This window comes from Osmerus eperlanus, chromosome 3 (genome assembly GCF_963692335.1).
Source record: "Osmerus eperlanus chromosome 3, fOsmEpe2.1, whole genome shotgun sequence".
Classification (NCBI taxonomy): Eukaryota; Metazoa; Chordata; class Actinopteri; order Osmeriformes; family Osmeridae; genus Osmerus; species Osmerus eperlanus.
In genome coordinates this window covers 14,405,228-14,477,316 of record NC_085020.1, presented here as the reverse complement: position 1 = coordinate 14,477,316, position 72,089 = coordinate 14,405,228, and the positions used below count along the sequence as shown (strand labels likewise).

Below are 72,089 nucleotides of genomic sequence, written 5' to 3'. Positions count from 1 at the left end.
ACCTAATGCTCACGAGAAAAGAGATGTCTTCTGCTAAATTCTGTTCCAGGTGAAGCAGTAAACCAAAGAGTGGAGGAGTCAAACGAGGAGATTGGGTATTGATTAAAGTCATCAATGAAAGGAGGGATCTTATGAAAACTTTAAAATATCCTGTCTTATTTCTGGTTTTTCTATTTGTTTCGAATTTAGTTTATTTTATTACAATTACAATTAACAATTACAATTAAAAGCTTGGCTAAAGTTGTATGTGGTAAAGGGGGCCTGTGAGCATGTCCAGGTCTGCCGTGGATACATGGATGTCGAATGTCCACTCTGTGGAGTGACGGTGGGTTTTCCCTTATAACATCATTAGGGTTTTCCCACTGTGTCCAGTGTGTCCACACCACTTGGCCATAACGCTGCATAGTCTCATCATTATTGTTGATTTGTATGTCAACATTGTGTAATCGGTAATGGGATATTTTTTAAATTTGGGTTTGTTGTCACACCTTACTGTTCGCATCTCATTTGACTCAGTTACTGCTTGATCATGGGAGATAAGGTGATGCTGGGACTGTAACTCTTTTCTGCTTCAGGACGAGTCAGACCGGCGGGTCTGACTACCTAACCCCTGTTCTAAGGCCCCATTCCCCTGGAGACCATGTCCCCCCCCCTTTCTCACTGGATGATCTACCCCTTCCCCTTGAAGACCCTGTCCCACCTGCCCCAATACATCATCAGATGTTCGGGAAAGCCTGTGGTACATTTATGGACAGGACCATTCAAGGTCATCGAGAGAACCTTGCACGCCCTAAGGGTGCTGGGGAAAGGAAGTACGTGGTACCACTGGAGCATGTGTTGTGCTGCTCCAGAATCCAGTCGTACGTTGCAGGAGTTGGTGGAGAAGGGCCAGTGAACCTTTTGCTATTGCTACGAATGTGAGAGTCCGGAAAAGTGGGTTACGACTAGGTCAAGAGTGATACTGCTTGACCACACTAGAATTGTACTGGACTAAGAAGGTTTCCGCTATTTTACTTAAGAGTGTGCTATATCAATATCAACATGATTGTTGCTGTATCCCATGTATCAGGTCCCTGTGTAACAGGATCATTGTCTCGGCTGAGGAGAACCCGACGAAGGGGTTCCAAATGCCATTGCTGGGGCTGGCTGACCAGGACGAGGAGGCGGTGGTTGGTCCGGGCTATGTTGATTGATCTCTGGTGTTTTCAGAGATCAAAAGAGGGATTAAAGAATATATTGTGCTTATTAAAGTTATGCATTGTGCTTATTAAAGTTATGAACTTAGAAGTGCGCTCAGGCTTAAACATTGGGTCTCACACTGGGTGTGGGAAGCAGGCTGTTCTTTGTGTCTCTATCTCTTCATTTTCAGAAACAACCTTGAAACCGGGTGGAGACGGCCCCCGAGCAGGTGGGACGCGTAGGCAAGAACAACTCCCTGATGCACGAGAGAACAAGCTCAACCCTTTTTTGATACTTGTGTTTCAATTGCACTGTATAAATATATGCTGGGGAGGGACAGATAGCCAGTTGGACTTCGTGAACCAGCCCAAAACTCTGTTGCGGGTATGGAAACTTAGACAACCCCAGAGCTCTGTACTTGTTGATTTCCAACTGCTGCATTAAAGCTGATATTATCGGACCTCTGCAACTCCAGACCACTCTTTCTAGAACACAGATTTGTGTCATTGAATACCATCATTACATATTGGAATAGACACATAGATATTGAATCCTTCACTCACAGTCAACTTTTTCTCAGATTTGTGTACTAAACATTCTCAAGAATCTTCATATGAACTTGTGATTGAATCAGAGTATCAGTTTTTGGCCGGCGGATGTGTAAAGCATTATTTTAGCGTTAGCGATAAATTCGATTTGCTTTATATCAATCATTTTTGGAGATATGAAGTTGCCTTTGCACTTGGTAACATGTTGTAGTGTCTTCCACGTGACATACCAAGTTTGGTGTTGATATCTCAAAGATTTGCTGAGATTTGACCAAACTTCCTGTTTGGTTGCTTTGTTGCAGATTTTGATTGGCTCTACCGGACAAACGGTTTTGAAAATCAGAAATCCCTACACCTACTCTTCTGGCGGTGAATTGTTTTCAGCACCCACAGCCTACGGAGAACCATAAACGCAGTCTATCCGCGCGTATCCGTGCGCCCGCCCATCCGTAAACGGAGACGCAGAAGCATATTGCGGCCTTTAGAGTGGAGGCCTGAGCTTCGAATGTCGTTAAAAAACTATTTCTAGTTTGCCAGCATTGCCACAATTTTCGCTCTTCATGCTTCGTTTTTGGATCGATAGATAGATAATTTTGTGCTGGTCTTAGACAGTTGTCTGTCGAATCCAACAGACGTACACATTTGTTCAGAGCCCCACGAAAGCGAGACAAAGTCCAACTCTCGCCCCATAGAGACCAATGCAAATCTGGTGACAAAATCGTCAGAGAAAGCAAAAAGAACACGATTTTGAAACTGCCGGTAGAGTCGTATTTCTGACCGCACAGACATATAAAGGACATCTCTGGTTTCGGCAGAGTCTTGGGCTTCGGAAAATATCCGTATTTTTTGGATTGTACGTATAGTTTTGCGTCTAGGTTAACTTGTTTGAGGTGTGGATTCTAGCTACATTTATGTTATTCTCTGCCCTCAGCGCGTTAGCAATCATAGCTGCACCATCACCGTGGCAACGACAGACACGCACCACTCAGTCTCACGCAGGTGATTGGTATTAACTGATTAGTGGAGTCACAAGACAGAGTTTGATAGTATTTCAACCTAATACTATTTACAAGAGGTGACTCTGCAGGTGCTGCTAATATCTCTTTTACTACTATTGCTAATGGAACTGTTTTATTCTACTACGCCACTGAGTGCGTTTACTTGACCATGAGAAACCCGATTAGCAATTGTCGGTTTATGCCATACGATTACTCCGTTTACATGTGTAATTAGTTATGCGATTACTCAATAAGCGCGTCTACATGATTCTTTTTATTAATCGTTGTATGCTCCACGGACAAAACTTGCACCATCATCCTTCAGCAACAAAGTGTCGCCGTGTCTTCCTGTATCGGCCCTACTGCTGTATGTTTCATTCAATCAACACATTGAATCCTACTAAGAAAGCCGAGTAAACGCACTCAATGCACACATCTGCTACTGCTATTACTATCCCAACTATAATTTCAGCTGTTAAGACTATAATATTCTTTTTATGACTAGCTAGCCTAGGCCTACTTCTTCTGTTTAACAGTTCAGCTTTCAGCTTCTCCCACATTGTATTTCAGCTCTTAGCGTTGTTAGATGATGCAGTTCAGTTTCCACACTGCCTCTTTTGTGTGACTCACACATTTTTGACATTCATTTCAGCTTTCAGCTTGCGGGTATTTTCTAATTTCTGTAGCCTATTTTCAGTAATTTAAAAACAAATAATTCATCTTTCAGCATTCCAACGCATTTTCTGGAGGAAATACACTTTCTAGTTATTTATTATTGTTGGAATGCTCAGCATTCCAACAATAATAAAACTAACATTATAATACGGATGGATGAAATCAAGCATTCTGATTGGTTGAGAGGGAGTTCCGGGGTGTGCATTATTGAGCGATAAAGTACTGTGCTTCTTTTTACATTTACCTTAAAAGGGAAGCGTTCCATATTAGTGCGTTATCAAAATAACGCGACCGTTATTAGTTGTAATTTCAAGCTTGACAGTAATCACATCAACAACATGTTTCATGTGAACTTCGGTCTTTTGGGGGGGATGACTTTTGATCAATGGTTAGCCGAAGAGGATGATTCAGGTGGGCGTCATGCTCGTCATGCTTCTTCTATCGAGTAACTCGTAACTATAGTATAGCCTATACCCAGTGCCTACATTTGAATGATTTAGAATGTTTAGGCCTAATGTTTAAATTAAATATTATTTTATTGAAAGTGTCCCATTGTCATTGTTGTTATTTTAAAGGCAACTTTTATAAAATGAGCATTGAGAATGAATGAGATGGTGCGAGATCTAGCTAGGCTAACAAACGTGAAGTTCACAATGCTGTTTGTCCGTTGCATAGCAACAGCCACACGTACGGGACTATTTTCTCTCGGCTACTGAAATGGATACACAACGTTTGTTGGTTATAACTATTTTGTGCTGAAAGACAGCTTACTATTTATTTACTATTTATAATTTCGCTGGTAACCGTATTATAAAAGCAATAAGGTACTCGAGGGTTTGCCGGCCCTCCGCTGCGCGTCGGGCCTAACAACACCCTAGAACACGTACTTTATTGACGATAATGTACTGCCTCGAGTACCTTATTGCCTAATAACAATAGGTTCCCTCCTTACGGAGGAATCCTAAATATAGCTGCAAGCAGCAATGGCGGATTCCTCCAAAACATTGCGAACCATTGAAAAATGTATCCATCCATCCATCCATCATCTTCCGCTTGTCCGGGGGTCGGGTCGCGGGGGCAGCAACCTAAGCAGGGAGGCCCAGACTTTCCTCTCCCCGGCCACTTCCACCAGCTCTTCCTGGGGGACCCCGAGGCGTTCCCAGGCCAGCCGAGAGACATAGTCCCTCCAGCGTGTCCTGGGTCTTCCCCGGGGCCTCTTTCCAGTGGGACGTGCCCAGAACACCTCACCAGGGAGGCGTCCAGGAGGCATCCTTATCAGATGCCCGAGCCACCTCAACTGGCCCCTTTCGACGCGGAGGAGCAGCGGTTCTACTCTGAGCCCCTCCTGGATGACCGAGCTTCTCACCCTATCTCTAAAGGAGAGCCCGGACACCCTGCGGAGAAAAATAATTTCGGCCGCTTGTATTCACGATCTCGTTCTTTCGGTCACTACCCACAGTTCGTGACCATAGGTGAGGGTAGGAACGTAGATCGACTGGTAAATAGAGAGCTTCGCCTTTCGACTCAGCTCCTTCTTCACCACGACGGACCGATGCAGAGCCCGCATCACTGCGGACGCCGCACCGATCCGCCTGTCGATCTCGCGCTCCATCCTTCCCTCACTCGTGAACAAGACCCCGAGATACTTGAACTCCTCCGCTTGGGACAAGATCTCCTCCCCGACCCAGAGATTGCATTCCACCTTTTTCCGGTCGATAACCATGGCCTCAGATTTGGAGGTGCTGATTCCCATCCCAGCCGCTTTGCATTCGGTTGCGAACCGCTCCAGTGAGAGCTGGAGGTCACGGCCCGATGAAGCCAACAGGACCACATCATCCGCAAAAAGCAGCGACCCGATCCTGAGGTCACCAAACCGGACCCCCTCAACGCCCTGGCTGCGCCTAGAAATTCTGTCCATATAAGTTATGAACAGAATCGGTGACAAAGGGCAGCCCTGGCGGAGTCCAACCCTCACCGGGAACAAGTTCAACTTACTACTGGCAATGCGGACCAAACTCTGGCACCGGTCGTACAGGGACCGAACAGCCCCGATCAGGGAGTCCGGTACCCCGTACTCCCGGAGCACCCCCCACATGAGCCCCCGAGGGACACGGTCGAATGCCTTTTCCAAATCCACAAAACATGTGTAGACTGGTTGGGCGAACTCCCGTGCACCCTCCAGAACCCTGCCGAGGGTATAGAGCTGGTCCACAGTTCCACGGCCAGGACGAAAACCACATTGCTCCTCCTGAATCCGAGGTTCGACAATCCGACGGACCCTGCTCTCCAGCACCCCTGAATAGACTTTCCCAGGGAGGCTGAGGAGTGTGATCCCCCTAAAGTTGGAGCACACCCTCCGGTCCCCCTTTTTAAAGAGGGGAACCACCACCCCGGTCTGCCAGTCCAGAGGCACTGTCCCCGATGTCCACGCGATGTTGCAGAGTCGTGTCAACCAAGACAGCCCTACAACATCCAGAGCCTTAAGGAACTCCGGGCGGACCTCATCCACCCCAGGGGCCTTGCCACCGCGGAGCTTTTCAACCACCTCTGCGACCTCAGCCCCAGAGATAGAAGGGCCCCCCCCAATGTCCCCAGACTCTGCCTCCACGTCGGAACGCGTGTTGGTGGGATTAAGGAGGTCTTCAAAGTATTCCTTCCACCGATCCAGGACGTCCCCCATCGAGGTCAGCAGCGCACCATCCCCACCATATACAGCGTTGACAGTGCACTGCTTCCCCCTCCTGAGTCGCCGGATGGTGGTCCAGAACCTTTTCGAAAGCCGTTCGGAAGTCATTCTCCATGGCCTCGCCGAACTCCTCCCACGCCCGGGTTTTTGCCTCCGCGACCGCCAAAGCCGCATTCCGCTTGGCCTGCCGGTACACATCAGCTGCCTCTGGAGTCCTACAAGCCAACAAAGTCCGATGGGCCTCCTTCTTCAGCTTGACGGCTTCCCTCACCTCCGGCGTCCACCACCGGGTCCGAGGGTTGCCGCCGCGACATGCACCGACCGCCTTGCGTCCGCAGCTCCGGTCAGCCGCCTCAACAATGGAGGCCCGGAACATGGCCCATTCGGACTCAATGTCCCCGGCCTCCCCCGAGACATGATCGAAGCTCTCCCGGAGGTGGGTGAGTTGAATCTCCTTCTGACAGGGGATTCTGCCAGCCGTTCCCAGCAGACCCTCACATTACGTTTGGGCCTGCCAGGCCTGACCGGCGTCTTCCCCCACCATCGTAGCCAACTCACCACCAGGTGGTGATCAGTTGACAGCTCCGCCCCTCTCCTCACCCGAGTGTCCAAGACATTCGGCCTCAGATCCGACGACACGACTACAAAGTCTATCATCGAACTGAGACCTCGGGTGTCCTGGTGCCAAGTGCACATATGGACACCCTTATGCTTGAACATGGTGTTCGTTATGGACAAGCCGTGTCTAGCACAGAAGTCCAACAACAAAACACCGCTCGGGTTCAGATTGGGGGGCCGTTCCTCCCAATCACGCCCCTCCAGGTCTCACTGTCATTGCCCACATGAGCATTGAAGTCCCCCAGGAGGACGAGGGAATCTCCGGGAGGAGCGCTTTCCAGCACCCCTCCCAGAGAATCCAAAAAGGGTGGGTACTCTGCACTGCCATTTGGTGCATAAGCACAAACAACAGTGAGGACCCGTCCCCCCACCCGAAGGCGGAGGGAGGCTACCCTCTCTTCCACCGGGGTGAACTCCAACGTACAGGCGCCGAACCGAGGGGAAACAAGTATTCCCACCCCAGCTCGACGCCTCTCACCGAGGGCAACTCCAGAGTGGAAGAGAGTCCAGCCCCTCTCAAGGAGACTGGTTCCGGAGCCGATGCTGTGCGTCGAGGCGAGGCCGACTATATCTAGCCGGAACTTCTCTACCTCGCGCACCAGCTCCGGCTCCTTTCCCGCCAGCGAGGTGACGTTCCACGTCCCTAGAGCTAGCTTCTGCAGCCGAGGATCTGATCGCCAAGGCCCCCGCCTTCGGCCGCTGCCCGTCTCGCACTGCACCCGACCCCCATGACCCCTCCTGCGGATGGTGAGCCCACTGGAAGGGGGTCCCACGTTGTCTCTTCGGGCTGTGCCCGACCGGGCCCCATGGGAAAAGGCCCGGCCACCAGGCGCTCGCCATCGAGCCCCACCCCCGGGCCTGGCTCCAGGGGGGGGCCCCGGTGACCCGCTTCCGGGCAGGGGCAACTGAGAACCATTGTTAATTTTCTTCATGGTAGTTTTTTGGAGCCACGCTTTGTCTGATCCTTCGCCATGCAAAACCCTCTGGGTCAATATCACCATAAGGTGCCTTTGAGACTTACCCATTTCCAAAATAAAAAGTTGAGATTTTCCATTGAACTTCATATTCATTTTATTAAGTAGATGTTATGCTGTTAGAAATGCATGTTGGTCAAGCTCCAACAATTTTATAAATTAACTGCAAGCAGACAATGTACATGCAAATGGAAAAATATGTCCACCCTGTCATGGACAAATTCAAAGTAGAGTAAATGCATTGTAATTACATAGTGATTATAAAATGTACATTTGCAGAAAGCTATTTAGTCCCTTTCTCAACAGTATATTTTAGTTAATGAGAAAATTATTTGGATAATAATGAAATTATGGCAAACTATTTGTTTCTCTATAAAATCTGCAAGAGTTGCACTTTCTTTTCTAAATAAAATCTAACAACAAAGATATCTGGTCAAACTTTCAAACAATACTATTTGGCCCTCATTTGTTTATAAAGGAATCACACAAAAGGCTTTGCTAACTTGTGAAAATAATGTTTATTTTCATAAAACATGAAAATGACAGGGTGGACAATGACATGACAGGGTGGACCTTGGGCATGACAGGGTGGACATGTTGTGAAATGTCATTGAATGGCCTCATAAATGCAATAAATGATGTAAAAAAATGTCAGAGGTCCTTTTCCCATGTAGGGGGAAATTACCAGTTGGACAGACTGGTTTTGATCTACTCTACCTGCATGCGGCCACTGAATTAAGATTCCCCAAATTGAGCCATTAATGTGGCCTTCTAGTGTTAAAATCTGTCAAACATTCAACTGTAGAAGAATACAAATGTTTTTAAGTGGACGGTTGAACATTGAAAACAGCATGTTACAGAGAGATCACTTGGACGCGCCTTTCTGCAGAGACATGGCTCAATTCTGCAGTTGCTGTTCCACATACTTCCAAGCAGACGCTTCAATCTGTACAGAGCGCTTGTTCAGAGCCTGTGGTTCTGGTATTAGGCAAAGTATCTGCCAGTCATGGTACCAACCGATGTCCTCCCGGTGACTTGGCCAATGGAACTTGTTAATGCCATTGCGGTGCATACACTTAACTTTCACACTGTGCCCTTCTGCATCCATGATGACACCTGGGTATGCTTCACTGTTGTAATTAACGACGCACCACTCTCCAATGTGCTTTAACTCAATCCTTTCTGGTCTCCTAGAGTTATCTGTCTTTCCACATGCTGGGGACTCATCAGATGAAACAGGAACATCCGCTAGAGTGACCTCTTGAAGGTTAAAGCAGGAGCAGTCCAAAACACCTTCCTCCCTTTTACACAGACATGAAATGTCTCGGTATTTCATCTGGCCGGGTGTCAGACTGATAGCTTGGTGGATTCTCACAGTGCCTTTTACAGCAGCTATTGCAGGTACCTATAGTGGGGGGGGTTAGGGTTACATTAATACACTTTACTTAACCACAACACATGACAGGATCAGATTTGACAAAGCTTGTCTGTAATCTGGATGGGAGAGGGGGGACAGGGACCTATAGCTTTTACCTCAGTCTTTGATTCAATATCGCTCTCTTGGACGAAGAACAGCTCGACAGATGTGTCCAGGCTTTTCAGCTTGTCATACAAGTTCTGGGCATCAGAGATGTCTCCTCCATGGGCCACAATCCGGTCTGCTGACCTCTTGAGGGCCCCACCCATACCGTCTGGTGCCCCCTTCCCATGACTAGCCTCAAAGAAATTCCTCGTTATTTCTTTGAAGCCGTACTTGTAGGGTTCCGTTGAGAGGTAGAAGAAGTTTACCTTGGATCAAGGTGGGCCCATATGGTCACAGGATCGTGTGTTCTGGAGGGTGATATGGAGCAGAAGGTGTGCGGCGCTTGTTCACCAGCGGTGTAGAGCACTCCAGTGTGCAGACTGGCCTGCTGGTGTGAGCCTCCAAAATGCACAGATTGTATTTCTTTGCTGTACTTGCATGTGTAATTTTCGCTAAAATCTATATGCAAGAGGGACTCGTTGTGCTTCAGGCTCCTCCTGAGCTCCCTGTAGGCATTAAACTGCCATTTAATGTTGAAGACATGGCGCCTAATATGGAGAAGCCTCTCCTGGAAATCTTTGTTAAGGTCATGCTCCGTCGTTGTCGTCTCCCTTTTCACTGTAATTGTTGACACCTTCTCATCCTTCGTGATCTTCTCTGTCATCCACTGATATAAACAAATATTCTCTTCCCCAGGAGTTTTCAGAATTGGGTGACAAGTTAGGAGGCATTCACTGCACTCACCGTAAGCACAGACCTTGGATTTTGGGTCGCACATGGTTGCATCAGACATTTCCTCAATGTTTCTTGAGGACAGCAACCCTTGGCTCTGCAAGGCATTGGCCATGAATTCCAAGTTCTCATGTTTTTTGCAGAGACATGTGTCACGGTCAGAGGAAGAGGGGGTTACCACCCAAAAGGGTCTGAGACGGCAAAAGGAGGTATATGACACATGGCCAATGTGCTCAGAGAGAAACCTCCTATGCAAGTTTTTCATTGTATCGGTAAGCAACCTCTTCTGCATCTTTTTCTTCAGCCGTGTGAGTGTTTGTTTGCGGCCAGTTGTCATTCGACTAACATCATCTCGAAGAAAAAACGATGTGACGTTCTTCTTAATCTAATTTTGGCTGACGCACCTCCTCCCACGGTAGGTCAGATCCACAGAATACTTTGCTCTCTTCTTAGAGTAGCCAAAAGCTGTCTGGGCATGCTTTTGGAGCTTGTACTTCTTTAGAATGTTTCCACTGAGCACTTTTGCTATCAACTGCTTCTCTCTGTTTGTTTTAGCATTTTTATATTTATTTCTAATGTCTTCAATCAGGGATGTATGGAACATAAGAGCTCTTTTGATGGGTGAATTCACTTTTTGACGTCCCAACAAAGAATTGACTTTTGCACGTGGTGATTTGGACGCACTTTCTTTCTTGGTCCTATGGAACCTCTTCTTATATTTCTCAGTTTTGGTTTTCTCTTTCGCGAGCTGTGCCTCCAATATTTCGATCTGTTTTTTCAGTTTCCTCTTCGAACTCCTTCGAATGCTTTCCCCTTGACGCCGTTGCCTGAAACACGAAATATTTGTAAGGATTTTTAGTATGATTTTAACGAATTTGTCATTTTATGGGGACAAACAGTTGATAATTGTCCTTCAAATAAATCTAAACTTTCTAATAAGTCATCAGCTAAACTTCCAATGATCTAACCTGGAGGGCCCTGGCTGAGGCTGATTTTCAGGAGTTTCAGGAGCTGCAGGGGAGTTGGGTGGTGTCTCTGACTGTAGCAAAGCACTGGCCCTGTTTCTGGCTCTCGCTTGACTTTTTGCCTCTCTCCATTTCTTTCTTTTTGCCCTCTTCTCTCTCTCACTGAGCTCACTGACACCCTTCTTCTTTCTAGTCTCTCTGTCTTTATTCCATTTGTCCCTCTCTTTCTCAAGGTAATTTCTTCTTCTGTCCGGGTCAGCATCACGACGTTCCCGATATCTCCTTGCTATCTCAGCTCCTTTCTAAAAGACAATTCAAAATGTTCCCTACACACTTTAATTGGCTGTTAAAGTGTTTAAAACAGCTATTACCCACATTTATCAGCATGTGGCATAAACTATGTGCATGTCCTTCCTGTCACGAACCATGTCCACCCTGTCATGGAAGGCTTGCTGACAGGGTGGACAATGACAGGGTGGACATTTTTGGCTAATGTTAGCATTTAGTGAGCACATGGTGGACCTTCAGTTAGCAACATGATTCAGATAGCAAGGTGACAGTGTACTGTTTTACAAATATATTTCGAATTTCTGAAAAGTTTTTATATTAATTGATATTTCACTATGACAGAGTGAACATGTTAAGCTTGACAACATCCGACTACACACATAATACGATGAAAATTAAGAAATATAAGTGTAAATACTTACTGTGCAACTGTTTCAGCCTTGATTGAAGAAAGACAAAATGATGGTAGTGATGTCACTGAAGACATCAGGGGGTGTCTTAAAGGGTCAGTTACCCCATAATGACAGGGTGGACAGTAATTTCAGGGACACACGCAAAATGTTCAATATGATTATGAAAATAGAATATATATGATCAAAATGACTCATTTGATCAAATAACTTGTTGTGGACAATACAACCATATATATTTTTTTTTATTTTAGTCTCATTTAAACACTTATTACACATATTGTAGTTAGCAGAGCAGTGTGTGGGACATGCCAAAATCACGTACATCCAATGAAAAAAGAATTGTATAAAATGAAGGAAACACATTTCAAGAGACTAATCATTGTACTGATGTGTGTAAATGTTTGGTCATTTATAATACATTTACATTTAGTCATTTAGCAGACGCTCTTATCCAGAGCGACTTACAGTAAGTACAGGGACATTCCCCCCGAGGCAAGTAGGGTGAAGTGCCTTGCCCAAGGACACGTCATTTTGCACGGCCGGGAATCGAACTGGCAACCTTCAGATTATTAGCCCGATTCCCTAACCTCTCAGCCACCTGACTCCCATAATAAGACCTCAGAGTTTCATTAGTCTGCTACATTTTCATGCTTATTGAGTGATTCTGATGAGGACACCAAAGGCACCTTATGGTGATATTGACCCCTCTGGTATACACCTAGTTGGTCAGGAATGTGTCTTTCTGCAAGATAATGACCAAAAACATACCTCCAGGCTATGTCAGAACTACTTTAGAAGAAAAGAACAAATCATAGAATGGCCAGCAGTCTCCAAACTTAAACCCAGTCAAGCTGGTTTGGGATGAATTGGACAGAATGTTGAAAGCTACAAGTCCAACAGATTTGTGAGAACTTCTGCAACAGTTTTGGGAAGATTTGTAAAAGGTAGCTGCTTTGATGAGTCAAACATTAAGAAATGTTTTTGTTAAACAAAAATTTCATGATTTCTTAAAAATAAAATTCTAATAGTTTGTGTTCTATGCTTTCATTTAAGAGTACATTGAGACATTAAACTGTGTAAATGTAAATAAAAAATTGAAAAATGGGGGCGTTCTAAAACCTTTGACCGGTAGTATACATCAATCGCTAGGGAGGAGATCGCCCACCATCTCTCCATTGCTTACGGGCAGAGATTAGGCTTTCAAGCTCCCTGAGAGCTCTGCATATTCCAGGTCTGCTCAACAGGGGAGCGGACCGGATGTTGCAGGGCTGTCCACGAGAGGATGAGTGGCTACACCACTCCATCATCGCTCCGATTTGGGCATGTTTCGGCAAGGCAGAGGTGGACCTGTTTGCATCCTGGGACAACATGCATGCCGCCTATGGTTTTCCCTGCACACACAGGATGAACCGCCTTTGGGGGTCGATGCCTTTGCACACCACCCTTGGCCGAGAGTCCTACTCTATGCTTTCCCTCCACTATCTGCCATCCTCCCATTACTGGCTCGGGTGAGTTTGGCCGTTAATTCTAATAGCCCCTGACCGTCCTGGAGCCCCATGGTTCCCAGAGCTAATGAGTCTGGTGTAGGAGGGGCCTTGGCCTCAATGCCAGGGACGCATTCTCCAAAGCTGGAGAGCTCTCCCAATTCAGGGGTCGTCATGGCTTGGCTACTTAAAGTGACCTTTCAGGATGCATTGGTCTGTCTGACATTGTCATCCAGACTGAACAGAGCGCACACACAATCCACTGTGAGACAATACTCGACGCGCTGCCCAATTTTCTCTCAGTGGTGTGAAAGTCAAAGCGTCGACCCAGTCTCATGCCGGGTTGAAACATTTAGATGTTTCTTACAATCTATGTTTGACGAAACTGGCCTTGGGTACTATTAAGGTATATGTAACAGCCGTCTCAACATGTTATGAAGGTTTTGTCAGATTTACTCTGTCCATCCACCCAGGTTAAACATCTCCTTAGAGAGCATCTATATATTTTAGATGATCATAGATGTCATCTATGTTCTGTGTACTAATATGTTATGTTATGCCAGGTTGCTTTGCGTTGTCTTGTCCTAAGAATTTCAGTGCCCAGTCTGACCCTGTGCATCTGACAATAAAAGACTTGAACTTAAACTACCGTATTTTACAGTAAATAAGCCGCATTGTGTACAAGATATGTTATAAGTTTAGCTAGCTTGCAAATCCTGAGGATAGCCTACTGTAGCAGACCTTTCTATGTGACAACGGACAAGGGTGTTTTGTCCCTCGGGAGTTGCCGTAGGCTTGATGCTGAAAGCATTACATGAAATCTGAGGGATGTTCGAATGGCGATGTCAAGAAGAGCGGTGGTAAAATACAAGTTATGAAAAGAGACCGCGTCCGTGTCTTATTGTCCACACTATCATATACAATTATATCTAAAACGAACTTACAAAGAGCTCGGTTATACTACAAAAGTTGAATAAGTAATGTTGTTAGCGATGCTAGCGTTATTTGGCTAGCTAGCCTATTTCACTGGGTTTGCAGCTGTTTGATTAACTGAAATTATTATGAAATGTTATGTTCTACTAGCCATTTGCCTACTTTAGCAAGTCACTGTATTTCAAAGCCCTGATGACGAAATTACTCCTTGCTCTGACAACGTCTAAGCGAGTGAGTAACAGTGCGTTCACACTGCAGCGGAGCGGGCGGCGCGTGGCGTCGGCTTCCAATTCATTTTCAATGAAACCAGGCGTTGACGCTCGCGTAGGGCATTGTGGGAAGGCGAGCGGAGCGGAGCGTTGCAAGTTGGATTTTCTCAACTTTATGTAAATGAGGAGCGTGAAAACGCTAGCGTTGGCCAATCGGACTGGTTTCTTGTTTCTTGTAACTTAGCAACTGTTCGTCATGGTAAACATTTCTAGGTTTGACAATTTCAAGATGGAGGAGCAACTCATCGTATGTGTGTCTGCATACCCAGTATTGTATGATACGTCTCTGTTTGATTACAGAGACGTTAACAAAAAAAATGATGCCTGGCGCAGGGTTGCCGAGGTTGTCGGCGTCCCTGGTGTGTATTTTGTAATTTTGTAATTCAGTTTCGTCACATTACGTAACTTTCGTCTGTGCTAGCTGCATAGTCTAGCTAGCTCACGGCACACGATTGACATCCAACGTTGAAATGCTGGCTGGCAGCCACTCGCTAGCCATAAATGTGTAGTGGCAAGTCATGATCTAGCAATTGATTTGCAGAGATTTCGAGTAATATAATAAAAGGTTAGTAAACATGTCAACGTGTATGTCTGATACATCTTTCTTTCTAGTCGATGTATGCAAAAAGAAATGGAAGACTTTGAGGGACGGATACAAAAAAGAAAAAAATAGGGAGAAAGAGCGGTGCAGGAGTGGAGCAGGTCTAGGGAGTGGTAGACCGTGGAGGTACGCTGCGGTCATGAGCTTCCTAGCTCCATTCCTGGAGTTCAGGGAGACAAGTGGCAACTTCCCCAGCGAGCCAGAGCCCCCAGCCAGCCAGCCAGAGCCCCCAGCCAGCCAGCCAGAGCCCCCAGCCAGCCAGCCAGAGCCCCCAGCCACCCAAGATGGGCAAGACACCCAGGCCAGCGATCAGCCTGCCAGCGAGGCTGGAATTTCCCCTGTAATTTGGGGCCAGCCTCCAGCATCCTCTCACAGTCAGGCTAGGAAGAGGGTGCGGAAGGAGAGGTTCACAAGTTTTGAGGAGAGGGTGCTTGATGCTCTTCAAGCACCCTCTCCTCAACCTCAACCTCAACCACCACCACTACAGGAAGACGAAGATTAGCTTTTTTTTAAAAGCCTCCTCCCTTCATTAAAAAGAATGCCACCAGCCAAGCGTTCAGAGCTTAAATTTAATGTACATCGATTGTTTTTTGAGGCAGAGGCTGAGATGAGGGCCACAGAGTGACAGGCCTACTAAATAAAAGAAATTGTCACTGACAGAACCTTGTGTCCATATTATGTAATTGGTACTATGAATGGTTGGTATAATTGTAGTTTAAACATACACAAAGGATCTGTAATGATTGGACTTGAGGGTGTTCAGTATTGTTGTTCAGTATTTCACTATTTAGGAGCACATGTTTGCTACTGCTTTTGTAACTGACTTTAGAAGTGTTTTAGAAGTGCAAATTAGATAAGAAACTACACAACCATACACTGATTTTATGAAAATAACATGTAGGAACTGATTGCTTTTTTGGTGATTAGTATGTGTGGCTCTTAAAAGAACCTTTGGTTTTCAATGCCACAGGCTATATGACATGTTGCTGCCAGGACACTGCACCCTCTGCATTGAAGTATGCAGTGAATGCGTCCCTCACACGAATGGCTGCACGTGCAGCATTGTTGCTGCCGATTCGTGGAGCCTCCTGGAGACCTGCCGACTCCTCCTGGTCAGGACTGGCTGCTGGAGATCCCCTGGCACTTCTCCTGGACCTCCGGATGTAGTTGTGGAGGATGCAGGTGGCCTTCACACAAACCTCCGCCTTTGCTGGGTTGATACCAATGACACGCCGATACATTCTCCACTGGCTGGAGAGAATGCCAAACGCACACTCGACTATCAACCTGGCACGGCTGAGGCGGTAGTTGAACATCCTCTTCTCCCTGGAGAGGTTCGTCCCAGGGAAGGGGCGCATGAGGTCGCTCCGCAGAGGAAAGGCCTCATCACCCACAAAGACGTGCGGCAGTGGTCCACGTGGCTCTGCTCCAGGGAGGATGCAGTTCTCTGGGAGGTCCAGGGTTCCATCCTTCAGGGCCAAACCAAACGCAGAGTTGCCCAGGGTCCCACCGTCACTGTTGCGACCGTAACCCCCCACATCAATGACCCGGAACATGTAGTCGGCGTCCACAACCGCAAGGAGAACGATGGAGAATGTTCCCTTATAGTTGTGGTACAGTGACCCTGAGTTGTGAGGGGCCTGGATGACAACATGCTTGCCATCGATGGAACCCAGGCAGTTTGGGAAGTTCCACTTCTGAAGGAAGCCTTCAGCAATGGTCCTCCAGTCCTGCTTGGTTGGCACAGGAGCTCGGTTATACTACAAAAGTTGAATAAGTAATGTTGTTAGCGATGCTAGCGTTATTTGGCTAGCTAGCCTATTTCACTGGGTTTGCAGCTGTTTGATTAACTGAAATTATTATGAAATGTTATGTTCTACTAGCCATTTGCCTACTTTAGCAAGTCACTGTATTTCAAAGCCCTGATGACAAAATTACTCCTTGCTCTGACAACGTCTAAGCGAGTGAGTAACAGTGCGTTCACACTGCAGCGGAGCGGGCGGCGCGTGGCGTCGGCTTCCAATTCATTTTCAATGAAACCAGGCGTTGACGCTCGCGTAGGGCATTGTGGGAAGGCGAGCGGAGCGGAGCGTTGCAAGTTGGATTTTCTCAACTTTATGTAAATGAGGAGCGTGAAAACGCTAGCGTTGGCCAATCGGACTGGTTTCTTGTTTCTTGTAACTTAGCAACTGTTCGTCATGGTAAACATTTCTAGGTTTGACAATTTCAAGATGGAGGAGCAACTCATCGTATGTGTGTCTGCATACCCAGTATTGTATGATAATACTGGGTACACATCAATGACCCGGAACATGTAGTCGGCGTCCACAACCGCAAGGAGAACGATGGAGAATGTTCCCTTATAGTTGTGGTACAGTGACCCTGAGTTGTGAGGGGCCTGGATGACAACATGCTTGCCATCGATGGAACCCAGGCAGTTTGGGAAGTTCCACTTCTGAAGGAAGCCTTCAGCAATGGTCCTCCAGTCCTGCTTGGTTGGCACAGGCATGAACTCCTCCACCAGGCAGTCCCAAATGGCCTGAGACACAGCCCCAACAATACCTGCCACAGTGCTTGAGCCCACACGATAGCTGAAACTGATCGTCATGAACGAATCCCCCGTGGCAAGGTATCTACAAAGAAATACCATACATTTAAAATAATGCATAGAAAATAACTGCACTATATTTTAGTCTGAGAATACTGAAATATAACAGTTTACTGTAAAGGCTATTAAAGCTTACCGTAGACAAATAGCGAGGCGTTCAGCTGGGCTGATCGCCTCGCGGAAAGAGGTGTTTAGCCTCGCTATCCGGGGTCCCACTCTGGTCAGCAGGTCATCGAACTCGGCCCGGTTCAGCCTGAAGTACCGCTGGAACAAGTCGTCGTCCAGTCGCAGCTCCTGAACCAGCCGGTGATGAGCTCCGGTGTCTACCCGCAAACGGCAAATGGGATGAACCCAAAAGCGGCGGCGGCGTCTTCTCCGGCAGAGCAGGGCGATGACAGCAATCCTCTGACGGTTATTCATGATGAATGATAGGATATTGATGGAGAGCATCTATATTTATACCAATGTATTCCCTCCAAAAATATATAAATAGCGGGAGGGAATTTAATTTGTTGGTTCTGAATACAGGGTGTGGTTATCTATCAAAATCCAGCTATGCATACAACTATGTTCAATGTTACTGGAAAAAGTGCTAGCTAGCTTGCAGAAATTGTAACTATTACAATACATTAATAATAAAAATGAGCGTAAACACTATAAATACAAATACAACATGGACCATAGACAACTCTGTATTACAGCCAGCACAAGACCGGTTACATAGAGTGCGGGTGGCATTTAATCTTTCACTCAGTGTGGAAAGAGATGACCTATTGCGTGCAGTAGATAAGATCATGTCAAATCTTGAAAGCGTATCGGATTTTTGCTTAATGTGTGCAAAAGTTGTATTTTGTCTGCACACTTTGCCATGACATTATACGAACTACAACAGCGACTTAAGAGAACTACAGCTCTGCATTCATCTGTCTGACACGCCCCCGAGCGTGGTGTACTGTGGGAAGGCAAGCGGTGCTGAGCTTTAAAAAACGCTGCAGTGTGAACGCACTGTAACTTGTGCGCCTTGTCCACACATGCGGACTGCCTAATTATCTTGGGTTGATAGTCAAGAGCGGTGTTACGCCCTAATCCACAGTTGTGCCCAAAGTCATCAGTCGTACTGTACAGACATCCCAAGTCTCCCGGAAGGTCCGGGAGTCTCCCGCATTTCAATAGCGGCTCCCTGACGCCCGCAAATGCTGTACAATCTCCCGGAAATCGGGGATTTTGTATTTCGAGCGAGCGAGAGACTGTCTAATGGTCATTTCTGATAGAGATAGGTGCATATCGCGCGTCCTGAGTGCGTCGGGGGGGACGGACGGTACGTGCAGGTTGAGGTGGTACATCATGCGTCCGGATTGCGTCCCGGGGGGGGGGGGGATGTCTGTATGTTCAGGGCACAGAGCTGCGAGCATTCTTTCCCCTTCTCCATAGCGGAGAAGAGGAAGAACAGTTGCATAGGTTATAGGTTAAGTACACTGCTGCAGCCGGCTGCGCTCTGCATGAAGTCGAACACACCTAATCATATTGTAGCATCAGCACCCTCAGGTACCTAGCATGCAGTGCGGCATGCCAAAAAATTGAAGAGTTGTGGAAAATAGTTCGAATACAAAAGCCGTGCGAGGGATTTTAGTTGTTGTGTTCGTTCAGTTAAATGTGTGTAATGTTATTGTTTGTTAGTTAAGATAATCCTGTTGGTCACCCTGATTGTGCATGTTGTGTACTTTAATGGGACCGGAGAGTCTAAGGCTGAAATTGTATTTTGAGTTTGCTGTACTCAGGGCCGGATTCACAAGTTCTGGGCCCCTGGGCACGAAGGCATCATGGACCCCCCCACCCTTTCTCCTATCAATTCAACCACAGTTAGTTATATATGTAAAACCAGTGTGCGAATTACGGGGAGGTTTGGGGGGGTCTGACCCCCCGATTAAGGCTCGGACCCCCCCAGAAGAGGTAAAAACCACAGGTCGGGGGGGGGTCAATACATTTATATATCGTTCTTACCTGTAATCGTAAATATCACAATATAGTTACCATATTCATTCAATAACAGGTTGGCAATACACAGAAATGTTGACTTTATGGCAGGGAATATCACACCCTATTACCAGGGGCGGATCTAGAGATTTTCATTCGGGGTGGCAATGGTGTGGCAGAAGGAAGTTGTTGGGTGGCCTCCTGGAGGCGAATCAAAATCCAAAGTAGGGGGGTATAGTACTCCCTATGGTAAATGATTAGGCTATAACATTGTAGTGTAAATTAAACAGTAACATTAATATTATTTATTGAAATGTTCTGTAATGTACAAATAATATTTTCCATGGGAAGATTGAGGTTCATGTTGTTTAATTGTAACTTGTTTCACTACATGTTCTTATGGTTCTTCCCTTTGGGCTTTTTTTCACAATGTATGCTTCATGTTTTGGCTACCCGCAATGTTTGGGGCTATCTCGTTGTTATGATCAGTGACCTATGCACTTTTGTAAAGCTCTCTCTTGGAAGTCGCTTTGGATAAAAGCATCTGCTAAATGCATATATATTTTTTTTTAAAGATTGGGGTGGCATTATTTTTTTATTGGGGTGGCAGCTGCCACCCCTTGCCACCCCTTAGATCCGCCACTGCCTATTACACTGACTGCCATAGTCAAAATTCACTCAATAAACACAGCGCGAGTGACCAGTGCCCAATAAAACTCAAGAAACACCGCACGTGAGTGACCAGGCAGTGTGCAATACAGAAGCTTGTTGAATCACCTCAGCGTAGCAGTGCGTTCTACGTCGTGAGAAAGTGCAAGAAAGGCAAGTTTGCTATCTAATACCCCAAAAATCTTGTCACAAATGTATTTGTAATGGCAATTAGCTGTAGAATATTTAGGGCTGTCCCCGACTAAGATTTTCTTTGGTCGAATAAGACTCGACTAAAACGTCTGAAAATCGACTAATCGAAATTTGAAATGCTTTTTTTTTTTACAAAAAAAAAAACGTACAAACATTTTCCCGATCTGACTCAATGGCTGCTGGACATTGCAGATTCAACTGCTAATAGCCTACTAATAATAAGACTCGTATCACCAGTCCTGTTGTAACCGAATGCCGATGGTATTTAGTATATCTTACAATGTACTACAAATTACAAATATTGTTTGTTTAACATGCAAATCATCAGAGCGCGCTTATCACTGCCTGAACTTGCAGCATGCGAACTTACGTAGAAGCTGTGTGGGGAACGGTGCAACAGAGAACGATTTTGTTGTCTTGGCCGGAGAAGATAATGTCATTCCATTTGGATGTGATTCTTATAATAGGCATATTCATTTTTCAACCCAGCGCGTTAACATGAGCGAAGTAGGGCTAGCTAGGCCAACTTACGTTTTTCAGATGGTAGGCTACATCATATTCGACGTCGAACTATGAAAAATAAACCTTTGTTGACAGAGTTTGATGTACTTTAATGAAATGCTGCCATACCACAGATTTCTTTGCCATTTTGAGTAATAACACCGACAAAGTAGGCTATGGCAGAGTTTGTAGTTTGGCAGCCAATTGTGCTCGTGCCGTGTGCAAAATACCAAACCAAAACAAAGCGCAGATTAACGAAAGGGAAAACAGTAACACCTTTTCTTTTAAATTATATATTTTTAGAGTTGCTTTATTTGTCTTAAATAATATAATCTACAATTGCTGTAGAACATTTCGTTAATTCAGCAATGATGACACAAGCGGGAATCAGATAGGGCCTATCACACTGCCATACGGCAGCTCAACTAAAAAAAACTGAGTTGGCCCGCCCCGATTGTCATTGTATAATTCGCACACTGTGTAAAACTATGTCAGTTACAAAATTTAATTAGTTGTTCAGTAGGCTACAGCTGCCAATGAAAAATGAACAGCACACAATCTATAAATGTAATTAAATCATACATACCAGCAGCGAGCATAATAGCATGTAATAATAAATAAATATGCCTCTTATGGGCTCAAAATTAAGGCATGTCCGCTTGCCCGGGACAAGTGTATTTTTTTTAGGGAAAATGGAAGAGTAATTTACTTGCTTTATTTACTCTTTATATGGCTCTTCAGGAAGTGTCCATGTGGTGCCGACATGCTGAAAAAGGTTACAAAGGAAAACCCAACTTTTTTTCTCAATAGAACGTTCAGATTCCAATGCATTCCTATGGGATTTTCATCTAAATTGACTAAACATACCGTATTTCTTAAAATAAAAGCTGCAGCGTTTATTACGAGGGCGGTGTTTAATTAGTGAGACAGATTTAGAGAATTGCAGCTGCAGTGCGGCCATAGACAAACAAAGAATAGACAAGGAGGTCAAACACAAAGCCTGGTATCAAATTGAAGCTGCGCGTGTATCTACATTGTGTAGAAATCTGAAGCAGCATGCCAAAACATTCTCACTCTTCCAGCTTTAAAACAGAAAGCTGTGCAGAAAGCACTCACCAGCAGCAACAGATCTGTAGCACGCAAACTTGGGGTTGATGAAAGGCGAATTCGCCAGTGGTGAAGTCAGCTACCTCGCAATATTGTAGGCTACATGTAATTGTCTCAATTACATTATTATAATGTTTGATTTGTTTTTAACCAATGTCAATTTAGAATTATATACTTGCATTCAGTATTATTAAGTGATTAGTACAGTGCCTAATCGAAGAAATATGGTACCTTATTTTGAAAAAAAAACACCTAAACTTTCGTTTAAGATATTGTAATGAAATGATGTTGTGTTGGTACTGGTTTGATGTGATTATTGTAGGGGGGGGGAGGGATCTAAGGGAAGAGCTGGGGGTGTTAATTAATGAGCGACACCTGGTCAGTGATAATCAGCGAGTGAACAGGGATAAAGGACCAGAACAGCGACAGGTGAGCGGTCTGGGAAGCGGATTGCTTCCCAGACCGGATTGCTTCCCAATCTAGCGATCCCAGATCGCTAGATTGCTCACGTCGAGCTGCACTCAAGGAGACAGGGTGGGTGCCGTTCGCACGCTGTTTAGAGCTGCCGGCGGTGAAGATAGGCTAGTGGGGTGACTGGTAGCTAAGGCGGGGAAAATAGGAGTGCATTGGCTGCTTCTCAGCTAGAGGTTTCCCGCTGACGTCACTCGCGGGGACCTACGAGCGCTGGATCGGTGGCTGCGGTCTCTCCCCTTACCGGCCAGTGCCCAAACTCAGACCCCGGGGGAGGGTCTTGTCATTCGGGCGAGTTAAGTTTTTAACCCTTACTTCTGTGTGTGTGTGTGTTTTTAACTGAACGGCAGTACCAGTTTATGATCCGGGGTGGGAGGGTGAACGAGGGACGGTGGCTTCAGGTGTAGCCCGGCTGGCGTCTTGTGTGCCTATTGCAGTGCCATGAGAGTGTGTGCGGTGCCCTACGGGGGTGGTGTGTGGAACCTTATTGGTTGCGGTGGTTTGCAGTGTTGTGTGACCTGCCTGAGTTCAACGGGGCCTTGGGTGTAGTCGGTTAGTTGGGTGGCATATCGAAGCTTTCTGGGGCCTTTAGTAGTCTGTCCTTATCCGGCATAACTGGTAGTAGCCGCATGAATTTAAATACTTGTGTAAACCCTAAATAAAGACTGAACCTTTTCCAAAGTCCGTGGTGCAGCTTCGTTTTGTATGCATTCTCCTTGCCGAAATGATCTGGCTACATTCTAGGTTTATTACAATATGTCTCCCAGAGGCCTTTTCCATGTCTCATAAGACGTATATTAGATATCTGAATTTTGTATTTGGGGCTCCTTAATGTCTGGATTGATTCTCCTAACCCCCCCCTTAGGAGCAATCAGTAGACACCAAAGAGAAAAGCTTCCGTGACTGATAAGACAGAGGAGCTTGAAATTAGATATTAGGTGAGCAGTACTTAAGAAGAATAAGTAAAAACGAATACTTCTTTCAACTTAACCAGAGCTAATTTATTTCTGCTATTTCTCCTTTAACACTACTAGAAGCATTAAAAAGATACAATGGAGAAATAATAGTTTTTAGACTAATCTAAGAACAATCTGAGATGCACAATATTGCAGTAAGATCTCAATATGATCTACATTGAACATCAGTCATGTCTAATAATTGTCTTACAGCATTGCTTTGGAGCCCGATTTTAAGAAATACATAAGAATCTAAATAGAGAAATAAATAAGACATAAATCAGATATAGTTGTAAAAAATATATTTTTTATATTTTGGCAATTAACCTTTTAATATTACAAATGAAAATAAGAAAAATTTAGATTCTTCTGAATAACATAGGTTGTTGATGCCAACATATACACAAACAGTAAAGCAGCATGTCTCCAATGAATTCCTTAAACAAAATAAACGTTTCACCCATTGATCAACATACATTTCCCAATTCTCAAAAAGTCCTATACTCCAATTTAACTGCTTAACAAAAATCCATAAATGTCACTGCCAAATGCAAAATTTGCAAGGCAGTACATAAAATAAGTGTTAATGCCAGAACATTTTAAACTTAAGCTCAAGCAATTAAACCAAAAAGAACAATCAGTATACATGTAAGGGTTGTACTGACTAAAATATATGGTGACCGACATGTGCAAACACCATGCAACTGAAGAAAACACATGCAAATAGACAAAACACAAGCAAATAAAGAAAACATCTTCATTAATTTGACAACACATGCACAGCATTCAGCAAACGCACTGCAAATATAGAAACATGCTTTTCGATCCAGAGAGAGAGCAGATAAGAGGTTTATTTTGGAAATGGGACCAAAAGTGAAGTAAAGAGGCAACATAAAAAGGTTAGTATTCAGTTAGTATTCAGTTTTACACTCCTCTTTTATAGTATTTTAAGCGTTTCCAAAAAAAATGTATCTGCTCTCTCTCTGGATATGCCCCCCAAAACGTAAATAAGCTTGACATTTATTTAGTGGAAAATCGCTCATTCATAAAAAGCTCACTGGTAGCGATCATTGTCAGTAACAACGCAAAATGCGATATAGCCCTGTGTGGAGAAGCTGCCCCGGTAAATTCTACTACTACAGTACAGTACTAGACTACTGCTGTGTTCGTCTTGGTAGCGATTGCGTTGGTTGAATTCGATTAAACGTTCCGTTGTACGGTTTAGGCTGAAATTAATTATTTTCATGAACAGATTGACAAAGTTTAGGCTGTGGCAATGAAGTTCAGGTTAGTAGTCAGATAGTTTCACCTATTGAAAGACTTTTGATTTAAGTAAGGGAGTGCCGAACATGTTCTGTCGCCGTTTGACTTCCTAAACAGCTGTGTACAGTAAGTTAGATGTTTTTGTCGTGTGTCTCGCGTAGGCTACAGCGTTGCAATGAGCAACACTGGTTTGAAACCACAGGTAATGATAATTTCACCAACAAATCGTTTACTTGTAATGTAATGTCATAGTAAATCCTACAAAGAAAATGTATTTGTGAGGAATGTTTATTTTAACGATTGAAAACAGATGCATCATAGACCACTGTGGTATGTGTTGCCCGGGCAACAGAGGCTAATGTCATGCTAATGCTTCAGTGAAATAGTAGACTACCGTTTCCGAAAGTAGATGTGGGCCTACTTCCTTAATAATATCAGCTAATATTGAACATTACATTTCATAATTGTGTTTCACATCACAAAGTAAAATGAGTAAATAGTTATCACCCTGGCCTCTTTGCTTGTGGCGTTTCTGCAGCTGCCTTGCAGTAAAGCTATAGTTAGCCTAGCTATCCCCCAAGTTAACAGATGCAAAACGAATGTTCTGCTACAGGTAGTCACGCGTGTTTTCGTGACGTAGTGACGTTAGTAACGTCAGTGACTGTGGCTAGCAAATTAGCCACCGTTAGCTTCACTTTTCACCACAAAAACGCAATTTCTACTTAAACCATGAAACGGAACGTAAATAAAAATACAACCAACGCAATCGCTAACAAGACGAACCTTTTGACACCGCCGTTGTGTATGTAGTCCAAATATTGACTGATCCTTAGGGGGGCAAAAATAAATAATAATAATAAATAAATATATATGTGAGAGAACAAAGGTTGTGCCCTTGCCGAAGGCAAAGCACACCCAATAATATATATGTGAGAGAACAAAGGTTGTGCCCTTGCCGAAGGCAAAGCACACCCAATAATAATAATATATATGTGAGAGAACAATGGTTGTGCCTCGCCGAAGGCATGAGCACACCCAATGATTACGTTAGTTGTTTCCACTTCTGTGGGTAACGTTAGCACTACAGCTTAGCAAACAAACTATCGTGATTCAACTCAGCTTCAGTTAGCTCTAGCTATCTTGCTGAAAAATAGATCTGGACAAACATGCATCTTGAATTGTAGATTTACATGACAACACAGGTTATTTATTTGAATGAAACACAGTCAGGAACATGAAATCTACCGACACATTCTACCGATGCTAGATACAGGCAGGATACGTTAGCATTGCTAACAACTGTTAAGGCCGATATATGCTTCTGCGTTTTCGAAAAACGGACACATGGGAATGCCCTCGTCTCCGTGGAACGAGCTCTCCGTCAGCCCTCGGACAGCCTCGGACACCTTGACGTGCACCTCCTGAATTTTCTAACTGTCCGTCGTAATTTCGGAGAGCTACAGAGACCCCCTTGGCTGTGATTGGTCAGTATTAAGAACCGCTTGCGTCAGGGGCGGGGTTGCCGTGATAAACAGGACCAACAGAATCCTTTGACCGCCATTGCTGTACGTTTTTAGAATTCATATTTCAGCTAAACAGTACATGTAAATCAGACTCTGAATTCAAATGTGACGAGAAATGGGCAGTGAAGTTTCTGAAAATGTGCGTATTTTATTAATTTGTAAATTTGCTCCGACTTCTCGATAACCTAGGTACATAAACACTCGACGACGACTTACAAAAAAACGTTGCGCCACCTACTCTTCTGGCGGTGAATTGTTTTCAGCACCCACAGACTACGGAGAACCATAAACGAAGTCTATCCGTCCCTATCCATCAGAAGCATATTTCGGCCTTTAACGACAACATAATACTACAGCTTGCAGTTGTGATGAACATAAGGCCGGAACAGCACCTCTTTTCAGCAACAGCTTCATTGCAAATCATGCTTTACATTGTCCCAGGTTTTCAAAACGGTCCTCGGTTAAATAGTTAGAGCAAATGTGTAATTGAGGGTCGAACTGCACAGGGATCTTCTCATAGACAAACATCACAGCCCGTCGAGTGTTTGGTTCCTTACGGTGCGCGTTCACACTGCAGCGGAGCGGGCGGCGCGGGGCATCGGCTTCCAATTAATTTTCAATTAAACCAGGCGTTGACGCTCGCGTAGGACATTGTGGGAAGGCAAGCGGAGCGTTGCAAGTTGGATTTTCTCAACTTTATGTAAATGAGGAGCGTGAAAACGCTAGCGTTGGCCAATCGGATTGGTTTCTTGTAACGTAGCAACTGTTGGTCATGGTAAACATTTCTAGGTTTTACAATTTCAAGATGGAGGAGAAACTTATCGTATGTGTCTGCACACCCAGTTCTGTTCAGAACAAAGTTACGTAATGTGTCGAGCCTGAATTTAAAGATTACATTAAACTAATAATGCATGGTGCAGGGTTGCCGACGTTGTCAGTGTCCCTAGTGTGTTTTTATACTTTTAAATTCAGTCTGGTCACATTACGTGACTGTTCTGTGCCACTGCTAGCTTGCTAGCCCAGCCTACAAACGACTGGTTGAGTGACCGGTGGCGTAACATGTATTTTACTGTAATCTTACACTAGTAAAAATTCTGTATTTTTACACAAATGTTGTGTAAAAGTGGTATTTTGATTGATATTGTGATTACATGAACCCAAGTCCGCACACTTGGTCATGACTACAACAGTGACCTTAGAGAACTACAAGTTGTAGTACAACTCTGTATTAACTTTTCTAACATGCCCCCGAGCGTGGTGTACTGTGGGAAGGCAAGCGATGCAGAGCGTTAAAAAACGCTGCAGTGTGAAAGCACTGTTAGGAAGACTCTGAAAAGTGTCAGCATTCCCTGTACAGCCTGGAACACAGCATTTACCACCGTAGTCCATTTTCACTATGCTAGAAAAACCTTATTTGTAATTCTGTGGAAGTACACAGAACAGCGCGCGGCAAATTTTGGGGCGTGACAGGTACAGACCAGAGCCAAAAAAGGTGGAGCCACCTTGTAGCTGTTTTACAACTACATTTTTTAATGGTGAGATTTGCATAGGAAAGACGTGTCAATGAACTTTGGGGTTCACTGTATGTCCATTTTACGTCCATTTTACCCACTGAACTGTCGTTATTCAACTGTGACAAGGTAAATTCGGTTCTGCAATCAATGACCCCTTTAAAGGGGGTTCTTAATGAATGAATGCAATATGAGTAGGCCAAATGCTTGAAAATATCACTAGAAGGGAAAAACTTAAGGTGACGTTTAAGTCATAGAGGTTAGGACAATTTTTACACCGGATTGCCCAATAGCTTCTCACTATTCCCTCTTGCAGGGGACATGAGAAGACAACCGTTTCATTCTGCACTTCACTTTTTGTATTTTGAATTGTAAATGAGCAGCAAAAAAATGTATGCTTTTAAATCTATGCAATCTTCATAAATAAAAAGTACATAATTTTATATAAAATATACAGAAATATCAGTTGTAAAAATAACAGTTAATAAACTGAACCATCTGCAACAAACCCAAACAAGCACACCCTACAATTTCCCCAGAAATTGTACCCTCTCTAGTTGTTGTTTGTTTTCCTCCAGGTACACTCTAGCACTTTCGAGGTTCATGTTGTTTAATTGTAATTTGTTTAACTACATGCTCTTCTGGTTCTTCCTATTGGCACTTATTTGCTTTTCACTTATGTTTGCTTCATGTTTTGGCTACCCGCAATGTTTTTGGGGCTATCTCGTTGTTTATGATCATTGACATATGCACTTTTTGTAAAGCTCTCTCTGGAAGTCGCTTTGGATAAAAGCGTCTGCTAAATGAATAAATGTAAATGGAATGTAATGTTTACGGTCACGTTCTTATTTTCTTTAAATGTATTTGTTTATTTATGATTTATGATGCTTTCTTAATATTTAATTAACAGCTATGGAAGATAAGTGGGAAGCACTGTATAATCTCCTTTCAGCGAGATTGTACCCATCAGAGTATGATAAATCCAAAAGGCAGAACATTCGCAGATATGCACCCAAATGCAACCTAAAGGGTAGTTATTTTAACTTTGAATTTCAATTATGTTAATTGTATAATTCATTTGTTGCTATCTTGATCTTTCTTTACCAACAATGGCAAATGTCCTTTCAGTCTACTTCTGTTAGTCATGTTTTCACTTTAATGTAGGTGGAGACCTTTTTTATGGTACAAGAACAGTGATCAAAACCAAAGAGGAAGCCAGGATGCTCTTTGCACAAAGGGATTGGGAAAACACGTGCTGCAATCTGTGCCAGATTTTACTGGCATGGCATGTCAGTTGACATTGAAAATGGTCAAATTGTATTTTATAGCCATTAACTAACTGTGTAAGACTTTGAGCTGATATATAAACTCTTTCTGAAGGTATTGGAATGTGATCAATGTCAAAAAGTTGGAAAACCTTTGACAGCTGTGCAGACATTACAGTGCATCAAGGTAAATGAGTGCAGTAACATTTTGAAAGAATTGTATATATCTAAACATACTAAAACTACTTTACATTTTGTTTACTTGATAGGTTTCTGCTGTTTGGGAGCTAGTTGGCATAGATTTAACAGGACCATTGCCTGAAACTGCGGATGGCGTTCAATACATCCTCACAGCCACATATTACTTCTCAAAGTGGGTTTAGGGCCTTCCCTTTAAAAACAAACACAACAGCTGAAGTTGGAAGGCACCTCTGTTCCATTATTTATAGACATGACTGTCCCCAGAGAATTCTTTGAGATCAGGGAAGAACATTTGTAAATTAAGTGCATTGAAAAATGATCAGTAATCAAGTGCTTAAGGTTTAGCCTCAATGTATTCAATTATTGTATGCTTTAATGAGCTTTTCATCCATATGCTCAATTAATTGTTTCTTTCTTTTTAAAGCTTAACCACAGCTTTGCTAAATGTTGTGCATCAAAAGGAGTATGACAGCACCGTATCATCGTCAAATGAATGGCCTCGATGAAAAGACTAATGACGGCATTAAACGGTCGGCTTTAATATTGTATGTAACTAGTAATTCAGGAAAAATTAAGGCACAACAAGCCCTCCCATGTTACCTTAAATAGACTGTTAACCAAATACATTTTCCCCAAAAGAAAGATGAACTTCTTCCACTTCAAGGCACCGAATAAGTTATAAATGCATTCTTTTAAAAGGCTGTCATACACAAAAACCTTTTCCCTTTCATTTTAGAGCCCTCAAGAAATTGGCTAATGACCAACAGAATGACTGGGATTTCTATCTGGATGCCACCTTGTTTTCTTTAAGATCCAAGGTCCACACCATCACACTCACCGTTTCTTCTGATGTATGGGAGAGAGGCAGTGTTCCCGGCAGAGGTTCCTGTTGAAATGCTGGTGAGTGTGCTTATGGAGTAATTTGAGCAATGTATCATACTAGCCTATGACAGAAGGATTGTGCTTAAATTGTATTTCATTTAGTTGAAAAGCACTTTTTGACATAATTTCTGAAATAAACTTCACATCCAGGTGACCTTGGGTGACTTGAAAGGCGCCTCCAAATAAAATGTATTATTATTATTATTATCCTGATAGCAACCAATAAATCTAAAGGTTTGAATGCAATGATTGGACAGGCTACTTGTCTGTCTACCTCCCGGCAGTATTCAGGCAGCGCATTCATGTGTTTTAGAGGAGTGACTTTTATGGGAGGGGGTGGGATATTTTGGTTTGAATTTAAGTAAAACTTTTTTTTCTCATCATACAGTAAATATCATGTTTATTTTTGGCTGGTAGGACAATCTGATAGGGTAATTTGCACATTAAAATCATACTAACGTTGCCTAATAAGAATATTCAGAGAAGTTCAAATGTATTATTCTATGTAGTTACAGACACGAAGCAGAAACCTGCAGTAGGATTTTTTGATGTGGTAGGATGGATTGATATAACTAATTTTGCGCTACAGTAGGAAAATCTGACAACGTAGGACAACTCGACAGAACACAGGAACCACATGTCTATACACCTAGTGTATAGACATATAGACACCTCAGCCAGTGATAGTACAGAGACCCCCTAGTCTCGAACACTTGCATACATTTAGTCATTTAGCAGACGCTCTTATCCAGAGCGACTTACAGTAAGTACAGGGACAGTCTCCCCGAGGCAAGTAGGGTGAAGTGCCTTGCCCAAGGACACAACGTCATTTTTGCACGGCCGGAAATCGAACCAGCAACCTTTTGATGAATAGCCCGCTTCCCTAACCGCTCAGTTGGTCTCTGTGCATAAGCACAGAGACCAACTGTATTGGGGTCAGGGACTAAGTTCCTTTTGCTGACTTCATTGTCAAAGGCAGGATAGTGTTACTATAGTCCCCTACGAGGCGGTGGCATAATCCCCCCTGCTACATCATTTTATAGTCAGTTGACTGATTGCGTTGTTGTCCCCAGTCAAAAGGAATAAATACACAGGAACATCAAAAACATTCAATGGTCTAATTAGATCCAGTTATCCTGGCCAAACATGTAATGTTCTTCATTTGTCAGGACACTGTCCAAGTGCTCTTTTCACATATCATGGTGACACTTTGCACAGTACTGCATAGTCATGTAATCTTGAAGCCTGTTACATTTGAAAAACACTGGTTAAGATGGCATTTCATTTATGGGCACAGATATTGAGACAAGGTGGACATTTTACATAAAAAGGGCTCAAATCAGCCATTTAGTATTATATTCCTTATTGCTAAATAACAAATAGAAGACATGTATCCTACACATATTTCAAGAGTGTCAAGTCATTTAGGGCTATGGTTCACCCAAAACTTTTTTAGACTTTTTTGTTCCCCATGAGAAATAAGGCAAGTGTAAAATCTGTGTGGGCCATTTAGGGTGTGACAGTTACTCGTGGCCTGTAGTATCAATGTGCAACATTTTTACTCAGGAGATATTGAGTTATTAAGCACTTTAGGGAGATACGCATAATAGTAAGAACTACATACTAATACATTTACATTTAGCAGACGCTCTTATCCAGAGCGACTTACAGTAAGTACAGGGACATTCCCCCGAGGCAAGTAGGGTGAAGGGCCTTGCCCAAGGACACAACATCATTTTGGCACAAACTGGCAACCTTCAGATTACTAGCCCGATTCCCTAACCGCTCAGCCACCTGACTCCAATAATTACTATAGCAAATCACTCTTAACATTAATTTATCATTACATGTCATTACATATTATATAATGTACTGCATATAAAGGTACAAAAGTGAATAGAAATTTGGAGTCTGGCTAAAAAGCTATTTCTATGACAAAAATAATAATAATTAGAGTTATGACAACTGAAAACAAGTTTTCATTTGCATCAACTGTACCATGAAAGTTTCAATTCCACAAGTCAGCAACATGCGATACAGTTCTATATATGCAATTATAATTAACTTTCTTACTCCATAAAAGTACAGTGGTGAAACATTAATTAGAGAGCAATTAACATACCCACAGCACATAAGATTTCATCTGACATTTGCAGCTGAATTTACACAAAAATAACATTGCAGAACTTCATTTGCGCTCCAGATGTGCAACACAACTCTTTCCTGGCATTGTGTTCCAAAGTAAGCTAGATTTATTATAACCCTACCAAGAGAGGGATTTAGTGCTTATGTTATTTTTATTATTATTATTATTATGTTTTGTACACAAACTGGTGTGTGACTGGTGAGAGATCTTTGTATTTGCACTAATGATATCACCAACATGCTAAATTTGATTCTAAATATCAAGAAATGGGTGTGATCTCCATTGCTCTATATGTTGACTGGTATTCAATGTTAGACAGGAAATTCTGTCACTTTGCAACATTGCATCATGTCTCTACCAGAATTTCTGAAAAAGCTAAGATTGGTGGAGTGCAGCACTTCTTTAGGATAATGTAGCATAATGGCTTCGGTCCAATTAAGTATATTTTCTACATTTAGCCTAATGCCTAAAAAAGACCTAATCGAAAGTATTTTCAGGCAGTCATTTTTTAAGATGATTTGAAGGTTTTTTATGCGTAGCATAGGATATGGTTAGGATTTCCGATGAGACTGCTTGGTATCGGTCTGGAGTCCTCTGCCTCCTTATGCAGCTTTTCCCAGATTTTCACTTGAGAGCAGGACCTGTGAAGGCAGGCTTGACTCCTCTAACTCATCATCTTGAGGGGAGATGATAGAGATATGATCAAAGCAGTCCTCTCTGTGACTAACAGTCTGGGGCGGAAGGGAACATGGCCTCTTTAGGAACTAGAGAAGAAACAAATATTGTTGGATGAGGAAATGGATGGAAAAGAGACAACTGTAGTATATTACAGATGTTTTCTGGTTTTACACACAGGCTGGAATGTTGCACCTTTATGCCACCTCACAGTTCAGTATAAAAGGTACCAACACGGAATGTGGGGGTCATTGTTGTACTGGCAATTTGCCGGCAGCGAAGGTTGTCACAGAGCTGAATCAACGTCTGTGTAAAAGGGACAGCTGGCATTGCGGGACCACACACACACACACAATAAACACGGCACTGATGTCACACCTCTGAGTCCAAAACACTGCCATGTTATTTCAAAGCACAGACGATATTGCATTATGCCAGCTTTGTTTGGTTAAGTGTATACAAGCAAAACTGGCATAATGACAGGTCATCTTTACAGCAATATTGCAGGATCTCTGTATAAAAGGGGCTAATATAACTAATCCCACAAGAAGATCCTGCCTGTGATCCTGTGTAACGGTTCTGAAAACAGAGACTAAAAACACAATATAAGCGTCCACGAAACCGCGACGCCCCCACTACCTCAACCCACTACAGGTGCAGCCAGTTGAGTTGTTATGGTTATGACTGTAACCATATATATATATATATATATATATATATATATATATATATAATATATTATAATTTCACAATTAAGACTTGTAAATCTTAAAAACTCATGTCAATCACATATGCATAATTCTATTTAAAGTTAGGGCAAGCTGTATAGTTCATAAATATTACACATTACACCTTATTTTGTGGTCTTCTAACCACCGTGATTAGTTTGGTCCAATCATGATCGAGTGACCAAGCCTGTGGTAAAAGTTAGGATAGTTTAATTGGCTCAAGATGGATTATAACCAGGAGACAACCCATTCAAGTCGGCAGTGTATTAACGTTTTGGTTATCCAGTGCAGAAGGGATGGCAATTGTGTCAGACAACACACATACAATTTGATGTAATATCAAGAGTTGGAGGATGCGTATGGGTCATAGACAAGTCAATGCCTATGAGAAATATTTTCATATGGGGTGATTGTCAATATGGGATATTGTGTATGGGCAGGGGGAACAAATTATTGTTAAATTAGGCTTAGGTTTGAAAAGGGTGAAATTGTGTAAAAGGGTGTACATAGTTCAGCAAGGCAATGTACTGCATAGGGCAATGGTGTATGCAACCAAAATATTGGTACCAACCTCTTTTAAGTGTGGTGGCATCCTTACAGGGGGCTGAAGACACCGTTTCATCTTCTCATAATTCTTGACGACAACAAATGCAATCCATAGTATTACACCAGCTGATAGGAATACAAATGGTACAGAGAGACCAACAACCATGTTTCTTCTGTCTTTTTCTGTTCATAAAGAGAGAAGCATATACATACATACAATTGTAGTTTACTGTCATCATTTTTACCTTAAATTGCTGTGTCTTAGTGTAGAAGACTGGGTGGATGGAAAAGGGATGGAATAATGTACAGATTTTGTTATTGGCCTAAAATTTGCCTTTTTATTCACCAAAGTTGCATTCAACTGATCACAATGTATAGTCAGAACATAAATAACGTTATTGTACTGCACAATTGGAAAGTACTGTTACAATTGGAAATAAATGTTTAGAACGTATTAAACAACTTCAAAGAGTTCTTATTAAAAAATCATCCACATGCAGCAATGACAGCTTTGCAGATCCATGGCATTCTAGCTGTCAGTTTGTCCAGGTACTAAGGTACATTTCGCCCCTTGCTTCCTGGTGCACTTATGTGGGTGGCTTGTTGGACACTTCTCACTCACCTTACAGTCTAGCTGATCACACAAAAGCTTAATGCGGTCAAGACCAGCGGTCAAATGTATCAAACTGATAAAAGTAAGCATACAGAGAAAACTGGAAAACTCCATACACAAAGTTTTTTGTAGATTTCTGAACACTGTACACGACCGATAAGTTTGTCTTCAAAGATTCCATCTAAAGGCAGGGTAGGCAATGTTTTTGAGAAGCACTTTGTCATATTTGCGAAAGTAACTTCACGTCTTGATAGCAACCAATATATCTAAAGGTTTGACAGTAATATGAAATCATTCTGACATCTGTGGGCGTCGCAATACTGTAATAAACACTGGTTGTGTTTATTACAGTGGAGTGGGGGGGGCAGAGTGCGCGCAGTTAGGTAGGTAGGTAGACAGGTACCCCGTCCATTGGACAGGCTTTCTCTCGAAGAAAACTGTAATTTGTTATGCATGAACTTGATCTCTTCCCCTTCCAGTCACGCAGTGTCACCATATCACACAAACTCTAAGCATAGGCATGGGTTCTAAGGCACGCAGATTCTCAAAGCAAGTGTTATTTTTTACACATTTTGTAAATAAACAAATAAAATAGTTAAATGAATACGAGTTAGGCCTAAATAAAGTAAATTGCACTATCAATTTATTAAAAATGGCAAAGACAATTGCTTTTCTGCATCTTCAGACTTTTAAACCGTGTGCAATAACGCTAAGCCTATTACTGTGTTAAATAAAAAGTTACAAGATACATGATACATTTGTTAGATTATCCTTGGTAAAAAAATAATAATTTGGGAAGTGATTTTCTAGGACCAAATTAGCAATTTAGCATGGCTTCTCAAGGATAATGACTTACAATAAAATACATTTTAATAGCAGTGTTTCCCTCTGAGTTAGATTCGATTTGTGGTGGTAGGCAGGGGCGGAGCCAGACTTTGTCAACATTAGGGGTAGGGATGGGCATCGAGAACCGGTTCTTGTTTAGAACCGGTTCCCAGTGAATCGATTCCTTGGAATCGTTAGCAAAATTCCTTAACGATTCTGTTAACGATTCTCTGTGCCGTTAAACAATTAAAATTCTAAATTTAATAATGGATAAAAAATCGATATGCTCAGTTTAATAATGGGACACGCGAACGTCTGTCTGAATAAACTATGAAAGTTCACGCACGCATGCGCGAAGACAGACTGCAGCAAACATGGCAAATAGGACGAAGGGTTCTAAAGTTTGGTTGTATTTCACACAACAAAATGACAACAACGCCACTTGTAACGCGTGTAAAAAGTCTATTTCGTCGAAGGGAGGAAATACTACAAATATGAAGAAGCATTTGAACACACAGCAGCGCAGCTAACGTTCGCGCTTCATCTCTAACTATCTAAGGTAGAGCTAAACTGCTAAAAAGTGATCACAACCACTTGTTACTGTGTGAAGCAATTTGCCTTTATTGTGTGTAGTCGATCTAGTTAGAAATAGTTTAAGATTTATGTAATTTAAACATTACGCTGGACTCATTGTTAAATTTGATTGATGTATTTTACTATGAACATTATTACATTTAACTTGAATGTATCAGTTTTAGACAAATTCGTGCAGAGAATTATGATACTAAGGCACAATCCCAATGTCCCCCCTAATCCCGATGCCCTGAACCCTCACAGATTTACTTGATGTCACCTAGTGATTGAATGCAAGAGGCTGCAAGGGCTCGAAATGCTATAAATTGGAATGGGAGAGCACTTTGCTGCATTATTGGCAAATTAGTAATGTTGTTGGATCAAATCTGATGAATGCATATTTAAAACAACCTACACACAGTTCTGGCTATATTAACCATCAGTGTCAAACTATGTTAACATCAGGGTTGGTTGCTCCTTCCATGCATGCTTGTTTGTTTACCGTTGTTCTTTCTTGTCTTATGAGGCGGGTTTGCCATGATTTTTTATTCTTACTTCCGGGCTTCCCCTGGTAACCCTGGTGTTTTCATGTCACAACGCTGTGAAATGTGGGCAATTCCCTTAGCTAAAGTCTGCAAAAATGCGAACTAACGAAAAGGGTGCATAAAGGGCTCAAAATGTCTGCGATATAGCCCTTGTGCACTTGACGAAATGGGGGGACAGTGGGACAGCCCTTAACCCTCACAGACTTAGCGAGAACGGCCTCAAAGTCCATAAATCTGTGAGGGTAGACATTGGGATTGGGGCTAACCGTTCATAAACTCTGGATTGATTCTCCGGAAGTCTTTTCTGAGGGAAAAATCTGTTTGTCCCGTGCATTGATTCAGAGCGTGCACGGAGAGAGGGGGCTATTCAGTCGGTTGTAGTGAAAGGGAGATGGAACGCAGGGCATCTTGCGGGGCAAGAAGGGGCTGAGAATCAATGCGCTGTGCGCAAATCTACAACAAATGTTTTTGCCATGTTATACAGTAAAAACTTTGATCAATTTGTGGCGGTCTATTTTTTTATTGTGGCGGGCCGCCACAAATAAATCAATGTATGGGAATCACTGAATAGTGATGGTGCTGTTTACACTACATCGGTAATGTCCTGACTATACTTTGTGATCAGTTGAATACATCACCTGCCCCCCAATGTATGTCTGAATGCACGTTTCTCACCTGATGTTGGGATGACCACACACTGTGGCTGGCTTGGGTATCCATATGGCTGTAGGTATAAAGTGTACTGGACCTCCACACAGTAGCGCTCCTCTACATCCAGATCCTCTATTATCAAGGATGACAGTGTGACTGTCTCCTGTGGTGCATGGCCATCTCTGCTGTAGCTGATTAAATACCCGGCATTGTCAGCATATTTGTAGAACAAGCTGTTGTTCCGCATGTAGACTGTCAGGGAACCTGGTCGGGGGGATAGTGTAAACACTGGGCTGCAGGGGTTGTCTGGAGAGAACAGAGAAAGATTGACTGGGCTGGGGTTAAACACTAGAAGCACCGAGCCATTTACTAGAAGCGCCGAGCCCTACTAGAAGCGTCAAATTGACCCATGAGTCTACAGACAGGGACGTCGTTACTGACATGTAATGATCACTAGATGGCGCTTGTTGCACGGAGCAAAGGCACGGTTTTAAAATTAACGTGTCTTTGGCAATCTGTCATTTATTTATGTGTTGTTAGTCGGTGATTATTTCATTGGAACGTTTATTGTCTAGCCCTTCAATCATTCAGCAATATTGTATTTATTGGCTAAAGAATGCCAAACAAGTTGCGGGTTTGGCTAGACTGCAGTTGGTCTAGTACAACCCCAATTCCAAAAAAGTTGGGACGTTGTGTAAAATAAAAACTGAATACAATGATTTACAAATCTCATAAACCCATTATGTTATTCACAATAGAACATATAAAACATGTCAAATGTTTAAACTGATGAAATGTACAATTTTAAGGAAAAAAATAAGGAATTTGAATTTGATGGCAGCAACACGTCTCAAAACAGTTGGGACGGGGGCAATAAAAGGCTGGAAAAAGTATGTGTTACAAAAAAAAACAGCTGGAGGAACAGGTCAGTAACATGATTGGGTGTAAAAAAAAAAAAACTTAGAGAGTTAGAGAGTACATACTATGGAACCATTTCAGAATAATGTTCCTCATCGTAAAATTGTGAAGACTTTGAATATATCATCATCTACAGTACATAATATAATACAATTATTCAGAGAATTTGGAGAAATCTCTATGTGTAAGGGACAAGGGGGAAAAAAAATTCTGCATGCCTGTGATCTTCAGGCACTCAGGCGGCACTGATAAACAGGCATGATTCTGTAATGGAAATCATTGCATGGGCTCAGAAACACCCTCCAGAACTCATTGTCTGTGAACACAGTTTGCCGTGCCATCCACAAATGCAGGTTAAAGGTCTCATGCAAAGAAGAAGCCACATGTGAACATGATCCAGAAACACTGCCATTTTCTCTGGACTAAAGCTCATTTAAAATGGACTGCCAAAGTGGGAAAACTGTTCTGTGGTCAGACAAATTGAAATGTGAAATTCTTTTTGGAAACCTTGGACGCTGTGTACTCCAGACTAAAGAGGAGAGGGAACAACTGGCTTGTTATCGGAGCTCTGTTCAAAAACCTGCTTTTCTGATGGTATGGGGGTGCATTAGTGCCTAGTGGTCAGCTTGCACATCTGGAAAGGCAACATCAATGCTGAAAGGTATATACAGGTTTTAGAGCAACATTGCATTTGCTTGCATCCAGGCATCATCTTTTTCAGGGAAGGCCTTGCATATTTTAGGAAGACAATGTTAAACCACATCCTGCATCTGTTACAATTGCATGAGTTCGTAATAGAAGAGTCCGGGTGCTGAACTGGCCTGCCTGCAGTCCAGACCTTTCACCAGTTAAAACCATTTGGTGGATCATGAAACGAAAAATATGACGAAGAAGACCCAGGATCGTTGAGCAGCAAGAATCCTGTATCAGACAAAAAAGGGACAACAGTCCTCTCCCACAACTACAGCAACTGGTTTCCTCAGTTCCCAGACAGATGCAGACTGTTGTTAAAAGAAGAGGGGATGCTACACAGTGGTGAACATGGCCTTGTCCCAACTTTTTTGAGACGTGTTGCTGCCATCAAATTCAAAATGACCTTATTTTTTCCTTAAAATTGTACATTTCATCAGTTTAAACATTTGACATGTTGTACGTGTTCAAATGTGAATAACATAATGGGTTCATAAGATTTGTTATTCATTGTATTCTGTTTTTTATTTTACACAACGTCCCAACTTTTCTGGAATTGGGGTTGTAGTTCGACATCAGAATGTTATAGTCGGCTGACAAGATCGCGTTGTTGTCCCCAGTTAAAAGTATAAACAAACACACAGGGAGATCATAAACATTCAATGGTCTATTTAGATCCAGTTATACTGGCAAAACATGTAATGGTCTTCATTTATTGACCTAACATAGTCCAAGTATTGCAAAAATTAGAACACATTGTTTGAAAATTCAAGGCTATAGACTTGATGTTATTCTGTTGATGCTTAGCCTATTCAATTTAACACCTTTTGGAATGACAACACAGTGGATAATATGTCCAAAATAATATTATACTATAAGGCTGGGTGTCAACCTGCCTCCACCTCTCATATGCTAAAATCTGGAATTGCTGGACAGACTCTCTACTTGATGGCTCTCACACCTCATTGTGTAACTTACAGTAGCATTGCTAGTCATATGTTGATAAGTAAGGGTTAAGATGTGCTGTGATTGGTTGTTCTTGGGTAAAAAAGGAATTGTGAAGCATTGTTCTGTGTATTCTTGATCTCCTGAGACCTTCTCCTAAGCTCTGGCTTGTCCTTCTCCTTCCTCACCTCTTGCCTTCTCTCTCTGGTGTGCAATTATCATGTTCGAGTAGGTAAGAGTTTACCTTCATTTTGTAACATGTCTTGCCTTGTAAATGATTTCATTCATTTGCAATGTTATTAAATGTTTATTTCATTTAACCTTTGACCATTCTTGCTCTGATTTAACCCATAGAGTCAAATAACTGTAATTCCATTGGTATTGACATAATTTGGTTCATGTTAATACACTTCAGTTTCCCATCTTCCTTTCAAACATAGGGGAATAGTTTTGGTTGTTTGGCCAATATGTAACCTCCTACAATACTGTTTGAGAATGTGTATTTTGGTTTTATAAAGACCATTACTGAAACATTGGGATTCCAGTTTCCAGTGTAGATGGCGGGTTACGCAAGGCCATTAGTGCATGTAAAACGAGAGTTGTATTTGATAAATCAATAGGCGGCCTATCTACTACAACTAGCCTGACAGATAATTTAGAATAGCCTATGTTTTTTCCATTTACATCTATGGACAATATAGAATAAATAGGGTAATCTTGGGTAGCTTCTGCATTGTGCACAGGACTTTTTCTTTCTTTTTTTTGAGCTGGTAACCTGTGGATTGTACCAGAGTCAAACCTTCAACACGGACATTTCTGACCACCTCAGTAAGACACAGCACTGACGACATTATGACGACTGATTGCATTATATGACGCCTCATACAATGCCATTATCTTTCTGGATGAGCCTCAAAGGGCTGATACCAGACCTGGCGTCTCCTTCTCCCCAGAGGAGGGAGAAGCGCCAGCCAAATGGCCCACCTTTCTCAACCTCTCCCTACTCCAGAAAACTCTGGATTAAACAAAGGATTTATCCAAAACAGACATTTAACGTTAACTATTATCTTATTAACAGATAGCCCACTGTTTCATAAATTGTGAATTATATTTCAAAAACAAAAATTTTGCGATGTTGTGAATAATAATTAAAAGGTTAGCCGAAAATGACAACCCAAAGTTTAACCAAACAAATTCAGGGCTATTGAAAAAACATTCAGGGCTCAAGCACCAGAAGCCACCCGCCCGCTCTGCCCGTGGCCGATACTGATACAAAGAAGACGAACCAAGGTACTCTTTCAGAGACTGCCCACCTGTCTGAACTCTAGTCTAGTCTGGAGAGATGGAGAAAAAGGACGCGGCAAACAAGGGCATTCAGTAAGCTGTTAACCGCCACAACAATAATAGGGGTGGGAGAAAAAATGGATTCACATTTGAGTCGCGATTCAGTCTTTTAGCGATTCACAAAAAAAATAAAAAACTTTCTGTAATGTCATTATTCATTTATTTGATTAAAAAATCTCAAAATCGTGAATCGATTTATAGTCGATTTGAGACCCCAAGAATCGAATCGAATCGTGAGGTACCAAAAGATTCCCACCCCTAAACAATAATAAAATATAAACTTTTAGCCACCAAAAGATTGTTTAGAGGTGATTCATTATTCTTGTTGTTCACAGATCATGACAATTACTTCTTCACAAAACGAGCCTGAAACAAAGTAGCAAGGTGAACACGTTACGACAGTATGAGTGAAACGCCATTTAGAACTCACGCATCTAAGGGTTAAGAGGAAAACAGCCCTGATATGCGTCTGATTATCATAAGCATGGTGTTTGTGAGTGCCCCCTAAAAGAACTGTGCGTAGTTAGGTCAACCGACGAAGGGGGACTCACCACCTAAGCCTATTTTTGAGCCAGGAAAAACCATGGGGACTTTTTTAAACGGGGGTGAATAGATTACGGTAGTTTGAAATCTTTAGTCGCAAACTGTGCTTGTAAATCATGTTTCCAGTTGCAAATATCTATTTTTAGGGGAAAATGCGAATGAAATACATGCACTGTAGAGCCCTGAGCCTTAAATTCGCTTTCCAGGGTGTTATCTTGAAAACTTTAAAATAAGGGTGATGAAGCACATATGTCTAAGAAACGTCAAGAAATCAGGGTCCTGGAATTTGATACAAAGATACAATTGATTTTTTCTTCACTGGGGTCAAATGAGCGCTTCTAGTGTTAAACATCAAAAATGCAGCATTGAAGAGTGCACTCATGCAAGCATTGATGCCAGTGGTTAGAATTGTGAAATGTTTATTGTAGGCCAACAGAATCGAGTATTCAGCCATGTAATAATTTCCGATAGCTAGATATTTACCTACGTTTTCTTGTGATCCCATAAACGTACTGTTGAAAGCTACATATATTGTCTCTTTCATGGCAAAGCACTGCAAAATCTGGACAAATTCAAATCATGCGACACACACCTGCCATACCCCATCCAAATCCAGCAGAAGACGCAAGATTAGCCGCAGTGGTGCGGATTGCATTGTCATTACGTTTTAAGAAAAACGAATATATCGTGATATATACTGTTACCATCCGTGCTTTAGAATTGTAACATGATAAACATTTTAAGCCATACCGCCCAGCTCGATTTACCGCTTCAAATTGAAATCAGAGACGATATTATGAGTAAAGACAAGTTTCTTAATGTGTTGTCAATATTCAGACCCTCCAGGAATTCGCGATGTTGCGATCGCACCAATTCACACAAATTCAACGATTCGCCGGGAATTCAACGATTCCCCGCGAATTCAGCACGACGTTGCAATTTTAACCAATCACTGCAATTTTCCCGCAACTTTGACCAATCATTGTCATCTCCCACAACTATCTCCAGTAGGGGTTAAATCCAGTGTTGCGCCTGAACGCGTTCATTGAACGAAAGTTCATGAACTTGTTTATAATTTGGGTGAACGTGAACTGAACGTACTGTATTACTGCCTGATGAACGATACTGTGAACGCGTTCATTCTGGTGTCTGAACTCTTTCACTCTTTTTAATTTCGTTCAATAAGGTGCCAGATTTCTAGAGACTTCCAGGCGAAAAACACACCGTTAACAGTCCTGTATCCAGGGTTGCCCAACCAGTCAATTGCTGCGTGTGCTTTCTTCTACTGTCTATGCCTGGCAAGCGTGAGAGCGCCGAGTTGCGTAGAGGCCGAGAGCGGTATTGCAGACAGAGAGATTTCAATCTTTTTTGTAAAAAAAAGGGAGATTCCTCCCTTCAATGCATGCGAATGTAAATCCTGGTTGAATTAAAAATGGGATATGATGAAAATTGGCATGTTGGTAAGGTTATTTAGGGGACCATTTCTCAATGGTTTTATTATTTGATGAATGTTTGTTAATTACTTAATTTTCAACCAATAACTCAATTAAAATTACAAAGAGGGAAATTCGCAACCTTTTATTGGAACTTTTACTTGCTCCCGCAATTTCATCGCAACAAACACCTAAAAAACACAGCAACTTTCATCGCAACTTTTTGTAAAAGCTCCCGCGAAATCAGTAATTTTAGCCCGCAACTATCACAAAAAAGGCCCGCGAAATCCTGGGGGGACTGAATATTGTCAACTAAAAGTCTAAACTTTTTAGTTATGAAGCATTTGTTTGTAACGCAAGTTATTTCAGGAAAGAATTACTTGACCCAGATTCGCCATTCGTGACAGGCAAATATGATAGTAGCACTGTTTAGCCTCGATTTTTGCAAACTTCTGTGAAACTTGCAAAAAAACATGAACTAGCTAGTAGAGCCCGACCGATATATCGGCGGGCTGATATTATCGGCCGATATTAGGCATTTTCCAAACTATCGGTATCGGCATTTATAATGGCCGATAAATTCATATTAATGTTTTTTTTGTGTGTGTGTGTGTGTGTGTGTGTGTGTGTTTTTGTTTAAAGGACTTTAAGTTTCATATATTAAGATATATATACATTTTATTTATCAGAACTTTAATATATTTTGATGTTCCTCTGTTTCTTTTTAAACTGCATTATCATATTATTTTAGTGAGGAAATAATAACAGGAGTCAGATGGCTGAGCGGTTACGGAATCGGGCTATTAATCAGAAGGTTGCCGGTTCGATTCCGGCCATGTCAAATGATGTGTCCTTGGGCAAGGCACTTCACCCTACTTGCCTCGGGGAATGTCCCTGTACTTAAGTCGCTCTGGCTAAGAACGTCTGCTAAAAATGACTAAATGTAAACTACAAATAACTAATGTTAGGGAAATCAGTTTGTTTTCTTTCGCGTTTCTGGATTTTTTTTATTATTTTTTTTTTATCTGCCAATATATCGGAATATCTGATTTTTAAATCACCAAATATTTGTATCGGTATCGGCCTTAAAAATCCTTTATCGGTCAGGCTCTACTAGCTAGATTATGTACACTTTAAGCTAAATGTATATACAGTTAGGTCCATAAATATTTGGACACAATTTTCATCATTTTGGCTCTGTATACCACCACAATGGATTTGAAATGAAACAATCAAGATGTGCTTTAAGTGCAGACTTTCAGCTTTAATTTCAGGGTATTTACATCCAAATCAGGTGAACGGTGTAGGAATTACAACAAATTTTATATGTGGCCCCCCTCTTTTTAAGGGACCAAAAATAATTGGACAAACTAACATAATCATAAATCTAATTGTTACTTTTAATACTTGGTTGCAAATCCTTTGCAGTCAATGACAGCCTGAAGTCTGGAACCCATAGACATCACCAGACGCTGGGTTTCGTCCCTGGTGATGCGCTGCCAGGCCTCTACTGCAACTGTCTTCAGTTCCTGCTTGTTCTTGGGGCATTTTCCCTTCAGTTTTGTCTTTAGCAAGTGAAATGCATGCTCAATTGGATTTAGGTCAGGTGATTGACTTGGCCATTGCAGAACATTACACTTCTTTGCCTTAAAAAACTCTTTGGTTGCTTTCGCAGTATGCTTCGGGTCATTGTCCATCTGCACTGTGAAGCGCCGTCCTATGAGTTCTGAAGCATTTGGCTGAATCTGAGCAGATAATATTGCCAGAAACACTTCAGAATTCATCCTACTGCTTTTGTCAGCAGTCACATCATCGATAAATACAAGGGAACCAGTTCCATTGGCAGCCATACATGCTTACGCCATAACACTACCTCCACCATGCTTCACTGATGAGGTGGTATGCTTTGGATCATGAGCAGTTCCTTCCCTTATCCATACTCTTCTCTTCCCATCATTCTGGTACAAGTTGATCTTGGTCTCATCTGTCCATAGGATGTTGTTCCAGAACTGTACAGGCTCTTTTAGATGTTTTTTGGCAAACTCTAATCTGGTCTTCCTGTTTTTGAGACTCACCAATGGCTTACATCTTGTGGTGAACCCTCTGTATTTACTCTGGTGAAGTCTTCTCTTAATTTTTGACTTTGACACAGATACGCCTACCTCCTGGAGAGTGTTCTTGATCTGGCCAACTGTTGTGAAGGGGTTTTTCTTCACCAGGGAAAGAATTCTTCTGTCATCCACCACAGTTGTTTTCCGTGGTCTTCCGGGTCTTTTGGTGTTGAACAGTTGATTTGGCCACACCTAATGTTTTTGCTATCTCTCTGATAGGTTTGTTTTGATTTTTCAGCCTAACGATGGCTTGCTTCACTGATGGTGACAGCTCTTTGGACTTCTTTCGACCCCCGCATCCACGGAGGTGGTTTACGTGTACGTGGGAGTAAAAATAGGCCCTGGACTTTGATCCAGACCGGCCCACCAGAACCGGCCCCCGTATATGCCACCACAGCTAACCTGTTAATGCATGCACACTGTGTTTGATGTGATGCTAGTTCGGGAGCTCGATATTTTATGCGCGCAAGGCACATTTTTTGGCCTTTATTTGAGCGCAAAATAGTTTTTGAGCTTTGTGTAAAATAAACATCACCGTTTTTCAATTGGTAAAACCTTGTCTAGTGAAGGTCTTTTTGTCTCAATTTTTCAGCCCCACCCTTACGTTTCTTAGCCTGGTTTTCCATCGTTATTCTTCTCCCGGTGCTCCCGATGGCCAGTCCGCTACTGCGGGGCTGTGTCCGCGGTGGTGGATTTTCAAGTAATATTATTTTAAATTCTCGTGCTGTCAGGGGGTGCTGCAGCACTCTGAAGCACCCATAGTTCCCGTGGCCATGGGTATTCCCTCCACTGAAATCCAAAACTCAGCCAGTGTCTTGGCTGAAAACGCTGCCTTTAAAGGGGCGATTGATTGCAAAACAGATTTTACCTTGTCATATGTGCAAAATGACAGTTTGGTGTGTAAAATAGACATACAGTGAACCTCAAAGTCCATTGAAACCTCTTTCCTATCAAAATTTCACTTTTTGAAACTGCAACTTGCAAACACTAGCTTTTGAAACAGTGCAAGTTGTGACGTCACAACTTGCAGCATCAACTTTGTCACGCCCCAAAATTGACATTTACCCGCCCTCTGGTTTTCTGGTCCAGGAACATAAACGGAGGTCGCGTAGATCTCCGACACTTTTTTAGCTAACTGCACACTGCTCGGCACTTCCACAGGAATTACAAATAAGAAAGTTAATACGTTTTCAAGATATTGAAAATGGAGCACCGTAAATGCAGTGTTCCAGGCTGTACCGGGAATCCTGACACTTTTCACCATCTTCCCAAATAACAAGACACTAGACAGGCATGGCTGATGTTTATCTATGGGAATATCCCTATTATGTAGGATGCTTAAGTATTAATTTGCTCGGACCATTTCACAGAGGAGAGTTTTGAAAACCTGGGACAATGTAAAGCAGGATTTGCTATGAAGCTGTTGCTGAAAAGAGGTGCTGTTCCGACCTTGTGTTCATCACAACCGCAAGCTGTATGATGTTGTCGCTAACAGTTATTAGCAATGCTAACGTATCCTGCCTGTATCTAGCATCGGTAGAATGTGTGATGATTTAGTTTATTGTCAATGGGACTAACGCGTTATTTCATGTTCCTGATTGTGTTTCATTCGAATAAATAACCCGTACATGTAAATCTACGATTCACGATGCATGTTTGTCCAGATCTTTGGCAGGTAATTTTTTATCTAGCTAACTGAAGCTGAGTTGAATCACAATATAGTTTGGTTGCTAAGCTGTAACGTTCTACCCACCTAAAGGCTGATTTATATTACTCCGTTTTCACGGACACGGGGAACGCCCTCTCCGAGCCCCTCGGAGAGCTCTACGTGCACCTCCTGATTTTCCTGACTATCTGTCCGTCCGTCATTTTACGGATACCCCTTGGTTGTGATTGGTCCTTGGTATTAAGAACCACTTGCGTCGGGGCGGGGTTGCCGTGACCAACAAGACGAACAGAATCCTTTGACCGCGATTGCTTTAAAGAACCTGTAAAGTAAATTCCATGTTTTGCTTCTAAGTACATTATATACATGTGAAATTAGTTCCTGAAAGCATGTGCAAAGCGCTAAAACTTTGTCGCACTGAAATGTGGAGTTAGACCGAAGAACAGTTTCTCTTCCGTTTTCAGATCAGGTTTTAATGGGCGGAGCCAAAAAACTACCTATCTACGTCATTTCGACCTATCTACGTCAGATCACTGAATGGCTCCTCCTGCTGTACTGTTATTGTAGCTTACATCAGCTAGCTAGCTAGCTTCAGGATGTCTCTCACAACCCGCAACTGCATCTTCCCTGATGCAAGAACTCCAGCTGCGCTGCAACGCCATTTAAGTTCCCTATTGATAATGAAAGGAAAAATAGTTGGATAGATTTTGTGAAGAGCCACGCTCATGGAAAGCTTCGGATAAACTCCAACAGCCGCCTCTGCACTGACCATTTCACGGCGGACAGTTTTAACATGGACCAGAGACAGACGGGGTTCACCAACACACGGCTTCTCTTGCAGCGCGGAGCTGTACCGAGCATCACCTCCCCGGCCGTTCATCCTCCGATCGCACCTGGACCATCCACCGCCGCCAGTAGTTCATCACTCAGTTCTGTGTGCTTGTTATAATTATACTAGATAACTTTTCCAGAGGTATCTCTGCTATGAGTTAATGCAACCCGCTAACTTGATATTAGGCTACTTGGTGTAGAATGATGGTATTTTGGTGAAATGGTAGCTAATGTGCTAGAAGTAGTTGGAGAGCTCACTGTCTGCTGTCTCTGGTGTCAATTTTTACTCCTGTGTTATAGCTCAGGGGAACATTTAATTTATATGCATCTGTATGTTTCACTCATTGAACAAATACATTCTAATTCTATACTGTTTTGTTTGGCTTGGCGTAGCGTCCATTATCTGGGTCGTAGGTAGCTTACTTGAGAGGTGGCGCCTTCCAGCGAGGGGGCCGAGCTTCAGCTCCTTCAGGCGACACGCCTCCCCAGTCTCGAACAGAGGAGACTGCTGATTTTCTTACGATTTCAAAGCCTAATTTAACATACTTGTCAGTGTATTTTTTTTTTTCGAATTTGGATGGGTAGTTAATAACACATTATTCTGAGGTGTGGTGAACTTGAAACTCGTTTTTAATTCCACTTTACAGGATCTTTAATTTTTTACAAATCATTTTAGCTAAACAGTACATGTAAATCAGAATCTGAATTAAAATGTGACGAGAAATGGGCAGTGTAATTGCTGAAAATGTGCTTATTTTATTGATGAAACGGCTAATTTGTAAATTTGCTCAGACTTTTCAATAACCTAGCTAGCATCGCAGTGCTGCGCCACCTACTCTTCTGGCGGTGAATTGTTTTCAGCACCCACAGCCTTCGGAGTACTATAAATTCAACGAATCCGTCCGACTCCGTCCGTCTGTCTGTAACGGAGTAGTATAATTCGGCCTTAAGTCGATCCAGTTTGCTTCGACAACAGAAGTGGAAACAACTAACATAATCATTTCAAATGATATCTAGTCAATCTGTTGAAAACAGTGTTGTGTAGACACAATAGATTTATTTGTACGTTTTTATTTCAAGTCTCCACCTTCGTTGTTTCAGTGAGTGTGTTGGCCGTGTTGCGTCTTTGCTCCACAGCGTCGCTCGTTGTAAACCAACTAATCAGCGCGCAGCTCATCTATATATTCATGAGCATACCATAAAAGGAGAAAACCTACATTTTTTTCCCGGGAAAATCTCAGAGGATGTATCATGGGGCATAGAACAGCACCCGGGCCATTTTCAGCCCAACCAATGTTACATACCCTATTCGGAGGCCTTAAGGAACAGTGTGAAATACCCAAAAAACCCAGTCAATCACCCCTTCAACGTTCGGTCGCTTGACAGTTCAACTAATGCGCCCTCCTGGTCGGATGTCAGATGGTTTGCCGTACTTACAGAGAATGGACAATCAAAAGGCTGATGGCTTTTTTATTTGCATGCATTCATTTAAGTACCATTTTTAACTTGTACACATTTTGGCTAAAATATGCTATTTCTAATCGTTTTAAAATGTTCCTTGATTTCTGGAAATGATCTTGCGAGATCAATTTGGGACCCACCGAGGGGTCGCGACCCCCACTTTGGGAACCACTGTGATAAAGTATGGCGGACGGAGAAGATTTTTGTAAAAAAAAAATGGCTGCCTGAAATCTCATTGATAAAGGATATTTGCCTTAAGTAATCTTATTATATGGCAACGACAGTACGAGCGTTCTGATTGGCTAATGGGTCATGCCAGCCGCGTATTGACCTCCTCGCCGGTCTGATACGGATCCTTATTGCCCTCTGACGTCATCTTCAAAATGAGCGATATCGAGGAGTCAGAGTTTTACTATCCAGATGATAATGAAAACATCAACAGCGACGAGGAAATTCGTAACTTTCTAAAAGAGCAGAAAAGTGTGAACACAGAGAGAAAAACGACAAGAGCTAGGCAGATTGCTAGGTTTGGTTGTTCAGATTTCAGATTGATTGCTAGGCAACACCTGAAACACACCGTGAGAAGACTTGAGAGCTGAACAAAACGACATGTTTTCTATTTACAATTACCATTTATTTTCATTTACAAAATGAAAATAGCTAAAATGCCATATAATAAACAACTTACTAACCTCGACTGACTGAATTATCTGAAACATTGTCCACATGTATCAACTGCATGTTTCGGCGTATAAAAGTGCTAAATGACTAAATGTAAAAGTAATCAATCCCCCCCCCCCCGCATCCCCAAATTGTTATAAATAGATTTTTTGATTTCTCTCGATTTTCTCTAGAACGATTCGGTCTCGATTCAGAAAAGTTCATAATCGGAATTTAAAAAATGAAATTACTTCGCCTGCTGCAACATTCTGTGCTCGCTGCAGAACGCAACAGAAAACTCTCCTCTCTGGCCTGCTGATGCTCTGCTATACACACATTCGCACTAAGCGCACTAAACACACATGTGCGCGAGCCGTTTAGATACAAAGTTTAAGCGGCACCAAAATGGCTGCAATGGAGCCGTTTAGATACACAGTTTAAGCGGCACCAAAATGGCTGCAATGGAGAGCCCTAGAAGAATACGACCTTCACCGGCTTCTTTAAAAGCTGCCGTTTGGCAGCATTTTGGATTTTATGAGATTGAGGGCAAGATGGACAAGACTTACACCATTTGTATGGTCTGTGGAAGTAAAATTAAATATTTCGGAAATACAACAAATTTGCACAGCCACATTTCGCGATACCACCCAGAGTTGGGAGGAAAACAGAGACCCGTTCCTGATGGCAGCAAGAGGACAATTGATCAGGCAGTGGTACAGCTGCCAACGAACTCGAAGATGGGAAAACCGGTTTACTAAATCCATTGCAAGATTTATTGGATTGTATTTAAGGCCATACTCAGTTGTGGAGAACGTGGGTTTTCGGGGAATGGTGCATACACTGGAGCCGAGGTACAAAATACCTTCTCGGCGATACTTCACCGACACGGCAATACCAACGCTGTACAGGGAGACCAAATCAAACGTTTTGGACACTTTGATGGAAGCGGGTAGGGTAGCATTAACATGCGATGCATGGACATCAATTGCCACGGTGTCCTACGTTACCGTAACCGCGCATTTCATCAATGATGATTGGCAGCTTGTGTCACTTGTGCTCTAAACAAGAGCAATGTACGAGAGTCACACAGGCGCAAACGTGGCTGACTTATTGAAGAGGGTAGCAGAGGAATGGCATGAATGACAAAGACTTAGTTTTAATCACAGACAATGCTGCTAATATGGTCGTTGCTTGGTGGCCTTGTCCATGTGAGATGTTATGCCCACACCTTAAACCTGGCTTGTCAGCGAGCGCTCAAGCTGCCTTCTGTGTCCAGGCTTTGACGAATTGTTTCATTTTTCCACCGGAGCACCGTCAGCGCATACGAGCTAGAAGAAAAGCAGAAGCTGCTAGGTCTGCCATGCCACACTCATAACAGACGTCAGCACCAGATGGAACAGTGCCTTTGAGATGGTGGATCGTTTTTTGCGCCACTTTACTCTCTCCCCAGGTGAGGAAAGGAGAATCTGATCTCTGTACTCTCAATGAGACCGATGTCTCCAACGCAGAGGATTTAGTTAAGGCCCTCAAGCCAATGAAAGATGTTACTACACTTATATCAGAGGAGAGTAGCCCCAATGTGTGTTTGATTGCCCCACTGCAAGCTCAACTCTGCCAGGAAAGTCATCAAGTCATCAATTACCCACGATTTAAAGAAGGCCATCAATGAGGACCTCAGCAAAAGGTACACGTCTGACCTAGAGAGAAGAACACTTCGTTCAGCTTCTGCTCTAGACCTGAGATTCAAAGGACTGCCTTTCCTTTCTGAGGAGGATATAGCGGAAACATTTGGAAGAGTTGTTGCTGAAGCTGCATCACTTATTTTATTCTGTATGTAAATAATTGTATGTAATTAAATCCACCCTTGGTCTTAAATCCACCCGTGGTCTTGCATCATTTCAGTCCGCTGCCACCTCTGACTGGAATGCTCTGCAAAAACACCTCAAACTGGACAAATTCATTTCCATCCCTGCCTTCAAAGAAACCATTTCACGCATCCTCACTGATAGGTCGTAAGGTGAAGCCGTTTTTAGTTTCATCCCGTTCCCATATATGGGGCACTACATTCCTTTGATTCAGATAAAAACACCTATTGGTTTTGAGCAAGAGAAAAAAAGTTCTCCATTTGGAATCCTGCAGTTTATTTTTTATTAGTGTTTAAAGTCAGCACTAGTTCTTTCATTGCGTAATTATATTTTGATCATGAGTGATGAGGCAATCATCACGTGCTTACCGCTAGACCAATAAAGTGGCCGCTTTTTGTAACAACATTTAAAGAGTCCAAGATTTCTTCTCAATCAATCTCGTCAATATCAAGTAGCGAAAACGAGGAAATTAAGGCCAGACCTTCAAAACTACGTGGTAAATATTTTAAACAATGCTATATGCATGTAACGTCCATCAAGAAAGAACAAACTAAGTATTTTACCTGCACACGGTGGGATACATTCAGAAACAGGGCCAAACGGTGGCTTGGCTTGCAGGGTGAGAATCAGAAAATAGCAGAAACATACAAACATTGTCTAGAACTAGAATTAGACAAACTTGTCTAAATGTCATTGACATTTATGGCAAAGGCAAAAGAAAGGCATTTTCTGTTGCTTGTGAGAAATATGAATACCTGACTGCATTTACAAATCTGGGTAGCAGTTTTAACCTGGAGCAGTCTAACTTTGTTCAAGTTCAAGTATTTTATTGTCAGATGCACAGAACAACACAAGTCAGACTGGGCACTGAAATTCTTAAGACAAGACAACGCAAGCACCTGGCATAACATAACATATAAGTACACAGAACATAAATTACATCTATGCTAAGCTTAAATAAGTAAACCTCCTAAATATACAGAAAAATATCAAAATACAATATACTAAACCCTAAATACACATAACCTATTGCTAACCCTATAAACCTATTCTAAACTAAGTGAAGTACAATAGTGCAATATTACTGAAAGTGCAGCCAGTAGCTGAAAGTGACAGTGTGCAAGTAGCTAGTAAGAAGTGAATCAATGACCATGTCAATGTCCATTCAGGAGCCTGATGGCGAAGTACAGTGAAATACAGTAGTGCAATGTTACTGGTAGTGCAATGTTACTGATAGTGCATCCAGTAGCTGAAGTGACAGTGTGTAAAGTGACTAGTATGAAGTGAATCAATGTCCATATCAATGTCCATTCAGAAGCCTGATGGCCCTTGGATAAAAACTGTTGTCCAGTCTGCGTGTGCGCGACCGAATGCTGCGGTAACGCCTGCCAGAAGGCAATGGGGTAAAGCGACTGAAGTATGGGTGGTAACAGTCTCTTAGAATCCTGCCAGCTTTCCTGAGGCAACGTGTGTGGTAGGTGTCCTGTAGGGCTGGGAGCTTCCTGCCGATGATGAACTCAGCAGAACAGACCACACTACATAGGGCCTTGCGGTCCCTGTCTGTGCAGCTCCCATACCACACTGTAATGCAACCAGTCAGGATGCTCTCTATAGTGCATCTGTAAAAGTTAGTGAGGATGACTGAGTCCATGCCGAACTTCTTCAGTCTCCTCAGGAAGAAGAGGCGTTTACGAGCCGCTTTGACCACCTTGTCCGTGTGAACAGACCAGGTGAGATCATTGGTGATGTTCACCCCGAGGAACTTGAAGCAGCTGACCTTCTCCACTTCGGATCCGTTGATGTGTAGGGGTGCATGCTCCTCCTCCTGTCGCCTCCTATAGTCCACAATCATCTCCTTGGTCTTGCTGACGTTGAGAGAGAGGTTATTGTCCTGACACCATGATTAACTACTTTGCAAATATGTGTGCCACCTGTATGGCCACTCATCTGCCAAAACCGTGAACGATGCAAGATACAAAGCATTCTGCATGGCATCGTCAGCTTTGCCAGAACTATCCATGCCCCCGACAAGTGACGCCCTGTATCAACACTGCAAAAGGGCAAACTATCAAGCAGCCATAATGAGACATTCTCTGACGGGTATAATGTGTGCCCCTTCACCAATTGGCAATGGATGCCACCTTGAGGATGGGGAGTTAGCAGTCACCTGGAGGACTCAAGAAAGCTGGCAGGATTCTAAGAGACTGTTACCACCCATCATTCAGTCTTTTTACCCTGTTGCCTTCTGGCAGGCGATACCGTAGCATTTGGTCTCACACACGCAGACTGGACAACAGTTTCTTTCCAAGGGCCATCAGGCTTCTGAATGAACATCAGAAGAAGTGTAACTAGAGAGGGTACAATTTCTGGGGAAATTGTAGGGTGTGCTTGCTTTCGTCGGTTGCACAGGGGTCCGTTTTTGAATGACATTTTTACAACTGATATTTCTGTATATGCTATATAAAAATGCATACTTATTATTTATAAAGATTACATAGATTTAAAAGCATATTTTTTTTGCTGCTCATTTACAACTGAAAATACGAGTGACGTGTAGAATGAAATAGATGTCTTCTCATTTCCCCTGCAAGAGGCAGCCTCATGTTGAATCAAAACTAATAAATTTGGCAGACCGGTGTAAAAATTGACCTAATCTCTATGATTTAAACGTCATTTTAAGTTTTTCCCTTCTCATGATATTTTCAGGCATTTAGCCTAGCTACTCATATTGCATTCATTGATTAACCCCTTTGAAGATTATTCTACGACGTTACCGGCAGTAGAAGATGGAATCGCGATTCAAACACTACCATCTAACTGAAAATATGCCCCCAAAAACGTAAATAAGCTTGACATTTATTTAGTGGAAAATCGCTCATTCATAAAAAGCTCACTGGTAGCGACCATTGTCAGTAACAACGCAAAATGCGATATAGCCCTGTGTGGAGAAGCTGCCCCGGTAAATTGTACTACTACGGTACAGTACTAGTAGACTACTGCTGTGTTCGTCTTGGTAGCGATTGCGTTGGTTGAATTGGATTTAACGTTCCGTTGTATGGTTTAGGCTGAAATTAATTATTTTCATGAACAGATTGACAACGTTTAGGCTGTGGCAATGAAGTTCAGGTTAGTAGTTAGATAGACTTTTGATTTAAGTAAGGAGAGTGCCGAACATGTTCTGTCGCCGTTTGACTTCCTAAACAGCTGTGTACTGTAGATGTTTTTGTAGTGTGTCTCGCGTACAGTAAGCTACAGCGTTGCAGTTAGCTACACTGGTTTGAAACCACAGGTAATGGTAATTTCACCAACAAATCGTTTACTAATGTCAGAATAAATCCTACAACGAAAATGTATATGTGAGGAATGTGTATTTTAACGATTGAAAACAGATACATCAGACCACTGTAGTATGTGTTGCCCGGGCAACACAGGCTATAATGTCATGATGCTAATACTTCAGTGAAATAGTAGACTACTGTTTCCGAAAGTAGATGTACTTCCTTAATAATATCAGCTAATATTGTACATTACATTTCACAATTGTGTTTCACATCACAAAGTAAAATGAGTAAATAGTTATCACCCTGGCCTCTTTGCTTGTGGCGTTTCTGCAGCTGCCTTGCAGTAAAGCTATAGTTAGCCTAGCTATCCCCCAAGTTAACAGATGCGAAACGAATGTTCTGCTACAGGTAGTCACGCGTGTTTTCGTGACGTTAGTGACGTAAGTAACGTCAGTGACTGTGGTTAGCAAATTAGCCACCGTTAGCTTCACTTTTCGCCACAAAAATTTAACTTCAGCCTAAACCATGCAACGGAACGTAAATAAAATACAAGCAACTCAATCGCTACCAAGACGAAACTTTTGACACCTAGGTTGTCTATGTAGGCCAAATATTGACAAATATTTAGGGGGGCAAAAATAAATAATAATAATAAATATATATGTGAGAGAACAAAGGTTGTGCTCTCGCCGAAGGCTTGAGCACACCCAATAATAACTAGAGAGGGTACAATTTCTGGGGAAATTGTAGGGTGTGCTTGCTTGCGTCGGTTGCACAGGGGTCTGTATATTTTATATAAAAATGCATAGGGCCTACTTATTATTTATAAAGATTACATAGATTTAAAAGCATCTTTTTTTTGCTGCTTATTTACAACTCAAAATACAAGTGAAGTGTAGAATGAAATATGATGTCTTCTCATTTCCCCTGCAAGAGGCAGCCTCATAGCTGAATCAAAACGAATACATTTGGCAGACCGGTGTAAAAATGGACCTAATCTCTATGACTTAAACGTCCTTTTAAGTTTTCCCTTCTCGTGATATTTTCAGGCATTTAGCCTACTCATATTGCATTCATTCATTAATAAAGAACCCCCTTTGAAGATTATTCTACGACGTTACCGGCAGAAGATAGACTCGCGATTCAAACAGTACCATCTGCTAACTGAAAATATGCTCCCAAAAACGTAAATAAGCTTGACATTTATTTAGTGGAAAATCGCTCCTTCATAAAAAGCTCACTGGTAGCGATCATTGTCAGTAACAACGCAAAATGCGATATAGCCCTGTGTGGAGAAGCTGCCCCTGTAAATTCTACTACAGTACAGTACTAGACTACTGCTGTGTTCGTCTTGGTAGCAATTGCGTTGGTTGAATTCGATTTAACGTTCCGTTGTACGGTTTAGGCTGAAATGAATTATTTTCATGAACAGATTGACAAAGTTTAGGCTGTGGCAATGAAGTTCAGGTTAGTAGTCAGATAGTTTCACCTATTGAAAGACTTTTGGTTTAAGTAAGGGGAGTGCCGAACATGTTCTGTCGCCGTTTGACTTCCTACAGCTGTGTCGATGTTTTTGTAGTGTCTCGCGTAGGCTACAGCGTTGCAGTGAGCAACACTGGTTTGAAACCACAAAATTATCAGTAATGATAATTTTACCAACAAATCGTTTACTTGTAATGTAATATCATAATAAATCCTACAACGAAAATGTATTTGTGAGGAATGTTTATTTTAACGATTGAAAACAGATGCATCATAGACCACTGTAGTATGTGTTGCCCGGGCAACAGAGGCTAATGTCATGATGCTAATTCTTCAGTGAAATAGTAGACTACCGTTTCCGAAAGTAGATGTGGGCCTACTTCTTTAATAATATCAGCTAATATTGTACATTACATTTCACAAGTGTTTCACATCACAAAGTAAAATGAGTAAATAGTTATCACCCTGGCCTCTTTGCTTGTGGCGTTTCTGCAGCTGCCTTGCAGTAAAGCTATAGTTAGCCTAGCTATCCCCCAAGTTAACAGATGCGAAACGAACGTTCTGCTACAGGTAGTCACGCGTGTTTTCGTGACGTTCGTGACGTAGTGACGTTAGTAACGTCAGTGACTGTGGCTAGCAAATTAGCCACCGTTAGCTTCACTTTTCGCCACAAAAACGTAACTTGAGCCTAAACCGTGCAACGGAGGGTAAATACAAATACAAGCAACTCAATCGCTACCAATACGAAACTTTTGACCCCTAGGTTGTCTATGTAGTCCAAATATTGACTGAGACTTAGGGGGGCAAAAATAAATAATAACTAGAAAAGGCTGTTCTTGCGAAACAGCAGTGAGAATGCTGAAAACCTGAATGGGGATAGCTGACCATGTTAAAAAAGTTGAAAATAGTGAAAATTTAGTAGAAACTTAGAAGCTGAAGCTTCCAAGCAACCGAAAGGTATTTTTGAAAGGGGCTGGAGCTGGACGAAGGCATAAAATTACAGAAAAGAGAAGAGAAATGCAAAAAGAGAAATAATTCGGAAGAATTTGAAAATTTTGTAGAAAGTCATTTGGTCAGGTTTCAAAAGGTCTGAAATGTATTTTTGAGAGGACCTGGAGCTAACTCTGATTAAAATGCTGCTGCAAAAAAAGCTGAACTATTGTGGGTAGTAAATAAGATCATGCTTCATCTAACCAGCGGATCATCTTGCAAGTGTGTCAAAGTGGTATTTTTACAGACTGTATTAACACCGTAGGCGTGAATAATGCATGCATCGTCATTGTCGTCCATCTGTAGCCGAAGCGAAGCTAGAGAGGATGCAATGGGAGACTTTCTACAGTAAGCTATATCTACTGCTTCAAATTGAAAACGGAGACCATCTTTTGATTAAAGACAAGTTCCTTAACCTCTGTTGTCAATATCGCCAATACAAAGTAAATACTCTTCAGTTACGAAGCATTTGTTTGTAGCTAGGTAACGAATATTATGTCTGGAAAAACGTAGCTAGCTATGTGACCTGGTTTCGCCGTATGATGACAGTCGTAGCGTCACTAGAATGGAGGCTAGATTATGTACACTAAGCTCAATGTACATACCTTGTTTGGCCAATTTGGTCGATTGTGGAAAAAAGTCGAACCGTTTTTAGTTATGGAGAGCCATCGCGCTAGCTCGATTATAAGAGAGAACTAGAAAGTGCATTTCCTGCAGAAAATGCTGAAAGATGAATTTATTTATTTTTAATTGCTGAAAATACAGAAATTAGAAAATACCCGCAAGCTGAAAGCTGAAATGAATTTCAAAAATGTGTGAGTCACACAAAAGAGGCAGTGTGGAAGCTGAACTGCATCATCTAACAAGTGTCTAAATAGACTACAATGCGGGAGAAGCTGAAAGCTGAACTGTTAAACAGAAGAAGAAGTAGGCTAGCTAGTCGTAACAAGAATATTATAGTTTTAACAGCTGAAATTATAGTTGGGATCGTAATAGCAGTAGCAGATGTAGCCTATCATTGAGTGCGTTTACTCGGCTTTCTCAGTAAGATTCAATGTGTTGATTGAATGAAACATACAGCAGTAGGGCCGATAGGACTACAGGAAGACACGGCGACACTTTGTTGCAGAAGGATGATGGTGCAAGTTGTCCGTGGAGCATACAACGATTAATAAAAAGACAAACGGAGTAGCCTAATCGTATTATTGGCATAAACCGACAATTGCTAGTGTAGGAGCCATTTCGGTTCATGTTTTAATCTTGTTTGGGACACTAGATGGCACTCCACCTTAATTGGGCTCACACAATAAAGGTGTGAACATTCATGCAGGTGTCAGGTGTTGCTTGACGGAGGGAGAGCACATATAGCTTTTTGACCGCTTCATTTGTATAACCAAAGGTCTGTTACATGTAAATTAGATGCAAGTTTGGATTTATGGATTGGATTTTACCGTGAGAAATAAAGTTTTCCTTACCAAGAACAAGAACGCAAGGTTGGAACGTTATTTTACATCTAACAAGCGCGTCAATCAAGTGCTCAGTCGGCAATCCCTCTGGGCTTTAAGTGTAGACTTAGCCCATACAGCTAGTAATCGGGTTTCTCATGGTCAAGTGAACGCACTCAATGGCGTAGTAGAACAAAACAGTTCCATTAGCAATAGTAGTAAAAGAGATATTAGCAGCACCTGCAGAGTCACCTCTTGTAAATTGTATTAGGTTGAAATACTATCAAACTCTGTCTTGTGACTCCACTAATACCAATCACCTGTGTGAGAGACTGAGTGGTGCGTGTCTGTCGTTGCCACGGTGATGGTTCAGCTATGATTGCTAACGCGCTGAGGGTAGAGAATAACAGAAATGTAGCTAGAATCCACACCTCAAACAAGTTAACCTAGACGCAAAACTATACGTCCAATCCAAAAAATAAGGATATTTTCCGAGACCCAAGACTCTGCCGAAACCAGAGATGTCCTTTATATTTCTGTGCGGTCAGAAATACGACTCTACCGGCAGTTTCAAACAAATCAGTGATATTGAAAAAAGATGAATAGATATCAAAAAGCTGAATTATTCAAAAATAGTTTAGGGTTTTGTCAACATTTTAAAGTTTAAATGGTGGCTCTAGCTGAAAGATTGAGGAAGAAGAAGGATTTGGAAGTTGAATAAGTTTAAAGAAGTTTGAGAGGATTTGAAAGAAAACTCCATTGGAAACCCATGTTAAAAATATTATGAATATTGATTTATATTAATTCAAGCATAAGAGGTACAAAGCTGAAAAGATATAGCTGTCATAGCCTGAAACGGAATTGTTGGAATGCTGAAGCAGCATTCCAACAATAACAGAAATGTAGCTAGAATCCACACCTCAAACAAGTTAACCTAGACGCAAAACTGTATGTCCAATCCAAAAACAATTATATATTTTTTTTTTTTTTCGAGACCCAAGACTCTATGGAGGACTAAAAGTGCCACAATGAATTAAATAAATACACCATTAAATAAATAAATACACCATTAAATAATTACTTAAATGTGTCATTAATTAATTAAAATACCAATTCATTTAATGTAAAATACATATTATTTCACTATTTAAGTATTTCATGCTACATTTCATGCTACATTTCATGCTACATTTCATGCTACATTTCACAACGAGTTGTGTTGCAGTGCTTCATTAATTGTGTTATCTGTCAAACTCGCCCATCAAAGTCAGTGGGTGGGGCTAGCGCGAATCTAGTCTGATCCATTGCGTTGGTCTGAAGTAGAGTGACTGGATAGAGACGATGGAGGATCTTCATGAACTTTCTAGGGAGTTGGTGAGAGACATTTTAGACTTAGCTGACGATGTGGAAGCAGGACCTGCTGACCCAGAGCATGTAGCGAGTAAAGCAGAGGAACTTCTTGAAGTTATTGGGTGTGCTCACGCCTTCGGCGAGCACAACCATTTTCGCCCCCCTAAGGATCAGTCAATATTTGGACTACATAGACAATGCCTGTGTCAAAATGTTGTCTTGGTCTCGATTGCGTTGCTTGTATTTTTATTTACGTTCCGTTGCACGGTTTAGGAGGTTACAACGTTTTTGTGGCAAAAAGTGCCGTTAGTCAACGAAGGGTAATCAGTGCTAGCTACGTCACCAAGTCAGCACACGTTAGCAACGACGCATGGATTGATGTGCTGTTGCACAGCGAGTATCGTATCGTGCCGTGGTGTACTACTACTAGCAGCATACATGTACATTTAAGCAAATCAAGACTTGCATGTACAGTAAGTAATGTCACATTAAAGAATGTATTTAAACTCAAGCTTGTGTGGTGCGTCGCTGGCTTCAGTGCCACAGCCTAAACTTTATGTCAAAAGAAACATTCTCATTTCCGGCGCTTAAAAACAATCCCCTCACTCAGTCAAGTTTGGCTAGCCTTCTTTTGAATTAGCCATTTCTCCCTAAATAGATGTAAAGCTTATTTACGTTTTTGGGGGCATATTTTCAGTTAGCAGATGGTACTGTTTGAATCGCGATTCCATCGGAAATACTGCCAGTGACAACGTTGTTACAGTAGCTTGTTTCAAAGGGGGTTCGCTTGTTTCAAAGGGGGTTCTTGAGTAGGCTAAATGCTTGAAAATATCACTAGATGGGAAAAACTTAAGGGGACGGCCCCACCTGCAACCGACGCAAGCGAGCACACCCTACAATTTCCCCAGAAATTTTACCCTCTCTAGTTGGAGTTATTTCCGCACTTTGCAATGCTACGGCTAATATTAATCGAGGGGAAGACTCGGTCCTGCTAGCCCCCATGTTGAGACAGCGTGCGAGGTGCAGGACCAAATGTCTAAAACTTGCCCGGAGCTGCTGAGAGAAGCAGCGAATTTGATGGAGGAAGATGCTGATGCACCCTGGTACCAGAGTCTAAATTTGCAGTCACTGTGGTCACTATCTTGGTCGGAAAGTGCGGAAATAACTCCAAACTTCAAGAAGTTCCTCTGCTTTACTCGCTACATGCTCTGGGTCAGCAGGTCCTGCTTCCACATTGTCAGCTAAGTCTAAAATGTCTCTCACCAACTCCCTAGAAAGTTCATGAAGATCCTCCATCGTCTCTATCCAGGCACTCTACTTCAGACCAACGCAATGGATCAGACTAGATTCGCGCTAGCCCCACCCACTGACTTTGGTGGGCGAGTTTGACAGATAACACAATTAATGAAGCACTGCAACACAACTCGTTGTGAAATGTAGCATGAAATGTAGCATGAAATACTTAAATAGTGAAATAATTATATATGTATTTTACATTAAATGAATTGGTATTTTAATTAATTCATGACACATTTAAGAACACATTTATGTATTTAATGTCTATTTTAATTAATGACACATTTAAGTAAATATTTAATGGTGTATTTATTTATTTAATGGTGTATTTATTTAATTCATTGTGGCACTTTTAGTCCTCCATGAGACTCTGCCGAAACCAGAGATATCCTTTATGTCTGTGCGGTCAGAAATACAACTCTACTGGCAGCTACTGGCAGTTTCAAAAACGTGTACCCAATTCTGCTTTCATGGTGCGTGTCTGTTTGGTTGCCACGGTGATGGCGCAGCTGTGATCGCTAACGAGCTGGGCAGAGAGAATAACAGAAATTTACCTAGCATCCACACCTCAAACAAATTAACCGAGACACAAAACTATACGTCCAATCCAAAAAATAAGTATATTTTCCGAGACCCAAGACTCTGCCAAAACCAGAGATGTCCTTTATATGTCTGTGTGGTCAAAAATACGACTATCGGCAGTTTCAAAATCTTGTTCCTTCGGCTTTCTCTGAAAAATTTTACCAACCTCTCCATTGAAGTTAGTGAGAGAATTTGAAAGGCTGCTCTCGCTTCAAGGCTCATAGCTGAAAATCTGTAAATGTGAGCTCTTTAGTAGTTACATTGGCTGAAAGAGGACAGTTTTTCCTACATTTTAAGGTATAACTTGTTTCTGTAAGTTAAACTATATGAAAGTTAGAGGAATTTGTTTGACAATTTAGTTGAATATCAGAAAAATAACAGCCAGCAGTGTGCCACTCTGCTTGCTGCTCATTCATAAAAATCAAGAAGGAGCAAACATTTTAATGTATTTCAAACTGTCATAATTCAAAATTGGCTGAATATTTGAAAAAGCTGAATCATTTGGGAATAGCTGAATGTCTTGTGAACATTTTAAAGGTTGAATGGTGTCTCTAGATGAAAGTATGCTGAAGTAGTTACAGTCAGGTCCATAAATATTTGGACATTGACACAATTTTCATCATTTTGGCTCTGTATACCACCACAATGGATTTGAAATGAAACAATCAAGATGTGCTTTAAGTGCAGACTTTCAGCTTTAATTTCAGGGTATTTACATCCAAATCAGGTGAACGGTGTAGGAATTACAACACATTTGATATGTGGCCCCCCCCTTTTTAAGGGACCAAAAGTAATTGGACAATTGGCTGCTCAGCTGTTCCATGGCCAGGTGTATGTTATTCCCTCATAAAAGGGAGTTCGTTATTTCATTGACAAGGAGCAGATAAAAGGTCTAGAGTTCATTTCAAGTATGGTATTTGTGTTTGGAATCTGTTGCTGTCAACTCTCAATATGAAGTCCAAAGAGCTGTCACCATCAGTGAAGCAAGCCATCGTTAGGCTGAAAAATCAAAACAAACCTATCAGAGAGATAGCAAAAACATTAGGTGTGGCCAAATCAACTGTTTGGTACATTCTTAAAAAGAAAGAACGCACTGGTGAGCTCAGCAACACCAAAAGACCCGGAAGACCACGGAAAACAACTGTGGTGGATGACAGAAGAATTCTTTCCCTGGTGAAGAAAAACCCCTTCACAACAGTTGGCCAGATCAAGAACACTCTCCAGGAGGTAGGCGTATCTGTGTCAAAGTCAACAATTAAGAGAAGACTTCACCAGAGTAAATACAGAGGGTTCACCACAAGATGTAAACCATTGGTGAGTCTCAAAAACAGGAAGACCAGATTAGAGTTTGCCAAAAAAAACATCTAAAAGAGCCTGTACAGTTCTGGAACATCCTATGGACAGATGAGACCAAGATCAACTTGTACCAGAATGATGGGAAGAGAAGAGTATGGAGAAGGGAAGGAACTGCTCATGATCCAAAGCATACCACCTCATCAGTGAAGCATGGTGGAGGTAGTGTTATGGCGTGGGCATGTATGGCTGCCAATGGAACAGGTTCCCTTGTATTTATCGATGATGTGACTGCTGACAAAAGCAGTAGAATGAATTCTGAAGTGTTTCGGGCAATATTATCTGCTCAGATTCAGCCAAATGCTTCAGAACTCATAGGACGGCGCTTCACAGTGCAGATGGACAATGACCAGAAGCATACTGCAAAAGCAACCAAAGAGTTTTTTAAGGCAAAGAAGTGTAATGTTCTGCAATGGCCAAGTCAATCACCTGACCTAAATCCAATTGAGCATGCATTTCACTTGCTAAAGACAAAACTGAAGGGAAAATGCCCCAAGAACAATCAGGAACTGAAGACAGTTGCAGTAGAGGCCTGGCAGAGCATCACCAGGGACGAAACCCAGCGTCTGGTGATGTCTATGGGTTCCAGACTTCAGGCTGTCATTGACTGCAAATGATTTGCAACCAAGTATTAAAAGTGACAATTAGATTTATGATTATGTTAGTTTGTCCAATTATTTTTGGTCCCTTAAAAAGGGGGGGGGGCCACATACAAAATGTGTTGTAATTCCTACACCGTTCACCTGATTTGGATGTAAATACCCTGAAATTAAAGCTGAAAGTCTGCACTTAAAGCACATCTTGATTGTTTCATTTCAAATCCATTGTGGTGGTATAGAGAGCCAAAATGATGAAAATTGTGTCAATGTCCAAATATTTATGGACCTGACTGTACGTTTGAAAGAGGAAGCTGTTTAATGATTTGAAAGGATTTACCATTACTTTTAATGGGAGAATAATTTGCACAAAAACCTTAATATTTTAAAAAGTATAAAAGTGAGAAATGAGAAGAGTCATAGCACACATCTCCTGAAGGAGCTGAACGTTTTGATTGCAAAACGGAATCGGTGAAAGTATGCAGGACTAGTTAAAGGACACGGAAGAACTAAGACGTTGGAATAATAATAAAGAGAAACAGGAAAACAATAATAAATATATATGTGAGAGAACAAAGGTTGTACCAAAGGCAAGCACACCCAACTAACAATAACAATAGGTTTCCTCCTCACAGAGGAATCCTAATAAGAAAAGGTAGAAACACTTAAGTGGCTTCGCCGCTTGGCGGCTTGGCCACCAATTAGCCATTTCCCCCTACATTAATTTCAAACTTATTTACGTTTTTGGGGGAATATTTTCAGTTAGCAGACGGTACTGTTTGAATCGCGATTCCATCTGAAATATACTGCCAGTGACAACGTTGTTACAGTAGCTTGTTTCAAAGGGGGTTCGCAGCTGTTTCAAAGGGTGTTCTTAATGAAATATGCAATATGAGTAGGCTAAATGCTTGAAAATATCACTAGAAGGGAAAAACTTAGAGGACGGACCCACCTGCAACCGACGCAAGCAAGCACACCCTACAATTTCCCCTGAAATTGTACCCTCTCTAGTAAAATTTTAGATTCCTATATGTTTAATGTTTGCACCTTCCTGCCAAAGCAAATTCCTTGTCTGTGCAAACTTTCATGGCGAATAAAACCCATTCTGATTCTGATTTCTGTTTACTTTTGAATGTAATGTTGAAATGTGTTGAAATGCAAGCTGCATTGGTTATTGCATTGTTGATAGAAAGTCATATTTGTGCCAAAGATTTTTTTGTCTTATAAAAAATTTGAGAAGGTAATTCATCTATTGATTTTCTTTAATTATCAAACAAAGTAGGAAGTGATTAGCAACCTCTGAGTAGCAAACTCAAATGTTAAAAAAATCGAGATGCATCGATAATTGTTTTATTGGTTCAGAATTGATAATCGGTTTAGAATCGATAATCGGTTTTGAATCGAATCGTTGACCTCGGAATCGAATCATGAGGTGCCAAGAGATTCCCACCCCTAGTTCTCATGATCATTGCAACTCCACGAGATGAGATCTTGCATGGAGCCCCAGACCAAGAGAGATTGACAGTTATTTTGTGTTTCTTCCATTTGCGAATAATCGCACCAACTGTTGTCACCCTCTCACCAAGCTGCTTGGCGATGGCCTTGTAGCCCATTCGAGCCTTGTGTAGGTCTACAATCTTGTCCCTGACATCCTTGGACAGCTCTTTGGTCTTGGCCATGGTGGGTAGTTTGGAATCTGATTGATTGATTGCTTCTGTGGACAGGTGTCTTTTATACAGATAACAAAATTAGATTAGGAGCACTCCTTTTAAGAGTGTTCTCCTAATCTGTATAAAAGACACCATGGAGCCAGAAATCTTTCTGATTGATGTGTGATATGTGCCACCAATTTTATCACAGGCACTGTGCACTATCTATAGTTCAAGTAATCTGTATTTGTGTGTTTCACTGGCATTTCACTATTAATTACCAACTTCATCATGGGCACTGTGCACTAGTCTTTCTCAATCCAATGTAATGAACGATGAAGAATCTCGCTCCTGACTCCTTAGCCTCTCCCCTCTCGCTTTCTACTCCTCACTCCTTTCTCCTCCCTCCCACCCTAATTCTATTCCTCACTCCTTTCTCCTCCCACCCTCATTCCACTTCTTCCTCCTGTCTCCTATCTTGTAAGCATTTTTATCTTGAACTGCACTTGAGATCTACAAAATATAGACACACTGTTACTCACATAATGGAACTAATCTCCCCCCAATCTTTTTTTCACAAACTGCTGATTCTAAAAACATAAAACAATTGATAACAGCCCAAAAGGTTACTGCAGATTAATGTATTTTGAAGAACAACAAAGTAGCAGTAATAGAATGAATTGTAGTTGAAATAAAACCAGCGACGCATGATGTCCAATTTAGTGGACAGATGATCAATTGTCATTTCCTCACTAAATAAAAGCAATAATTTTTTTTACAACATTTCTTATTACAATGGTATTACTTAGCCGCCGTTTTCCATAGTCCATCTTGGATTTTCAAAATTTTGTTTGGCCAATGGCTGGCAATGTATGGGATGATGCAAAAGCGTCCACTGGAGTGGCTGATGTGCAACTAGACCACCAAAACCCATGCATGTACAAGAAAATGAGTTTTGAATTGTCCAGTGTAGTGACCACTATGCGTAAAAGGGTTAACATTACTTTCGGTAGATATTTTAGTTACATTACCATAGCTGTAGGCCTGGACTGCGGCAGACTTTCTCCATCCATCCAATGCATAGACACGCAGCATCACACAGTCACTCAACTTCAAAACTGAGGAGATATTGCAGAACGTGAGCTCTGTCTGCACACAGCCTGGTACTTCTTGCCACTCCTCGCTATGTGTGGGGGAGAGGACAAATGTGGGAGGGGGAAGGACAAATGTGTCAACAGTAGGGTTGCAAATTGCTGGAAAAGTTTCAAATGCAAAACTGTCTTTTCTTTATTTCATTCAAGACACACTCATAGCAATAGGTGTAATAAAAGGTGTATTGTTAAAGTTGCAAAGGGGTTGAAGGGGAATTTTCAGGACAGTTTCCATGAGAATTCTTTGAAAAATGTCCTGGGAATTTTCATTCGCAAAATGTTCCTTCAAAAACTTTAGTTTTTATTTAATCATGATATTGTACATTAACCAGGGTTCGTACAGATACTGTATAATGAAATTCCAGGACTTTAAGCACTATTTTGTGGGATTTCAAGGACTACAATCAGAGATCTCATTTATCAAACATACACTTTATTTACTTTAAGTTAATCCTTATCAAATCTACAAATGTTATTCAATCAAGAGCAGCGAGTGATTTTCTCTTTTTCCTTTGATTAACATTAATGCGACGGACAGCAGTGGGTTTATTAGATGGCTGTCCTGACGACGCACATATGACACAAATCCAGTTTTCTTCCAGCTCTTCACCTTCATTTAAGACTTTGAAACTCATTTAAGACTGTGCTTACGAGGATACTCGGCAAAACATTTCTTCCTCAAGTAGGGGTAATCCATACGGTACTGGTGCGCACTGTCTGAGAAGAAGCGGCTTTTCTCTCGGTGTGTGTGTGAGTCGGGCGTGTGTGCAAAGAATGCCACTTCAGACAGAGCTTCTTCAAGACCTAAATGATTTCTACTTTGGATCTTATCGTGCTTGAAAAACACTTAAATGAGCATGATCATATGCTATAACGCAAACCAATGCCAGAAAAAACGTTTGGTGCTTTAACCCTTGTGTTATCTTCGGGTCGTTCTGACCCATCAGTCATTGTGACCCACCGTCGTATTGCGACAACTTTACCGCATACAAAAACAAAGTGAAGCATTTTCTTTTAACCGTTGGGCTGTCTCAGACCCCCCACATTGCGAAGGTTAAAAGAAAATTATTTTTATTTGTATTGGGTAAAATTGGGTAAACACAACGATGGTTCGTTATGAACCTTTGGGTCATGTGACCCGAAGGCAGCACGAGGGTTAATTAAATTAGCAGGAGGGGGGATGGGCTGAGGCGTTAATTTTGAGCGAAAGACTGTATTTATGTTTTATAGGAAAAAAATGAACACTTCATATATATTGTCTTTAAATAATTCAATCACTTTTCAAGTACCTCATCATTAATATGACTTTTCAAGGGTTTTCCAGGACTTAAATTTCAAAAAGTCAAATTCAAGTACTTCAAGCACTTTAAACCTTGTGTTATCTTCGGGTCATTCTGACCCATCAGTCATTGTGACCCACCGTCGTATTGCGACAGATTTACCGCATACAAAGACAAAGTGAAGCATTTTCTTTTAACCGTTGGGCTGTCTCAGACCCCCCACATTGCAAAGGTTAAAAGAAAATTATTTTAATTTGTTTTTGTATTGGGTAAAATCGGGTAAACACAACGATGGTTCGTTATGAACCTTTGGGTCATGTGACCCGAAGGCAGCACGAGGGTTAAGCACCTTGTACGAACCATGATTAACTCAAGAAGCTAAATATAGCTTCTTGAGTTGAATATCATGTTGTTTTTATGTGGCTTATTAATACAAATACGTATATGTTAGTGTTGTCACAAAACCGGTACCACGGTACCAAGTCAGTAATAAAAAATAAACAGTGCAATACCAGAATTTCTGAAGTACCAGGTTGCAGACAAGCACAGCCTTTAGCCCAAGGATGTGTTAAATTTTGTTTATTTTTACTGAGGTTAATAATTGACCACATTAAGTAGAGTAAAATGAGCAAATATTAAAAAGATAAATGGTCTAGTGTATGTCTTGCTAGCGAGCTAGTGCCAAATGCCTAGTCAGCTAGTTTTTTCTTGTAGTACTAGAATTTTAGGTTTAGAAGGTTTTAGCTTGCTTTTTGAGGAGGTGTTCATAATGCAAAAGCCCTGCTTTTATCAAACTATAACAAATGTTTTATGCTTGGAAAATGACACAGAATTAATTCCTGAAATGTATCTAAAAAAAACGAATATCATAATTTCAGGAAATGGCAGTTATTTCCCCAAAAGTTTACATCTTGAAAAATTACAGAAAAAAGTATATTCTATTCAAGAGTTCAAAAGCCAGTTTCACAAACTTAGATTAAGGCTAGGTCTTCGACATTTGAAATTAGTTTCTACCAAGTAAAATAATTTTTCAGTGAGGGTCTCATTATTTCACTGCAATTCAACTGAACTCAACAGGACTCAATCAGCCCAGGTATGGTACTGTAGCAGATAGCTACATAGTAGAAGACAACTCACATAAGGTACATAGCTGTGTACTTGACATGATGTAGGTGCTCATTGCCTCGTCTCCAACGTAGCGCTGAATCCACATGAACATCTTGTGGTGGTGCAAGTTCATCTGACATTACTGAGGACAAAGAAAGGAAGAAAGAAATTAATACTTTGGAATGTTTTTTAAAAGCTCAACACATGCCTAGTCTGACTCTACATAATGCGGCGTTGATCTATATCTAAAATGGCAGATACATTTGGGTAAGTGGGCCCTACAGCCCTAGGCAATATCAGTTAATCGGTTAAATCACACCACTCAAATGACACCTGATATGTGACACTTTCATCCAAGCAAATTCAGTCCCCCCTTGTGTACTAGGTGTCATGTAATGTTTTAAAACTTTTAAATGCATGAAGTAAATGTTATAGCATGTGTGAGGTGGAAACACCACCTTTCGGGCAAAAAAACCTCTGCGTTATACATAGGGGTGTGGGGGAAATTCGATTAACATTTGAATCGCGATTCAGTCTGCTAGTGATTCAGATAGATTCACAAATGTATCGATTTGTTATTTTTATTTATATATATGATTTTTTTGTGGATTTTTACAAAAAATCTCAAAAATCGTGAATCGATTTTTTATCAAATCGTGACCCCAAGAATCGAATCGTGAGGTACCAAAAGTTTCCCACCCCTAGTTATACATGTCCCATACATCTAACATCAGGTGTCATTTGAATAGCACAAACTATAATGTGTAATTCCAAAATAATGAACTGAACCTGTGAGATATGAAGAAATAGTGGAATTATGGCATGTCAGAGGTTGAGGACACAATTCATCGCGAAACACATTACGTCAGATTCCACAAAAACATTGACAACAATGTGCCCACATTGTCTCATATCTAGCCCGTTTACAAGGTGACATTAACTGTGGAGCTGGGCGAAAATGGACCTCGCCAAAAGTCAAACTTTGTGAGAAACTGGCGAGACAGAGAATTTCTGACTTCAGATTAGTAGCTAAATTTAACGCTTGAATTAATATTAGACCTATATTAGGTCATATGACCGAAAAGGCAACAAGAACTATTGTAATGGTGTCCACCCTTAAAACTGCACCTGCAACTCCCAAAGACACTCAGTTCTGCTGAATATTAATATTAAGTCTAGCTACGGCAGAATTAGACAAGATTGAGCTAGCTAGCTACCCTACATGTATTTTAACAAAAATCTGCTAGCTAAATCATTGGTCAGGTTCGAACTAGTTCCAGTGGCAGTGTTGAGATTAAAGCCACGGTGGACAACCCTTCTTACTAAGGAACTAATTTCAGTTTCGTAGATTCAGATAGCTAGCTGAGATTTTTAGCTATAACATTTACCAGTTTGTTAATTTACTACCTATAGTCTGAGAAAAATACGTCAAAAACGGCCAGGATAACTAGCCATCCTGGCTAAATCAGTAGCTGTGTGACTGGACGTCAGCCACAGCTACCAGTAGCTAGCAACATTTTGTGCTCAGTGTAGTACTAGTAGCTCTAGCCGTACAGTACTAGATGTCCAGAACTAGCCAGCTAGAACTGTAAGATCTGTAACGTTACCTTGGCTGATGGACATTAAAATCACTGTCAGTGAAAGGCCACTTGGATAAAGCAACCTTAATTTCATTCCTGTAGATCAGTCAAACGTCATCAGTTAACTAGCCAAATTTCTCCAAGCAAACTTCATAAACTAACAACCTCCGTCGCCCCACTACCTTCATATACCTAATCCCCAAATCTAACAATTTTGGTCCACACTGACAACCAATATTCTTACTAGATCTAGCACGACTTAATACCAAACGGATTTAATGCAAGAGTGCCTGTGATAGGAGGCCTAATGTTAGCACGCTGCCCAGAGAATGTTTAATATAAGTGCCACTCTCGGGAAACTTCCGGGTTCTGAACTGGTTGCAGTTCCACTCTAGTTCCATATGAGAGCTCTAACGGGCGAGTGCAGAATGAATGGAGGTTTATGGAGCTATAGCAGGGATGGAAATTAAATTTTTTGTCCACCGGCCACTGTGGCTGGTGGATTTCAAAATCTACCAGCCACTCAATGTTTTTACCAGCCATGTTCTTGTTTTTAACCGACAATGTGTAACTGCATGTGAAAATTAATACTACAAGATCTACAATAAGCAGTTTATTTAATCTCAGTCTCAATGAAACACTGACACTTTCTCTTTTATACATACACAAACCACGAACTGATATACATTTCATTAAATGAGTAGGGCACATTAAACAACAAACTAACATTCCTCCACCCATCCTCCCCAATCCCAGTACAGTTTACTCCTGCTCATCAGAATCAGATTCTGAAGTTTCAGAGGTACTTTCCTGAGCGTTCTTCTTCCACGACAGGGCGAACAGCAGTAGACCCGGCAATTCAATCAATTTCCCGGCACATTTGCAATGTAATTGCAATGCAGATGTGCACACCGCTCCCTACCGAACAAGATGGGTAGCTCGGTCAGCAGGGAGCTGAAGAAGAGCGGCTACTGACGTCACTCTGCTGCGCCGCTCAGAATGCTTTTTCGTTCATTTTGCATTTCTGCAAATGCATTTGAATTTGAATTGTGGTCACGATTTTACAGCCACGTTCTTAAAATGAAAATGCATTTCTGGAAATGCATTTGAATTTGAATTGTGGTCACGATTTTGCAGCCACGTTCTTAAAATGAAAATGCATTTCGGGAA

The 72,089-nt window shown here is 41.8% G+C and overlaps 1 protein-coding gene across 3 annotated transcripts; it reads right to left on the bottom strand.

Moving 5' to 3' along the window:
* Positions 1–31,129: 31,129 nt before the first annotated feature.
* On the bottom strand, positions 31,130–71,249 carry ifngr2 (interferon gamma receptor 2). 3 transcript variants are annotated; one of them, XM_062457445.1, is made up of 6 exons: positions 70,947–71,249; positions 69,370–69,481; positions 66,833–67,008; positions 37,335–37,616; positions 34,129–34,229; positions 31,130–32,918 (listed from the first exon to the last, which is right to left on the bottom strand). In XM_062457445.1, the coding sequence occupies exons 1-6, from the start codon at positions 71,011–71,013 to the stop codon at positions 32,757–32,759; spliced, it is 900 nt and encodes a 299-aa protein (XP_062313429.1). In that variant the 5' UTR covers positions 71,014–71,249; the 3' UTR covers positions 31,130–32,756. The 3 variants fall into 3 exon arrangements, with proteins under 3 accessions (XP_062313429.1, XP_062313428.1, XP_062313427.1); XM_062457444.1 differs by having other exon boundaries at positions 34,129–34,286; positions 66,833–66,984; XM_062457443.1 differs by having other exon boundaries at positions 34,129–34,286; positions 70,947–71,248.
* Between the last annotated feature and the right edge of the window lie 840 nt (positions 71,250–72,089).

Bases quoted from the DNA above. Each gene is read 5' to 3' on its own strand.
- ifngr2 (XM_062457443.1), bottom strand. From the start codon at position 71,013: ATGAAATTAAGGTTGCTTTATCCAAGTGGCCTTTCACTGACAGTGATT. The intron at 69,482-70,946 runs GTAACGTTACAG...CTTTGTCCTCAG, and splicing joins TTTAATGTCCATCAGCCAAG to TAATGTCAGATGAACTTGCA. The intron at 37,617-66,832 runs GTAATGTAACTA...TGTTCTCTCCAG, and splicing joins AGTCCAGGCCTACAGCTATG to ACAACCCCTGCAGCCCAGTG.